Source organism: Gracilinanus agilis, chromosome 6 (genome assembly GCF_016433145.1).
Source record: "Gracilinanus agilis isolate LMUSP501 chromosome 6, AgileGrace, whole genome shotgun sequence".
In the NCBI taxonomy this organism is placed as follows: Eukaryota; Metazoa; Chordata; class Mammalia; order Didelphimorphia; family Didelphidae; genus Gracilinanus; species Gracilinanus agilis.
The window spans coordinates 92,796,519-92,868,607 of NC_058135.1; positions in this window are offsets into that span (position 1 = coordinate 92,796,519).

The window sequence follows — 72,089 nt, forward strand, 5'->3', positions numbered from 1 at the left end:
AGGAGAGGTATTTAATGAGAACTTGTAAGCATATGGATTTGGGAGGGGAATTTTCTAGCTTTTTTTTTTTTAATCCTTACCTTCTTTTTTAGTATCAATTCTAAGACAAAAGAGGGGCAAGGGTAAGGCAATGGGAGTTAAAGGACTTGCCCAAGACCACACAGCCAAGAAATTTTCTAACTTAATACAACAATCATCATTATCATCAAAATAATAATAATCAGCTGTGTGACCCTGGGCAAGTCACTTGACCCCCATTGCCTACCCTTACCACTCTTCCACCTATAAGTCAATACACAGAAGTTAAGGGTTTAAAATAAAAAAAAATAAAATTAAAAAAATAATAATAATGGCTAACATGGAATCACCTCTTTAATATTGCCAAGAGCTCTACATATATTGTTTCATTTGGTCCTCACAATAACTCTGGGATGTAGGAACACATACAACCATGCGTGAGGCTCTAAGAGATGAAGGGATTTGCCCAGGGTCACACAGCCATGATATGCCAGAGGCAAGACTTGAACTCAGATCTTCCTAGTACTGAATGCACGGTATAATGTAATGATTCTCCTACTACTGAATGTACATCTCTGTGCATCTTGGTCATGGGTGAAGTCTCTAAACTGAGAACATCCTTCTCAGCAGTAGCTCTAAAGTCGCAGGCTTGCAAACATTCCAGAAAATAGGATGGAATGAAGCGTAATTCTTCTTCTGCACCTACCTTGATATACGGCTGGAGAAGCTTCCAAATCAAGGAGAGGGAGAGAGAGAGACAGAAGCAGAGAAAATTCTGCTCCTTATTGTTTATTCTGTCAACCAGAAAGAGGAAGACAGTGGGAGAGTTCGGCTGTCAGCTGCTGTTTCTACCTGCCAGAAATAGATGAGGACCAGAGCTATAACTCATTGTTCTGTCTGCCTGGAGGAGAGAGCAGGATGAGAGAGTGGAGCTTCAGGCTCGGGCGCTCCGGAGTCTCTTGCTCACTACTTTTCAGACTAGGGTTCAGTTTAATTACCTTCTTTTTAACCAAAATCTATAATTGCATGCTCATTAGCATGTGCTGAGGTTCGGAAGCAACATTGCATCATCTATATTTTAAGCCCTGTGACGAATCCGAGGGTTGTGGCGAGGGAAGGGAATGATCCCCTTTTAAGACATATCAAGCTTTTGAAAATCAAGGAGATCCAAACCCTTTAACACCAGGAAATGACCTCCTTTGAGTCAGAGGGACTTGTGGCTGCCCTCCTTTCCAAGACTTAATAAAATCCTGGCTCGAGCTGAGAGAGAGGAGACGTGATATCATTCCAAACTACGAGCCGTCCCTCCCTCTTCCTCCCCAAATCCAAATAGCTAAAAGATGAGAATTAGGATATTATTACCAAGGTCACTCAACAAACATTTATTAAGTGCATCCTCCATACTAGGGACTATGCTGGGAGTCTCTCTATTGGGAAACCAAATATAAGCAAAAAGAAAGACAATTCCTGCCCTTAAACAGCTTACTTTCTAATGGCGATCCTAAACCATGGTTGGAAGCTGAAAAAGGATGGGTGAATGGAATTAGGGTGCTGTAGGAGTAGTACTTCTTTGAAGTAGGTTAAACTTGTCCTTTGAGGTGGGGGGGGGGGTGTATTGGGAGGGAGGGTTGGGACATGGTAGGAATTGGAAACCAATTAGCTTCCTTGCAGCCCGAGGCATAAAAGGCTCCGCCTATGGGGAATTGATATCAGATTGTGAATGCGCCTTGCTGATTTAGCTGGTTCTTATGGTGAAGGCAGAGGCAGAAGCAGAGGCAGAGGCAGAGAAGAACAACTATTTCACTAAATTCATAGCCTTTTTAACCTTGGTAATTACATCCTTTTTTTTTTTAAACCCTTACCTTGTGTCTTAGCATCAATACAAAGTATTGGTTTCAAGGCAGAAGAGTGGTAAGGTCTAAAGCAAATGGGGTCAAGTGATTTTCCCCAGAGTCACATAGCCAAGAAGTATCTGAGGTCAAATTTGAACCCAGGACCTCTTGTCTTCCCGACTGGCTCTCTAGCCACCAAGCCACCTAGCTGCTCTGGTAATTATATCTTTTCTTTTTTTATTGGTAAAGTTGTTTCAACTGAATTTTATAGACTCAAAATTTACCTACAATCTCCCAGGAATGAATTACTGGACTGGATTGGCCTCATCTGGGATCTGGCCCAGAATACAAGCAGAAACAGAGTTTAGCTCCTTTAGACTACTTCCAGAGGGGTGCTTCAATAGCACCTTCCCAGGGTTTAGCACAGAGATTAAAGTCCATGAGTCTGTTGACAGGGAAACTCAGCAGGCTGTCAAGGAAACATATATAACCAAAAGTATGAGGCGAAGTGATTTAGAATAAAAAACCTGCAGTGGGGATCCTAAATACTGATCTTTTTTTAAACCCTTACCTTCCGTCTTAGAGTCAATACTGTATATTGGCTCCAAGGCAGAAGAGTGGTAAGGGTAGGCAATGGGGGTCAAGTGACTTGCCCAGGGCCACATAGCTGGGAAGTGTCTGAGGCCAGATTTGAACCCAGGACCTCCTGTTTCTAGGCCTGACTCTCAATCCACTGAGCTACCCAGCTGCTCCCACCTAAATACTGATCTACTTGGTTAAGGGGAGCAGGTTTCCAAAGAGAAGAAAGAAGTCACCTGAGAAATGAATACCACTGGGCAGATGAGGCAGGAGCTATGGCAGTTAAGTTGGGCTAGAATGGAGAATTCTCTGGAATTGTTCTAGTGTGGGGGCAGAATCGAACAAACCAACAAAGGAAAGGATTTAGTCTCTAGAGAGCCTAAATTGCTTTTTGACATCAGTAGTAGGGGAAGGGAGAAGGGATTAGGGAGAAAATAGAAGAAATCAACGAAAAGGACTTTTTTTTCTTTTTCTTTTTCTTAACGAAAAGGATTTTTGGAAAGGATTGTGGACAAATGTTCAAGAGATAAGATATTGTAAATGACATTCCCTTACTATCCTAGATATTGTGACTTTAGTTAAAAAAAAATATGTGCTAGATGGTGGCTTTTATGGATAAGCACAATCACTCATTGGCAAGTGCAAGTTTGCTGAACACTTACCTTGACCTCCCACCGGACACAATTACATAGATGCTTTTTGCTTCTAAAGGAGAAAGATCATTTCTCTTGATTAAGCATTGTTTAGTAATTTCTGATTCTTCTGCTTATTTCTAATTAAATTTCAAACCTATTATTATTTTTTTCTTTTTGTTGATTGCTTTTTAAGGTGAAACGTGAGGACAAAGGGTCAATAAGGAAAATAAAGTTTATTTGTTTTTTGGGTTTTTTTTGGGGGGACCAGATTTGGGATTGCACTGGTATAGGAAAATGATGTAGAAATTCTGTCTCCCAACTAGATCTGCACCTACTCTGCAATTTTTAGTTTTAGAGAGTGGCCTGTGGACCTTCAAGGGTTAAATGACCTCTCCATAGTCACATGGCCAGTCCATGTCAGAGTCACAACTTGAACACAGGGCTTTGTTGGTAAATGTTTAACAACTGGCTCTTTTAAAAATTGTATGCAAGATTCAGGGAGACTTCCGGTTAAGATGGCGGCAGAGTAAGGAGCAGCTGCTCGATCTCTCCTGACCGAACCACACAGAACCCCTCAAGGGGAAATAAAAACAAGTCCAGAGGAACGAAGGAACCCCACAACAGGGTGCAGCATTGAAGGTACGCAGAATCGGGGCATTTCCACACTTTAAAGGGGTGAAACAGCTCTCACTAAAACACGAGAGGAAGAAGCCCCTCCCCCACCCCCCACACCGCACCGGACTGGGGCAACCAGATAATCACTGGCAGCCCCTGAGCCCGTACCTGTGCGCTGCAAGACGAGGGACCCCAGGTGGCTGGGACTCTCCCTGAGCGCCCACGTGGGTGAAGGCACCGCCTCCAGCAGGGACAAAGGCCCCTAAAACGAGGCCTTTCCCAAGCTCTGAAGGCATCGCCTCAGGGGCGAATAAAGATCTCCAGCCCACGGACTTTCACTACCTTCTGCAGGGGTGAAGGCAGGGCCCTAAGAGCATCAGCTCAGGCAAAGGCAGTGCCCTAGGCACGAATAACGATCTCCAGCCCAGGCTTGGACCTCCAGTGAGGACCCAGTGCAGACCTGAGCGTGGCTGTGGAAGCAGCCCCAAAGACTGCTGAAGGAACCTCGGGCAGAGGGGCAGACCAGGAACTACCAGGAGGCCTGACCCCGAGGACAAGGAGACCGGAGGCCCCCCCCCCCCCAAGCTTGCAAGGCCCAGGCAGACCCGGAGTGCAAAGACAAAGCGGAAAAGGGGCGGGGCTAACAATGGCCAGCAATAAGGATGTCCAGAAGAAAAAGACCATCAAGAGAAACTCTGGAACACTGGACAACTTCTACACAGAGAAAATCCAGACAACAGAGGAGGGAAAACAAAAATCCAAACCTCCCCCCAAAAATGAAAGCTGGTCACAAGTTATGGAAGAGTTTAAAAATGAAATGCTGAGGAAGATGGAAGAAATCTGGCAAGAAAATAACAGTTTAAAAGGCAGAATTTCGCAATTGGAAAGTGAGACAAGACAACTGAAGACCAAAAATGACCAGATTGAAAAGGAAAACCAATCCTTAAAGGCTAGAATCGAACATTTAAAAATTGTATGCAAGAACCACTTTGAAGTGTAATCTACATTATTAATATTTTCTTTAGGACTCTCTTAAGTCTAGATGATCAATGAAACAATAAATTAAGTCCTGATTTATAGACATGGATCACTGAGGTGTAAGTGCCTATGCCAAGAACATTTTACTATTGGCTCCTGAGAGTTAGTTTAAACTGGCTTTCTAATCTGAACATTTGGGGGCTCTAATGTTCATAATTCTTTGGACATCAATTACAACCAGCTGAGGATAAATGACATCATCTCTGGTGATGGACATCTGGAGTTCTCAAACTCAGATGGAGAGTTAGGTGGGAATTTGGGGGGCAGAGGGAGACAGCCAGAATTTAAATAGTTTCAAATGAGCCAAGCCAGAAAAGAAAGACCAGGGGAGGGTCATGATGGTGGTTGGGAAAATTCAAAAATGCCTCTGTTCCTTTCCACAGTCAGTGTAATCCCATTCGCCTCCAAGCCAGTGCAACACAATTTGGAAATGACATTTAGCTAAATCAATGTGTTGTTTCTGGGGAAGTTCAGCAGTCACCCAATCTAATTACAGAATAATGGGCAGAGAGGATTTCCTCAAAGCCCTCTGCTGTTTCTACTATAGCAAATGAAGCTCTGGGGAAGCATGGTGATTAAACAAAAAAAGAGAGCAGCTTGTGACTGGGGGCAAATCAGACCCTCTCTGAGTCTCAGGTGTTTTGTTTCAGGGTTTTTTTTTCCCCCCACCTGTAAAATGGGAATGGGGGCTGGGCTAGATGAATTCTGAGCTGCTTTCTAGCTCTAAATCTATGATCCTGACTCCCATGTTGACAAACCTTCATGATGAAGGAAATATTTGCTCTTCCTAACTTCCCTGGTTACTGTTGAGGGTACGACCCTCTTCCAGGCATCCAGACTTGAAACCGAGGCATCATTTCAAACCCTCCCTCTCTTACACCCCCTATGTCCTAATCAATGGTCATCCCATTGATTCTACCTTCATAACATCTCTCCTATATGCCCCGATTTCTCCTATGATACTGCCAATGCCCTGGTTTATGCCTGCTGATGGATCTCCTTGCCTTAAGCTTCTCTCTACTCCAATCTATCTTCCACTCAGAATTGATCTTCTAAAATATGAGTTTAATTATCTCACTTCACCTCACCTCACCTCTAGTCAATATACTCCAATGTCTCCCCATTGCCTCCAGAATCAAATATGAAATCCTTTGTTTGGCTTTTAAAGCCCTTTATCAACTGGCCCCTTCCTACCTTTCCAGGCTTCTCACACCTTACTGCCCTCAGACGCCTCTCCAACCTAGTGACACCTGCCTCTTTGTTGTTCCTCAAACGAGACACTTCGGTCTCCTGACTTTGAGCCTTTTCACTGGCTTGTGAGCATTCTCTGAGTTCATCTCATCCCTTTCTCCCACCTTGCCTCTTTCTTCTTATGCCCAGCACAGTGCCCGGTCCACAACAAGCATCTAATTAATACTGATGGACTGAATGAAGTGGGAAATACAAATGGAATAAAGTAACATGAGGGGTATCGCAGAAGACTAAGCAATTAGAGCCTAAAATTGCATCAAGACTTTAGACCAAACAGTAAAACAAACAAACAAACAAATTTCCATTTAGCAAACGAGCAAATTCTTAAAAATATCAAATTCTAATTTATTCTCCCATTGAACATGGAGTATCAGGGGGGAAATGGTACAGTGGGAGTCAGAAGACTTGTGTTCAAAACTGGCACTGGCACTGATGCTCTCTACCTGCTTGTCATTGGGTCTCAGTCTCCTCGGCTGTAAAATGAACTTCTTGGACGGTCTAGGTGATCTTTAAATTTCCTTTCAATCACAATTATGTTGTGCTAGGCTCTGAGGATGGAGGATTTTTTTTTAAGAAGGTATTTGCCATTTTCGTTTTTAATATTTTGTTTTTGAAAACGGCCTCCACCTTGATGTTAGCCAGTGGTTTTAGTGCAAGAATGACAGAAGGATTTAAAATACTTGATAGAGGGGCAGCTGGGTAGCTCAGTGGATTGAGAGTCAGGCCTAGAGACAGGAGGTCCTGGGTTCAAATCCCACCTCAGATACTTCCCAGCTGTGTGACCCTGGGCAAGTCACTTGACCCCCATTGCCTACCCTTACCACTCTTCCACCTAAGAGTCAATACACAGAAGTTAAGGGTTTAAAAATGTTAAAAAAAATAATAATAATAAAATACTTGATAGGGGCAGCTAGGTGGATTGATGGTTAGAGACCTGGAGTTAGGAGGTCTTGGATTCAAATTTGGCCGGACACTTCCTAACTGTGTGCAAAATGGGCAAACTGGGCAAATTATATACTCCCACCTGCCTAGCTCTTACTGCTCTTCTGCCTTGGAACCCATTCTGAGACAGAAGGTAAAGGTTTAAAAAATTAAATTAAATGTTTTATGGTGGGGGATCTGTGAGTGTGGAATATTACTTATATTGTCAGACATGTTGGTTGTTGATATTGAACTGCTTTTCCATTCTTTCTTTTTTATTGTGTTACAAAGGATGACTTGCTGGGTAGAGGAGGAAGAGGAGGAGGAGGAGGCATATATATATAGCTGTGAAGGTATTAAAACAATTTCAATACAAATAAGATAAATAAAATAAAATAGTCACCTGGAACTAGGGTGGTCTAGCAGGCCTGTCAAAACAGAATGTCAGTTGAAAGTTCTACCCGGGAGTAAGAATCAAAGGCTTCTAGCTGAACCTCTGCCAGTCAGTTTAGAACTATTTATTAAGTGCCTACTAGGTGCCGGACACTGTGCCAAAAACTGGGAACGCAAAGAAAGCTACAAGGCAGAAGCTCACAGGCTAATGGGAGAGACGGCATGCAAATCACCATGTATATACAAGGTAGAAAAAAGGACAAACTGGAGATATCTACAGTGGGGAAGCAGTAGAATTAAGGGAGATTGGGAAAGGCTTTCTGCAGAAGGTGGGATATTTTAGTGGAGACTTGAAGGAAGTCAAGAAGACTAGGAGATGGAGTCAAGGAGGGAGTCTAGGCATGGTGGACAACCAGTGAAAAAACCTGGAGTCCAGAGATGGAGAATCTTGTTGAAGGAACAGCAAGGAGGCTGGTGTCACTGGATCAAAAAGCAAAAATGTATATACCATTAGCTAAGATCTATTGCAAGATAGGACCTTAGAACCCATCTAGCCCAAATACCCTCATCATACAGAAAAGGAAACCAAGGTCCACAGCAGCCAAGTGGCTTGGCTGAGATCCCAGAGGCAGTAAGTACGAGAAGAAGAATGTGAACCCAAGCCATCTTCCTGATTCTTTAAACCACACTTTTGCCCCTGCACGATCAGTTTTTTCTCCCAAATCTATAATACAAAGTAGGGAAGAGTGGGGGAGTAGAATTGGATTAGGTGTTCCTTAACATCTCCTCTGGCCCTAAAATTCTGAGTCTAGATTTTCATTCACATTGCAAGAGAGGAAATCACTTTTAATGACCACTTGGACCAGCCACCATCAATTTGCCAACCTAGTGGAACAGAGTACCAGTAGGGCTGGCTTCTACAAACCTCTCCTTTTTCAGCAAATTGTTGAAAAAGAGTGAACAAAAAATCATTTTTATTCAGTGGGGGAGGCTGTACACTGCTTTGGGGACAGAGCAAGAGGCTCATAGACTGAAACAGAATCTCAACATCCCTTTCTAATGCAAGGTTAAATAAAGATCTGTGGTTCTCTTTTCAAGAAAGAACTGGGTACTTTGCTCTGGTGGCTGCCAGATTATGCACAGCTAAACAACTACAGCCCAAGCCTGGTTTGATAAGATAAGGAAGATGATAGGAGACAAGCTTTCATTAAAGATTAAAATTTATATTTGTAAACCAAGTACAATAGTCTTTTTTTAAAATTTCAAATACTCTTTTACTATTATATCTGCAAGAAAAAATGACCATGGTAAATTATATCTAGAGCTAACTAATGGTTCATAACTTTGAGGCAACATAATTAAGTTGATAGAGAAGAGGTCTTGGAGTTAAGACCTGGGTTCAAGTCTACACTGGGTGAGAGACTGGTTAAGCTACTTGACCTTTTTCTTCGTGCCCTAGGCAAATTTCAAAGACTGAAAGTTGGAAAAGACTTGCCATTCCACATTGTTAGAGAGAGGTTTGTTGTTTTGTTTTTTTTTTACATCAATGAAATCAAAAGTTTTGAGGGAAAAAAAATCTTAAAGTCAAAATCCCACTGCCAAAGAGTAATATGATCAAGGTGTGGTGTCCATGTGGGTTGCCAAGGAGATATGAATACTAGAGATGGATGGATGTCTGCTAGTCAGGGCGGAAATTCCTGAAACCTTTCCTCTCTCAGATCTCCAAAGAATTTCCCTGGATCCTTGACTGGCTGGGACTAGACACTCACTGATAAGCTAGGTTCCTCCCATGTTAAGGAAAGCTGAGAGTTTAAGTCATGCCAGAAGAGTATATTGATGGATTCAGGGGGAAGGGGGAGAATACCAACATAAGATTGGCATCATCTGTGGCTAACAGCTGCCCTGGGAACTGAGAGGACCAATTGAGGGAACCATGGAGGGAAAGTGTCAGTAACTTCCAGCCTTGGACTTCAGGGCAGGGGTCACGTGATTGAACTATCCACAAGAGACATATAGCAACAGATGCTGGGTTTGCTAGAACTCTCTTTAGGCTGCAGAGATCAGAACTAGTCACACGTAATTCCTTTCTTCTTTTTCCTTCTTTCTTCCTTCTCAGGAGAGACATGCTTGTTTTCCATATTTTTCCTTAAGAAATTGTATACTTCATGTATCATTGATACCAAATTGCTTATCAACTGGAGGGAGAGAATTTGGAACTCAAGTTTTTAAAAAATGAATGTTAAAAATTGTTTCTACGTTTAAAACCACCCTAGACAATATGAAATATTTAGGAATCTATTTGCCAAGACTAACATGGGAAATATATGAACAAAACTACAAAACAATTCCCACACAATTAAAACTAGATATAAATAACTGGAAAAACATCAATTGCTCATGGGTAGGATGAGCTAATATAATAAAAATGACAATTCTACCCAAATTAATTTACTTATTTAGTAGTGCCATACCTTTCAAACTACCAAGAAACTTTTTAAACATTTATTAATATTCATTTTTAACATGTTACATGATTCATGCTCCTACTTTCCCCTTCACCTCCCCTCCTCCCCCCCACACTCCCCCCACCCATGGCTGACACACATTTCCATTGGTTTTATCATTTGTCATTGATCAAGACCTATTTCCAAATTGTTGATAGTTGCATTGGTGTGGTAGTTTCGTGTCTATATCCCCAATCATGTCCACCTCAACCCATGCGTTCAAGCAGTTGTTTTTTTTATATGTTTCCTCTCCTGCAGTCCTTCCTCTGAATGTGGGTAGCATCTTTTCCATAAATCCCTCAGAATTGTCCTGGGTCATTGTATTGCTGCTGGTACAGAAGTCCATTACATTCGATTTTCCCATAGTATATCAGTCTCTGTGTACAGTGTTTACCAAGAAACTTTTTTACTGAATTAGAAAAAACTATAACAAAGTTTATTTGGGAGAACAAAGGATCAAGAATATCAAGGGAAATAATGGGGAAAAAAAAGTGCAGGAAGGTGGCCTAGCAGTACCAGTCCTTAAACTGTACTATAAAACAGTGGTCATCAAAACAATATGGGACTGTCTAAGAGACAGAAGGTAGGATCAATGGAATAGACTTGGGGTAAATGACCTCAGCAAGATAATGTATGATAAATCCAGAGATCGCAGCTTTTGGGTCAAGAACCCTCTATTTGACAAAAACTGCTGGGAAAATTCAAAAACAGTATGGGAGAAATAAGGTTTCGATCAACATTTCACACCCTACACCAAGATAAATTCAGAATGGGTAAATGGCTTAAATATAAAGAAGGAAATTATAATTAAATTAGGTGAACATAGATCTATGGGAAAGAAAAGAATTTAAGACCAAGAAAGAGATAGAGAATATTATAAAATGTAAAATGAATAATTTGATTACATTAAATTGAAAAAGTTTTGTACAAATAAAGCCAATGCAACCAAAATTAGAAGGGAAGCAACAAATCGGGGGAAAAATCTTTCTAACAAAAACCTCTGACAAAGGTCTAATTTCTCAAATTTATAAGGAGGTAAATCAATTGTACAAAAAATCAAGTCATTCCCCAATTGATAAATAGGCAAGGGACATGAATAGACAGTTTTCATATAAAAAAATTAGAACTATCAATAAGCACATGAAAAAGTGTTCTAAATCTCTCATAATTAGAGAAATGCAAATCAAAACAGCTCTTAAGTATCACCTCACACCTAGCAAATTGGCCAATATGACCACAAAGGAAAGTAAAAAATGTTGGAGAGGATGTGGCAAAATTGGGGCACTAATGCATTGCTGGTAGAGTTGTGAATTGATGGAACCATCCTGGAAGGCAATTTGGAACTATGTCCAAAGGGCTTTAAAAGAATGCCTATCCTTGGATCTAGCCATACCACTGCTGGGTTTGTACCCCAAAGAGATCATAGGGAAAAATACTTGCACAGAAATATTTATAACAGCGCTCTTTGTAGAGGTAAAAAACTGGAAAATGAGAGAGTGTCCCTTAACTGGGGAATGACTGAACAAATTGTGGTATATGATGGTGATGGAATATTATTGTGCTGAAAGGAATGATGAACTGGAGAAATTCCATGTGAACTGGAACAACCTTTAGGAACTGATGCAGAGTGAAAGGAGCAGAACCAGGAGAACATTATGCACAGAGACTCATACGTTGTGGCACAAAAAAATATAATGGACTTCTCTACTAGCAGCAATGCAATGACCCAAAACATTTCTGAGGGACTCATAAGAAAGAACGCCATCCACATCCAGAGAAAGAACTGTGGGAGTAGAAACGCAGAAGAAAAACTTATGATTGATCACATAGTTCTATGGGAATATGATTGGGGATGTTGACTCTAAATGATCACTCTATGGCAAATATTAATAATATATAAATAGGTTCTGAACAATGATACATATAAAACCCAGTGGAATTGCTTGTCATCTCCTGAAGGGGGGAAGGAGGAGGGGAGGGAAAGAACATGAGTCATGTAACCATGGAAAAAAAATTTCAATTAATTAAAAAATTTAAAATTATTTCTACTTGCAAATGGGAAAAATAAAATATTATTTAAAAATGAAGTTGTATGCTTTCATTTTAATTTTTTAGAAGTATGACAAATGGGGTTCATTGCTATAGTATGCAACCATTCTGCAAATACAGCAGAGATATTGTAGAAGAGGTTCAAGGCCCCGCAGAGAACCCAGAAATACAAAGCAACATATATATATAGTATCAAGCAGTTGTTAGTTCACCAGAGAAATTCTCTGGTGAGAGCTTGTTCTGTGGGAAGAGAACTATTTATTCATATTCAATATTTACCACTTCCCAGATTAGAGAAAAAAACAGAGGCTGCAATCTTTCTGGACAAGTAAGTTCACAGTTTTGCCTGGCACAAGCTGTGACAAGCTGAGGGGTTGGTGTGGTGGGGCTCTGGGCCCTAGTTTTTTCCTAAGGTTGGTCTGAGAGGAAAACCACTTCTCCAGAAAGAAGTAGCTGAGGAAGTAACTAGAAAGAAAGAGGAAGAAGAAAGAGAAAGAGAAACTGAGGGAGAGGAAGGAGAAAAAAGAAATATTTACAAACCTTTGGCAACCCTGACCACTAGCCCAGTAGAACACCATACTCCTGATACAAAAGCAATAATTAGAGAGTCTTTGGGCAGCTAGATGGCAGAGTGGTTGGAGCACTGAGCCTGGAGTCAGGAAGACTCCTTTTCCTCAGTTCTAATCTGGTCTCAGACACTTACTAGATATGAGACTTTGGGCAAGTCACTTAACCCTGTTTGCCTCAGTTTCTTCATCTGCAAAATAAACTGGAGAAGGAAATGCCAAGCATTCTAGTCTCTTTACCAAGAAAACTCCAAATGGGGTCATGAAGAGTCTGGAATGACTAAACAACAATAAAAGAGAGCTTTTAGAGATCACCCAGGTTAACCCCATCTCTCCTCTATGTTTTAGGGGTGAGGAAACCGAGTCTCAGAGAGGTTGCTTAATGTCTCATAGCTAGTAAGTGGCAAAGCTAGTTGTCCAAGGTAGGTCCTTTAACTTCAAATCCAGCACTCCTTTCACTGACCCACCAAATAGGAGAATAATGATTGAAATAGTGCCTACGATGTGCCAAGCACTGTGCTAAGCACTTTACAAATATCTCATTTGATCGTCACAATTATCCTCTGAGATAAGTGTTGTTATTATCCCACTTTAAAGTAAAGGAAATCAAGACAAATAGCAGTTAAATGACTTCCTCAGGGTTACACAGATAGAGAGATGGACCTGGAATCAGGTAAAATAAGTTCAAATCTGGCCTCAGACACTAGCCAAGAGCAAATATTCTCAGTGCTTCAGCAGTGTGCATAATAGTTCCTTAAATCCATGATATAAAGTAGCCTAATGGTATGTTTTTGTTTATGTTATTATCCCTTACAAATTAAGAGAAAAATCTAAATTGTATTTTTAAATATTTTTATTCCACTCATTATGGTTCTAATCTATATCTTCTAGATTAGACATGAGCCAGGATAGCAATTCCATGGTGGAGGCTTTTTATTTGTTTCAGGATTTACTGTAGGTTCCATTGATTTCATTTAAAGTTTTATTATGAATTTTTAAGGGCTTTTGAGCTTTGGATTAAGTTTCTCTGAAGGAGCTAGTCAAAGTTTATGTACCAGCTTATGCTTTGCCTCAGCCACAAAATCTCCCTCCCCCCAGTTCCTCCTTCCCTATTAGCTTTACAGCTGAAACTCACTCCTTTGGTTATTAGGTTATTTGATATGTACTAATATGTAGAGCATGACTAGAATGAGACAATAAGGGCTTTACCTAGGACTGGAAAATTGTTCAGGAGTAGGGAATCTGTCCCAGAACTAGGGAGAAATATAAGAGACAATTGAAAACAAAACTAACCACTAAGAAAGAAGGTGGTGATGGAGTGAAGGGATGGGAATGAGAATAAGGGATGGAGCTGCGGCCAGTCCAAGCCCATTATAATATAGAGAGAAGATATGCAGGAAGATTCCCAAGGAGAATAGCTCCATTGTCTCAGACTTCCTTAGTTCTCAGTAGAATGATTTACTCAATCTCTGACCTAGGGGTAAGGTGGGAAGTTGGTCCTTCTCCCCTGGCCCAAAGAACTAATCCTTTCAATGTGGTCAGCTGTTAAGGGCTTTCTGAGTCCACTTCTTACTACCTGGAGAGAGGGATCAGTGGCAAGTTGGAAAAAAAAAATCTCCCTTTCAAATTATGATAATTTATGCTATCAACTTCTGAAGGGATGACAATTTAAGTTGCAGAGCTACATTTTTGGACATGGATGACATAAGAATTTGTTTTAATTGGATACGCATATTTCTTCCAAGGTTTTTATTTTTCTTTTCTTTTTTTCCACATTATTTTCTTTCTTTATTTTTAGAATATTTTCCCATGGCTACATGATTCATGTTCTCCCTCCCCCTCTTTCTTCCCCTCTCCCAGAGCTGACAAGCAATTCTACTGGTTTATACATGCATTATCATTCAAAATCCATTTTCATATTATTCATATTTGTAATAGAGTAATCTTTTAAAAACCACAACCCCAAATCGTATACCTGTATAACCAAGTGGTAAATCATGTTTTTCTTCTGCGTTTCTACTCCCATACTTCTTTCTCTAGATACGGATAACATTCTTTTTCATAAGTTCCATGGGATTGTTCTTGATCATTGCATTGCTATTAGTAGCAGAATCTATTACATTTGATTTTACCACAATGTTTCAATTTCTGTGTTCTATGTTTTCCTGGTTCTGCTCATTTCATTCCTCATCAGTTAATGGAGGTCTTTCCAGTTATTTTTCTTTTAAATTGGGGATGGGAGGGAGAACAACAAATGCTTCTAAACTGAAAAATAAAATAAAAGGAAAAAAGGTACTCTTTGATTACTGTAGTGTTGGAGTTAAAGGGGGGTGGGAATAGGAATGGGACCTTAAATGGTCATGTGTTCTTGAGTAAATATATATATATATATATACATATATATATATATATATTTCAGTCTCCCAGATTATAGGGTCCTCAGCTTTCCTACATAGTTTTGAACTCCCTAATTTCAAAACATTTTCTGTCGCTTATAACCCTTAGAAAGCTCGTTTCTGTTTGAAAGAGTAATTGTCTATCTATGGGATATGTTCTTCATTTGACTCTTAGCTGTCTTGATTTCATAGATTTGAATGACAGTTTCTCCCTTCCCTTAAGAAAGTCCTCTCTCTGGGGCTGTAGTTTCCTCCACTATGAAATAAAGGAGTTAACTAGACAAGATGAATGCATGCATGAATGAAAGAATGAATGAATAAGAAAACATTAAGAGTTTTCTCTCTGCTAAGCATTGGGGAAACCAATATGAAAGCTAAAACAGTTCCTCCCCTCAAGGAGTTTATTCCTATTTAAAAAAAACAAAACTCTTCTTTTTCCGAATTACATGCAGATGCAATTTTTGACAATTGTTTTCTGACATTTTGTGACTTACATTCTCTCTCTCTCTCTACTCCCCTACCCCAAATCCCACAGGTGGTAAATATTCTGATATAGTTTATTCCATTGCTTTCATACAATATATATTTCCACATTTCCCCATGCCATGACAGAAGACACATGTCATACATGCAATAAAATCTCAGGAAGGAAATAAAGTGAAAGATTTGTCATGTTTTGATCTGCAATCAGATAATGAGTTTATTTCTAATGTGATATAGGAATAAGTTGAGTCATAGAGGAATAAACTGATAATTCCCTTTTCAGAAGGGATGATAGTGTTGATTTGATTATGGTTCCAAAACTGGATAGCTGGAGAGGACTAGCGGGGAGGGTATCATGCTAAGTATCTGCAGATTATAGAATGACAGCTTGTTAAGAGATGGCTGGGGAGTAGAATAAAGGAGGGTCTAATTCACAAGATCACTGATTTAGAGCTGGGCAGAACCTTACAGGCCATCTAGTCTAGCCTTTGTGTAGTGGATACCAACTATCAAGACATCAGGGCCCAGGATGTGAGTCCTTAGATGAAAGGGTTAAGTTCTCTAAGGACATTTTTTTTCTGGATCAGATGACATGATAGCTGGTGAGGAGACAGCCAGGGAATGAAGAGGGTTATTATTGTCCTGCAGAAATGACAGGAGGAATTGAGAGACACATGGGTAGACTTGAATGAATTGAGGCTATATAAGAAAGACCCATCACTGGCTTGCCAAAATTTTTTTTGAGGTGAGGAGCCAGTCGGGAGCCAATAGCTACTTTTCTGGACAGTAAAGTCAGTACTGTACTCTGGAGCTGCAGTCCTGGGAAAGGAAAAGGGCTGATTTTGACTGGTCTTTGGGCCTGACAACCCAGTCAGTCTGATGTCAGGAATATACCCAAAGTCTATTTGAATGCTCAAATTATACTTAAGAGGGTTTTTTTTTAATTGGGGAAAGAAAGAGCTTTTATTCCTCTCTCCCAAATCACATTTGTTGTCAGAATTCCTACTCTATCCCAGTAATAGGTGTGCCTTTGGTACCATTTGCTTTTGGTACAATTTTGGATGCTTATCTTAGGTGCAAAATTTCCTAGTTACTGCTCAGATTATGGTATACTCAGGAAGTGGCATATAAATTACATAAAAATAGGCAATAACAGCATACGTTTTTCCACTGTGCTAGCTCCCTTGGAGCTCAACCTGGAGAGATAAAAGCAGAATGAAGAGATGGTACTTTGAAAACTCATCACTGATGCACTAGTGAATTTGGGCAAGCCACTCAATCCTTCTTTTTACTTCCAGCTGATCTCTGCCAACCATGTCTGTGTTCCAGAAAAAGTTATAGGGGAGTATAATATGAAATTCTGCTGTTAACTGTCCTTTATAGGACTCTATTAGCATGTAAATTGACAGGATCTCTTCTCTGCTATCCTTCTAGTAGTGGAAGGTGTTGCTGGATAGTTGAGCAAGTTATATCCAGAGTTCCTTTATGTGTAGGCTTAGTCTGCTCTCATTATTGATGAGTCTTTACTCTGTCCAGGAAGAATTCAAAGTGAAGAATATGATTTTTTTCTTTTTTTTTTTTCTTGCCCAAGTTAGAAGTGCCTGGTTCCTTTACTGATAGGCATGGGAATATTTATCTGTTCCATTTCTGACGTGGGCAGATCCTGCCCTTTGTTAGGCAGCTTGGAGGTTCATCAAAATGATGCCAGCCCTAATGGGGACATTTGACTGACCTCAACTCCTGCAGCTCAGAACTTCCAAGCTCAAGAAAGCCTCCATTTCCCTAGTAGCTGGGTTTCCAGGTGCCTGCCAGCATACCAGGCAAGAATATCTTTAATTTCACCAGCAGCAGGAGTGGGTTGAGGAAAACCTGTTCTATCCTTTAGAGAATGTGTTATATTGGGGGAAGGGTTCATGAAATTTGAAAGGGAATAAATGCTGCTACAGAATGAGAACATATAGGTTGGTTTTTGAGAGGCAGAATCAGATCCCTCATCTGCCACTTATTCTGTGAACATGGGCAAATCATTTGCTTTCTTTGCCTTAATCCTCTTGTAAAGAAGAGATACAATTTCTATAGGTGAAGGGTGTTCCCATATCACAACATGATATCATGGTGGTTTTGTTTCAGAATTTGTTTGCTTAGTTTCCTCCCACGTGTTGAGATAGAAATGTTGAGATACAAATGTTGCCTGTCCCTTCTCTTTCTGCCTTTTTCCTTGGCTTCCCCTTTGCAACTGAAACTATTTCTACCAGCAGAGGCTTCTGCAAGTTAACTGTGCCTTGCTGATAACTAGGCAGTCAAAGGGTTAAGGCAGAAGAAGAGTTGGCTACTTGCCTGGAACTCGGTCAAGGGAATTGTAGAACTAATCAGCCCTAGCTCCTCCACCCCCACACAGCTGGCACTCATTGCTTTCCCTTCATCTTCTCTAACTCCTAGCTAACTCTCCCAGGCTAGGGTTGTAGTACTTGTTAGCTTCCTTATACTTCTACTTCCCTGGATCAAAGACAATGCAGCCACAAAACTGAAACTTGAAAGGAAAGGAAATCTTGAATGTAAACACTGCCTTTCAATCATATGAAAAGTCATTTTCCTCTTCTCATCTCTTCCACAAACACAGGAAGTCTCTGTTAAAGTCATCTCTCCTTCTAAGGAGGTAGGTATTGCAGAAGAAAGGAAGCAATGTTAGCAAAGATGTTTCCCCTTGTGCTGCTAACTTTTACTTGGATTGTTGTATAACTTTAGGGAAGATAAAGTTCTTTTAAAAATGGAGGTGAGAATTTCAGATATTAATGCATGAGGATTATGATGATGATTGCTGAGGAGTCATAGGTTTGCATAATTCTTCCCCTGTCTCTTTTCTTTTTTAGAAACTTGAAGAGGATAAACCTTGGAAGAGGTGAATTGTGCGAGTAAATAAGGATCTTAGATTTAGAGGCAGAGGGTATCTTAGACTAATTTCTTTATTTCATAGGTAAGAAAACTCAGACTCACTGAAATAAAAGTGACTTGTCTAAGATCACACTGGTAGCAAATGTCAGGTTTGTCATTCAAACTAAGGTCCTCTGATAACAAATCTAGTGTCCTTTCCACTGAGCCATGCTTTATTCCCAAGTGTAGTTCCTGGAGATACTCTCAACTTGTAGAATTGTTCCCCCCCAAGGACAGGCACATGGGTGCTTACGAGCCTGCCCAACTGATGTATTTACCTTTCATTAGTATGCCAGAGGATATCATTAGCTTAAATCAGAGGCATTTAATGAAATGGAATAGTGTCCGGGTCCAGCCGGACACAACCGAGGGGTCCGGGGAAATGGCAACCTAATTACCCATAGGGGAAGAAGAGGGGAAACCTCGCGTGCAAGACACAGAGTCGTTTTGATGGATACGAGGCTCGTTTATTGGAGATCTATGACAAGAATATATACGCTGAGGGCAGAAGGGGGTGGGCAGATACTAAGGGGGAAAGGAATGCGGAAAGGGAGCATAGAAAATCTCTGGTGGGGTCTTACTGTCTCCAAGCAAGGCTGGGCCTATGATCAATATCTTATCTTAGAAGAGTGAATGATATCTATTCTTAGAAGAGTGACTATCTTTTCTTAAAGTCTTGGTCCCTAACAGAATAGTAAGATTATTAGCTAAAAAAAATCTTCCTAAACCTAGGATATATTCTCACACATACATATATTTAATAATGAATTTATAGATTTAGATCTGGAAGTGACTTTGGAGCTCATCTAGTCAAATTCTAATAATGCAGAAGAGAAAATAGGCCCAGAGAGGGGGTGTGATTTGCTTAAGTTCACACAGGCAGCAAATGGAAAAAAAAGCAAATTTAAGTTGCTAATTGCAAGTAGTCTGAAGTCTCATTGCTCTTAGTGTGTATTATTTGGGATTGTTTTAAAGGTGAAATCATTTTATAACAGAATCCTTTTAGTTCATTCACTAGATTCTTGAGCCAGAGACCAACATAGAATGGACTCATACCAAAGTCTGCAGATATTCTTAGAGTAAGGAGGTTCCAGGCTCTACTCTTCTTTGGTGAGCTCAAAGATGAATAGGTAATCAGAATGGAAAAAAATAAATGCAGGTGAATGTGCAAACCAATAATCTAGTGGAGAGAACATTACTTGAAGCTAGAAGACCTGGGTTCAGTCACTTAAAAGTTGTGTTACTTAAAGAAATGATAAGCAATTTTTTATATTTTATTTGATATTTATGTTTACTGTTATCATTTGATCACTTATTTATCATTTGCTATGTATTATATATATGTATATATATAATATATATATTTTGTCACCTGCTTATCTCTTCCCTCCTAAAGGTCATATCTTGTTTATTTCATACTGAATTATTGAGTCCATTTTCTCTCTGTCAGGAGATAAGTTGGTAGGTAGCAGGCTTCATCATTGGTCTTCTGGAGTTGGTCAGATATTTATGTTGATCAGAGTTCTTTATGATATTATTGTTATTACAAAACTATGCTTCTGGTGCTGCTTACTTCACTCTGTATTAGTTTATACAGTTCTTCCAAGTTTCAGAGAAATTGCCTCTCTCGTAATTTCTCACAGTGTGTAATAGTAATTTTACATTTATATACTTTAACTTGTTCAGCCATTCCCTAATTGGTAGACACACCTTCCTTAGTTTTCTCTATATAAATCCTTTTCCACATACATTTTCTGTCTCTTTGAACTGCTGGTGCAAAGGGCATGGGATAGTTTAATGACGTTTGGGGCACATTTCTAAATTGGACAAATTCACAGCTCCACCAACAGTCCATAATGTGTCCATTTTCCTGAAAACCCTTCAATATTTTCCTTTTTAGTCATTAGTTCCAAACTGATGTGAAGTAGAACCCCAAAGTGACTTTAAGGAGCATTTCTCTAATTATTAGTTACTTGGACCATTTTTTCTTTCATATGATTTTTAGTAGCTTGAATTTCTTCTTTGAGAACTGCCTGTTCATATACTTTGACCATTTATCTTTCGGGGACTGGATCTTTTTCTTATAAACTAGAATCAGTTCCTCATAAATCTTGTCTATGAGATCTCTATCAGAGAAACTTGCAGCAGGGTTTCCTCCTGCCACCCCTCCTCCCCCACGTTAATTGCTTTCTTTCTAATTTTAGCTGTCTTAGACTTTTGCAAAAATTACTTAATTATATATGATTAAAATTGTCCATTTTCTATGTTCTCTTTTGTCCTTTTTTGGACATAATTTCCCCCTTATACATTAATGTGAAAGAAAATTTCTTGCTTAAATTTGTTGATGATGTGAGCTTTTGTATTTAAGTCATATATTCACTTGCTGAATGGTCCTGAGTTGTATAACTTTTTATGCAATTTATCTGAGCCTCAACTGCTTCATCTGCAACAGAAGGGCAGGGAATAATATTTATACAATCTATTTTTAAGGATCATAGGATCAGACGAGATGATATTTGTAAAGTATTTAGTTAGTCATCAAGTAGTTATTCAGTAGTTCTTATGTCAAGCTAAGCACTGGGATATGTGGAAAGGCAAAAGAAAATAAAACATAGTCAGTGCTCTCAAGGATCACATTCTAATTGTGAAGACATCATGTAAATAATGAAGTAAAATTTAAAGTGCTATATAAATATTAGGAATCATTATTATTGTTATTAATTAAAAGCTGGGGAACAGGGAGGACAACCAGATGACTTGGTAGATTGAGTCAGGCTTACAGATGGGAGCTACTAGGTTCAAATTTGGCCATAGACACTCCTAGTTGTGTGACCCTGGGCAAGTCTCTTACTCCTCATTATTTAGCCCCTATTGCTTTTCTGCCTTGAAACCAATACACAGAATTGATTCTAAGAAGGAAAGTAAGAGTTAAAAAAAACAAAAAGGGGAGAGGGAACTTAAAGGCTATGTAGTTCAACCTCATCATTTTTAGAGATGATGAAATTAAGTTGCTTGGAGGTAAAGTGATTTGCCCAAGGTCACACAGCGTTGCTTATGAGAAATGAGCTTTGTAAACCTACAAATTGTATTTACAAATTACATTTGTAAACCTACAAATAAGTAAACAAATAAATGAATAAATGAATATACAAATTGTATAAATGTACATACAGTATATACATATTATTTGTTAAGGAAAAGGAACTGGGTTATCTTTTAATGTTTATGTAGTTTAAAAATTGTGCTTTGTTGAGATTTTAGGTTTTTGTGAAGGTATTTTTGTATGCAGCCTCTTCTCCATTCCTACTGCTACTACCATAGTCTACCTTCTCATTAGCCTTCACTAGGCTATCATCTCCTTGCCTAGTTTATCCTGTCTACCCCTCATCTGTCCTATGTACTATCAAATTAACCTTTTAAATGTGTTTTGTCATATTTTTTCCACTCAAAACCTGCAATGACTTTGTTTCCCCCATAATAAAATGGCATTTTATTTGATTAAGTTTGGCATTTTGAGGTTCTCTACCTTATCCCTCTAACTAATCCCTCACATTATTCCCTACCTCCAACACATCATCACTAATTTCCAACCAACCTGGACTAGTTACTGTTTTCCAAACCTCAATAATTTTTGCCCCAAATTTTTGCCTCTTGAAATCTGACTAGCCTTCAAAGTCTATCACAAATGTTCTTCCTCCCACCACGAAACATTCTTTGAATTCTCCAACCAGAAATGATCCATCTCTCTCTTTCTTCCTTCCTTTCCCTTTCTCCTCTCATGCCCCTCTCCGTCTCTTTCTGTCTCTCTCACTCTGTCTGCCTCTTTCTCCCTGAATCTCTCCCTCTGTGTTTCTCTTCCATGAGATCTCATAGTACTTCATTAGGAAGGAAAGAAGGAAATATTTATTAAGCAGCTATCATGTGCCAGACACTATGCTAAGCACTCTTCAAATATTATCTCATTTGATCCCCAAATCAAATGAAAGGTAGGTGCTATTATTATCTCAGTTTTAGAGTTGAGGAAGCTTATGTAGAGGTGAAGTGGTTTGTCCATGGCTACACAGTTAGTAAGTGTTTGAGATTAGATATGAATACAGATCTTCTTGACTCCAGTCCCAGTACTCTAGACATTGGGTTACTAGTTGCCTCATTCGTACAACTAAGTGCAGGTATCCCTCCGGCGATCTGGAAAATCTGAGTAACATTTTGTTGACCTTGTCTTTGTACTAGAGAAAAAATCTAATTTTTTCTTTTTCTTTTAAGAGGTGTTTACAATACCTTATTGTAAAATTTGGTTAAATATTTGGTCATAGCCTGTGTGTAGGCCAATGTTAACATTTCTAGCCTTTGTTTGCTGGCTGACTTTTACCTTTTTTACTTTTTTTTGCAAACTTTAATTTTTTCCTTATTTTAACTTAAAAAATTTTTTTTATGATTTTAAAAGAGAAAATATATCATTATACAACACTATACTTCTATTTATGCATTTCCAAGTTTCTAATTTTTTTTCTGTGTTGTCTGTGGCTTTGGTGAAACTCCACAAAAATTCCCATTTAATTTCTTATATGGAAAATGAGATGGAAAAGTGGCGATGTGGAAGGGTTACCTGTTCTTCATTAATCCCACTGGTGCTCTCCGTGTGTCCTACTTTGCATTTTAGTCACTTGTGCATATGAATTATCCTCTGCAAGAGTCTAAGCTCCATGAGGGCACAGCATATGCCTTATTTATCTTTGTGGATCCTTCAGAACCTAATCCAGTTCTTGGCACATAGTAAATTCTCAGGAAATATTTTTTTTTGAATTTGAAACTTTCTTAAGATTTCTCTTTTGGGAAATACTGTCTTCAAATAGTTAAGTAATGTGTTATGTTAAAGATGAAATGCCATTCCATTTAAACTTTATCAGTCATTTTTTCCCCTCAAAGCAATTTCAACATTTTAAAGAAATGAAGCATCTATAAAAGGTTCAGTCTCTTGCCTTAATTCAAAATTCAGTGTTTCTACGCTTCTTCTGAAGCCTGAGGACTCAGGGCTGAGGCCATGTAAGTAGAATGAGAGCTACATCAAAGAAGCATGGCCTAAATTCATTATGTTAGGCTGGAAGGTACATCAGGAATACTAGGTTAAAAAAACCCCCAACAACTTCCAAATGCCTTTGTATTGAGCAGAACTAATTCTGGGCCTTGACAAGAACAACCTTCCTGATACTGATGTCATTCAATGCTGAGAAAGTCCCTGATGAATTGTCTCATTCCCTGAGATCTTCCGCTAGCATGTGCTGCTTGATGAGACAGTGATTCTTTGTTTTTTGTTGTTTTTTTTTAAATGAGTTTTCGGGCTTCTTTTGCTAAGTTTCCACTGGGGTATTTTTTTTCCTGGTGACATTTAAATTTAACTTCCTGTTCACCTTTCTTACTGCTTGTTTTTGTCTGGCGTGAATTTTTGTGCCTTCAGGTACATATGAATTATTTATGCCCCTGTATGATATGCTTGCTACATCTTCATGCTTGGTTTTAAGTGAAAAGTAATGAAGGAATATTAAAGAAGATGATAGCACAACCAAGGGAGAATGCAATATAGTTCTATGAGTGCCAATAATGCCAACCAGACAGTGTGAGAGGATGTAGTGCAGAAAACAGAAATGAGGCATTTTAATAAGTACTCAGAGGTGTTTTTTGAAAAAAAAAGTTTTCCTTCTTTCCAAGGCTTCCACCGCCTTGAGGAAAGATGAGTTCCTTAGAAGCAATCATCCTGAAGAACCAAATTGAACAATCAATAATCATTTATCAAGTGTCTACTGTGAATCAGACACTATGCCAGGCACTAGGGTTACAAAAAAATGAACCCATAGTATTCCCCCAACCCTGCAAGTTTCTCCAAACCACTGTTGTTATTCTCAAGTCCAAGACATCTTTGTTTGTAGGAGCCGGGTAATGTGAATGGCAGTGGCATTCCGGTGATGGGGAGGGTTGTGAAGGGGAAAGAGGAGATAAAATGTGTCATTTCGAGAAATCAAAGTCATTTGCAAATAGAATCTTGAAGCACTTGCAGGCAGCAGATGTCTGGCCTGAAACTCATTCATTTTGAGCCATAAATCTTTGCGATTTCTTTGAAGTCCAAATATACCACTGTTTATCTCCTACCCTACCATTCATTGAGCAGAGAGGAATCTCTAGCCCTCACCCAGCTCTAGCCTGACAAACCCCATCCTTTTGTTGTCTTATTGCTCTCTTAATCTTCTTTTAAAGCTAGGGAACTCATGAATTTTTTTTGTGTGTGTGTGTGATGAGATGATTTTTTTTTGGCCCTGATTTACTGTCTAACTCTCCACTTTGCATTTTACCTTCAAAAAATTCTCTCCCTAGGGGGTTGCTTCCTTCCCTAGCTTTCAAATCGGAGAAAATGGAAATGGTGTTAAAGTCTAACTTGATTTCATGGATCTTTACATCATAACACAATCTGTCTCTTCCTTCCATCCCCTGCAGCTGACAATAAAATCTCTGTGCTAGACATTAGGTTTCAACCTTCAGAAAGTTAGAAATCAGGCAACCTATGTATGTAAGACATGATATATGGAACATTTTCCTCTACCACTTTTATTTATTAACTAATTAATTAATTTTTGCTTGTTTTCCCTTCCCTTGCAAAACAGGAAAATGACCTTTGAAGAAGCCCAAATGAGTGGTTTTCTCCTATCCTCTAGTGAAATAGTCTCCAGTTTATTTTAGTGAACTTGGCAGGGACATAAAATCTCCCCTCACGAGACTGACCTTGAAGTTCCATTATAGTAATGTGGTTAGAATTTTGGTTCTTTGTTGTGTGTGTGTGTGTGTGTGTGTGTGTGTGTGTGTGTGTGTGTAGGAGGGGTGGTTTCTGAATCTGTGATTTAATTATTGGCGTAGAGAGCTTCTCATCCATGAAACCACTTCTACCAATGCAAATGGATAACTTCTGGAGAGCAGTGAGATTAGGACTTGTCCAGCATCCCAAGTATATGTTAGAGGCAGCTTAAACCCGGATAGTCTTGGCTATTTTTGAATTAGGAATCTCAAAATCCAGGATTCTATCTTGCTGGCTAATCTTTGGGTAATCTGATATATAAAGTCTATGAATTAATTTCTCCTTTTACAAAATAGGAGTAATACCTACGTTTAGCAACGTCAGTGGGTTGGTCTAAGAATGAACAAAACAATAGTGAATGCTCATATTAAACACACTGTCTTAGACATAGTTTCTTTGATTCCCCTTCTTATAATAGGTAGAGGGACAGAGACTGGACCTGTAATTTCATTAGGAGAGGGAACTTCTTCCAGGCAAGGAAACTTCCTATATCAATGCAGCAACAAATATTTATTAGGTACCTACTGCATATAGAATTATGCTATGCTAGGTATAGGAGGAGATAGAAAAGTTGGATGACACAAAGCCTGTCCTCATGGAGCTTAGTATCTCCCCCACTCCTCCCACCCCTGATTTTAAAAATTTTTTTCAGTTAGATGGTAGAAATAATTTTTGACAATTTTTTTGACATTTTGCAATTTAGATTTTTTCCTCTCTCTCCTCTATCCTTTCCCAGAGGTGGTGAATAACCTGAGCTCTGGAGTAGGAATTGTTACATTTCATCCCTGTACTGCACTTATCCCCCAAATTCCATGTCTTCTGGTCAGCCAGGTCAGTGCTTGGGCTCCTGCTTTTATACTTGTCGCCTCTGATGCCTCCTGTCATAAGTCAGCTCTAGCCTAGGACCTCTGTCCTTCTCAGACTCACAAGGGCATCTCCAAACCTGACCGTGTCCATCTCAGAATCTGGGTTTGGTCACCTAATTCAGGAAAGAAAACACAAAACAAAAAGGACATTGGGGATCCAGGCTCAAGTTTGCCTTGTGGAGTCCCCTTGCTCTAATTGCCATGGTGCCAGAGTCAAGATGAAGGGCTGGTATCTCTTCAGTGAGAGATTAAAGAGCTACATCCATCCATCCATCCTCTGTAACCACTTTGAACTTTGTTGGTTTTTTTTTTTTTAAATATCTAGCTTAAGATTCTTCCAGCTACCAGAGTCTTCATCAATATGTAATGATGGAAAGGATTTTAGCACTCATCAAGTCTGCTCTATACCCAAAAAGAATGTCAGCTATGTATGACATAGCTTTTAATCTCTACTTAACGATCTCTAAGGAGTGGGAATCCATCACATCCTGAGAAAACTCATTCTCCTTTTGCACCATTTATTGGAAAGTTTATCCTAATGATAAAATGCCTAAATTTCCTTTTTTGTACCTTTTACTCATTGCTCTCAGATCTGCCATGAGAGGCCAAATAGAATTAAGTCTAATACCTCTTCCAAATGACAGCATTCCTGTTACCTGATGAGAGTTACTATGTCTTTCCCACCCCCTCATCTAGACCCCAGGCTGAATTTACCCAATTCCTTCAGCTAATCCTCATATGATGTAGATCCCAGACCTTTCACTATCCTAGTTATCTTTTTTTGGACATTCTCTGACATTAAAATCTTTCCCAAAATGTGGTTCCCAGAAATGAACCTAATAATGCAGATGATGTAGGACCACTGCCTTATAAGAGTGTGCTGGAGCCAGCTCTAGCTGGCTTGCTAGACCCCATTGTTAATTTTTCAGTGACAGAATTTATTTACAGAAGCAACAAATCAAGGTTTAATTTTTTTCGTTTTGTTGATTGTTAATAATGCTGATTAAACTCAAAAGTGTATGCAGTCATATATGGTTTATCTATTGTTTTTTTTTTAAACTAACTTTTAGGATAAAAAATTTTAATTTAATGGTTTTCTTACATTCAATTTTGTTAATCTGACCTTTAATTTTTAGGATTTCCAATTTGATATTTAATTGGGGATTAATCTTTTTACCCCCTTTTTAAATTACATACTCAATCCATTGATCTATTCTTTCTCTATTTTATTGATATAAGCATTTAGAGACATAATTCTTCCTCTAATTATTGCTTTTGTTGTATCCCATAGGTTTGGTATGCTGTTTCATTATTATCATTTTCTTTAATAAATTCATTTCCATGACTTGTTTTTAAACCACTCATTCTTTAAGATTAAGCTATTTAGGGGCAGCTGGGTAGCTCAGTGGAGTGAGAGTCAGGCCTAGAGACAGGAGGTCCTGGGTTCAAACCCGGCCTCAGCCACTTCCCAGCTGTGTGACCCTGGGCAAGTCACTTGACCCCCATTGCCCACCCTTACCAATCTTCCACCTATGAGACAATACACCGAAGTACAAGGGTTTAAAAAAAAAAAAAGATTAAGCTATTTAGTCTCCAATTAATTTTTATTCTGTTTCCATAATCCCTTATATGAAATATAATTTTATTGTATTATGATCTCAAAAGGATGCATTTAATATTTCTGCTTTAAAAAGCTATATATGGGTGGGTTGCTGGGTAGCTCAGTGGATTGAGAGCCAGGCCTAGAGACGGGAGGTCTTGGGTTCAAATTTGACCTTAGATACTTCCCAGCTGTGTGATCCTGGGCAAGTCACTGAACCCCCATTAAAAAACTTATCAGTCCCCTGTCTTGGAACCAATACATAGTATTGATTCTAAGGTGGAAGGTAAGGGTTTTAAAAAAATAAAAATAAAAAGCTATATATGAAGAATGTTCTAATTCAGTGATGGGCAAACTACAGTCCGCGGGCCAGATGTGGCTTCCTGAAATGCTCTATCTGGCATTGTTCCTAATCTGACGAATACAATGAGTAGGATACAATACAATGAAACTTTGAAAGAATTGCCTTAGAAATAGACTGACAGATGAGCATTTCCTTTCCTTTGGCCCCCTCTTTAAAAAGTTTGCCCATCACTGTTTTAATTCATTACTGTTTAGTGAGATGCAAATCAAAACAACTCTGAGCTATAATCCCTCACGTATTAGATTGGCTAAAATGATCAAAGGGCAAAACGACAAATGCTGGAGGGGATGCAGAAAAATAGGACCACTAATGGTGGAACTGTGAACCGATCCAGCCATTTTGGACAGCAATATGGAATTATGCTCAAAGGGTTGTAAAATTGTGTATACCTCTTAACTCAGTAATACTGTTAACACGTTTATTTCCTAAGGTGATCAGGGGGAAAAGAAAGGAATCTCTATGCTCTAAAATATTTATAGCAGCTCTCCTTGTGATGACAAAGAACTGGAAATTGAAGGAACGCCCATCAGTTGGGGAATGGCTAAACAAGTTGTGACATATGATTGTGATGGAATACTATTATGCTGTAAGAAACAATGAATAGGTTACTTGTAGAAAAACATGGAAAGACCTTCATGAAATGATGAAGAGTGTAATGAGCAGAACCAAGCTAATATTATATACAGGAGCAGAAAATTTTTTGTAATTTTTATTTTGAATATTTTCCCCTAGTCGCATGTTTCATGTTCTTTCTCTCTCCCCCAAATCCCTCTAACCTCCCTTAGTTGACGCACAATTCCACTGTGTTTTACATGTATCATTGATCAAGACCTAATTCCATATTATTGATAGTTAGACTAGAGTTATCATTTAGCATCTACATCCCCAATAATATCCCCATCAGCCCATGTGTTCAAGCAGTTGTTTTTCTTCTGTGTTTCTCCTCCCACAGTTCTTCCTCTGAATGTGGCTGGTTTTCTTTCTCATAAGTCCCTCAGCCTTGCTCTGGATCATTGCATTGCTATTAGTAGAGAAGTCTGTTATGTTCGATTTTACCACAGTGTATCCGTCTCTGTGTACAATGTTCTCCTGGATCAGGAGCAGAAATATTGTTTGAAGAATAACTTATATTTCCACCTCCAGAGAAAGAAGTGATAAATAGAGATAAGCAAGACATAGTTTTATGTATACATTTTTTAAAAAGGATATGTAGGGGACAGCTAGGTGGCTCAGTAGATTGAAAGCTAGGGCTAGAGATGGGAGGTCCTATGTTCAAATCTGTTTTTTTTCTAGCTATGTGACCTTGGACAAATCATTTAACCCCTATTTCCTAGGTCCTGCCACTCTTCTGCCTTGGAACCAATATACAGTATTGATTCTAAGACAGGTAGGGGTTTAAAAAAGTGTATTTCTTTGTCCCCTGAGAGTCCAGTTAAGGATTTATCAGCACATTCCTGTGTTGATCTCTAAACACTGCTTGACCTCTGCAGAAGAGTGGTAGAAAGCTTAGGGAATGAGGTCATCTCCAGCCTGCAGACCTGGCACCTAGAGGCTAATCATTTTAACAGCAACAGTAATCATAACAGCTGTCATTTCTGTATCACTTTAAGGTTCACAAAGTGCTTTACATGCATTATCTCATTTGCCTCACAACCCCCTGCCTGTGTATCACAAAAAAGCACTCTAGTATGTGTAGTAAATGGGGTTTTTAATAAATATTTGTCTTCTTGAAAGGCAACCACTTTTGAATGAACATTTTAGTTTGTTTTTTTTTTTTTTAATTGTAGTTAAGAGGGTCTATATGGTATATTGGGGGAAGGGTGCTAGACATGGAGTCAAAAGATCTGAGTTCAAATTCTAACTCCTTTACTTGTCATGGGAACACTGACAATTCACTTAACAATGCTCAGTTTCCACTTCTGTACAATGGGGGGAAAGTAATATTTGCACTTCCAAACTCATAGGATTTTTGCAAAGAAAGCACTTTGTAAATGAGGCACGGTAGTGCATACTTATATATCCCTCTTGCTAGGGAAGTTGAAGTTTTTGTAGCTTGTTTGAGCTTGGGAGTACTGAGCTTCAGTAAAGCTAAAATAGATTTGGTGTGTCTGGATTAAGTTTGTCGTCAGTATTATGGGGCGCCCGGTGTGGGGGAAAGTGGGGAAGGCTACTTAAAAGCACAACATCTTTAGGAGGGTAAATTGGTCCAAATGGGAAATGGAGCAGGTTAAAACGTCCATAGTGAAAGGTAGTAAAATTCTACTTCCTTCCTGGCTGCCATAGGAAGGTTCAGTCAAAAAACCAGAGAGGGAGGGAGGGAGGAAGGAAGGAAAAGACTTTGTAAACTTTGAAGTACTATATTATTTCGAGTCATCTATTTAATTACAAGTTCGTTAATTTGTAAGCATCAGCTAATGGCTTGTTTATTTTTTTCCTCTTAGTAACCTTGTATTGTTTTTTTTTTTTAGAGAATGACATGTATTAATTGGGAGGAATCTCAAGGGCCAACTAGGTCAACCAATAAAGGAAAGGACTTCCAGTATAACATACCTGACAAGTGGCATGTTCTCTTAGCCTTAGTGAATATCTGAGGTTGTGCTTTTTTCCTTGTTAATTTTGAAGAAACACACAGGTCTAGAATGGCATCTAGCAGCAGAGTCTTTTGGCACTGCTTCCCATTGGCAGTCTGCTTGAAATTCTTCTCCTTTCCAGATTTTTCACATTGATGGTAAACCTTTTCTCAGAAGGTGATAAAAATGGACAAGAGCCCACAAATCTTTCCACCCACCATTATCAAAACTCTTATTGATCCACTTGACTTTGATATGAAAGGAAGAATTGAAATCTGAGCCAGGGAACAAGATGGCTTCAGCTACTGGGCTTAAGAAACCAGGTCTTCCTTTTTAAGACTCCCAGATTAGAAGGGCTCGAAAACTCTCCTTTGTGGCAGAACCAAAATAGCAAGTGTGAGTTCCCTTGCCAGAGAGTTCTGCAGGTGATCAATTTTATCCTCATCTTGTCATATTAGGGCGAGGGTTGTGACTGGTGCATGATTCACAGTCACACAGTAAGTCTGAATGAGGAGGGAACTAGTTGTTAGTTATACTTAGGAAGACTTTATAAAGCAACCCAGGGCTTGTTCCTTCTGCTTTGGCTGGCTGAGTTCCATATATCTCTCAACAGGATTGAACTGGGACAGGCTTAGGACCTGAAACAAAGGAAGTAAAGAAAAAGGGAGAGAGAGGATCTTAGTAGGTTTCTCTGACTGTTCTCCCCTCAATATTCCAAAGACAAATGAAAATAACTTTGGGATAATATATCAATTTATTTTATCTGTAATATTCATCCAATCCATTGGTGTGAATAATTGAAAATGGAGTGTATCCAGTTATCATGCCTCTATTAATATAAGAATTTGCCTCATGTTATGAAGCAAATAAGCCCTCTGACAAAACTCCTGTTGGCCGTGGCATAGTGAGGCTTACTGGCTAAGTCCTCATAAACTCCCCATTTCCATTAGTAGAAGATTTCATGGTTAAAATAGTCAAGGAACTCCTCTGAATCAGCTTATACTAAACCTCTTCATGATCAGAGCGAAAATGTTGTTTCCAGTTTCTTATTGAATGTCTGAGCTTAACCTGGTATGGTTGAAATGTATCTGCTAAAGCCAACATTCTCTTTATTGAATGTCTATAACTTGTCCGTATTTTTATTTATTTTTAATTTTTATTGAATCAGTTAAATTTTTAAAAAAGTCTTGATTAAAGAAGTCTTATAATTGAGTCCTGACTTAGCAATGAATGCCTTGGACAGACCAGACCCTTCTCCAATATATCCTCAGGCAAATAGATGCATCCTTGACATCTTTGAAAAGAAAAGGCCATAAAAGTGGAGAATTCTTCTCTCCTTGTTTTGCTATCATTCAAGTACTTGGGTACCGTGGAGGAAGAGAGGCCCTTGAAAAATCAGGGACTGTCAGGTGGCAGAGAATGATGTTTTTAATACTACTCGTAGAGTGGAGATGGGCTGATATTGCTTTCATACGTTTTCTATAGTGGCCAACATTGTGTGGTTAGTAATTGTAATCAAATGAACGTGGTTCATTTTTAAGGCTTATTTATTATACTTCAAGAATAAATGCTAATTATGTGGGAAGAAGAAGCAGAAACCAGGAGTGATAAGGGGAAAAAACAGGGCTCAGATATCATTTTTTGGGGGAAATAATTATTAATCTTGGGGCATCATAAGGAGTCAGCCTGAGGTACATGAGGATAAAAAGTGCATTTGAATCAGTTTTACCCCAGGGGAAAAACCAGTCATTCTAATTGCATGTTAAATTTGAATATCTCTTGGCCTTATCTTTGATTTTGATGATCATGAAAAAAAGAATGAGAATGAGACACCCACAGAAAGGGCTTCTGAAGCCTACCAGGCTGTCCTTGAAAGCCACCCAAATACAAATGAAAAAACCCCAACTGTAGGAACAGATAAGGTAGGTAAGAGATTACAGATCACCTTGTATAGAATCACAGTTTTGGAAAGGGACTTGAAAGACAGGATTATGCAGTGGAAAAAAACAGTGGTTTGGGGTTTTAGAAGACTTGGGTTCAATTTCTGCTTTTGTAATTTACTACTGAGATGGATAGCTATGTGGCAAAGTGAATAGAATGCTGGGCTTGGAGTCAAGAAGACCCGAGTTCAAATTCAGACTCGGACACTAGCAATGTGACCTTGGGCAATCACTTAACCCTATTTGCCATCATTTCTTCCTCTATAAAGTGAGCTGTAGAAAGCATTGGCAAACCACTGTGGTATCTTTGCCAAGAAAACCCCAAATGGAGTCCCAAAGAATCAGATATGACTGAATAATAACGATACCTGTATGACCTTGGACAAATTGCTTTACCCCTTGGAGACTCAGTTTCCTCAGTTGTAAAAGGAAGGGGTTGCATGAGATGGCCTATGAAGTCTCTTCCAGCTCTAAATCTGCACATCTGTGACTTAAAAGTCCATAGAAGGATGATCAGGAATAAATCTGGGATTCTTAACAAGAATGAAGGATAATGTCTTCTTGAAAAGTACAGACCTCTCCATTGTTTGATTGAGACCTGGCTTTCAGAATTATGTGATTGGATCATGCTACTGTATATTTAAGTGTCAACCTGGAAATTTGACTTATAAAATGGGGCAGCCAACTGCAAGAAGCTTCCAGAAAATTAGAGTAGGGTACTGATTGAAACAGAGCTAAGAGAGCTGGGCTCTTGGTCTTGGGGAGGACTTTATTTCTGTGGCCTCTGGAGTAGTGGTAGAAAAGCAGTGACAGAGCCCGATAACCATATGGTCTCAGGAAGGAGAGAACTGCATGACCCAAGCTGTAGGTAGCTGGAAGAAGGCCCAAGGAGTTCCTGGAGAGCAAACATCAGTGGGAGTAGAGGGAAGTTTTAGAGAGCACCAAAGTCCTGATTAGAGGTTCTTGAGAGAAGCACTTGGTCCTGGAGTTGGAGGACTTACAAGAAACTCAGCTGTGATTCAGAAGAGCAGACCTTGACTTACTTGACTGCTACCTAGATGAAGGAACCATGTGCCCCCCATGATGGTAGTAGTGTACCCAAGTAATCCTATGAAGGAATAACAACAGCTCGAGCCAAGATGTGGGAGGACAAACCTGTATCTTCTCTAGGGCTGTAAGTTCTTTAGACTATGCAGGACTGAAGGGAAGAGAATTGTTCATTTAACTAGTACTAGAACAAAATTCCTTTTCAGGGGATCTCCCCCAACCCCCCCGTCCTTTTTTGTAGTACCACAAGACTAGAGGCTTTAGGGGAGTTAGGGGGTCGAGGAGTTAATTTCAGGAGTGTGTAGGTAAATGTTTAATAATAGAGCTCTCTGGAAAAAAATGTATGCATACAGAGTTTTAAAGTTTGATCTATATTATCAAAACTTTTAAAGTCTAGACACTCAACAAAATAATAAATCAAACCTTGATTTGTAGTGATTGCTGATTTCTGAGGTGTAAATGCTCAAATGGAAAATTTAACAATCAATCATAAGCCAGGCGCTGACTCCAGCAAACTCCTGTCTGATTCTCTAGCAGACCTACATAAATTTCTCTTTCAGGGGCATTCTGCGCCAGGCATTGTCAGGAGGATTATCTAGACAGGGGGCAAGGACAGGGAGAGAGTTACCAAAGAGGAAGGAGAAATTCTATCGACTTCATGGGAACACATGTGGGTCCCTAATGTGGTTTACACCTTTTGTGGCATCAAATAAAGGTTCCTCTCTCCAGTATTGTTAGTTTGACATCTGTAGGGACCTAAATATGAGTTACACTTTTAATTAAATGTTTTCTGATTAGTAAGTATTTATTTTCTTTCCCTTTCAACCTCTCTAATTCAAAGAAACATAAAAATCTTTGTAACAAATATGCATAGTTGAGAAAAATCAATCCCCACATTATCAGCATCCAAACGTACGTCTCTTGCATCTTGAATCCCTTACCTCTGTCAAGAGATGGCTAGCAGAGCTAGTTCATCACCAGGCCTCTGTTTTCATGACTGGTCATTGTGTTGACCAGAGTTTTTTTTTTTTTAATTTGAAATTTTTTATTTAACTAATTAATTTAGAATATTTTTCCATGGTTACATGACTCATGTTCTTTCCCTCCCCTCCTCCCAACCTCCTCCTGTAGCCAATGAGCAATTCCACTGGGTTTTACATGTGTTGACCAGAGTTTTTAAGTCTTTCCAAGATGTTTGTGCTTATAGTGTTGTGGTTTTTACATAAATCATTTTCTTGCTTTTGCTGACTTTGAATCAGTTCAGATGCAGCTTCTCACATTTCTATGAACCCATCCCTTCCATGTGAGTTATCCTCGGAGTTTCCCTCAGTTAAGAGCACAAGTTAGAGACATGATAGAATCCCTCCAGGGCTTGGGGAAGGAGCTGTATGGAAACGAGGTGGCTGGGAGGATAGAGTGCCAGGGCTGGGTTCAAATGCGACCTTAGACATGTACCATGTGACTGTAGACCAGTCATTTAACCTCTGTTTGTCTTAGATTCCTCATCAGAAAATAGAGATAATAATGACACCTACTTCTTAGGGCTGTTGTAAAGAGCAAAGGTGAGATAGTATTTGTAAAGTACTTAGCATAATGCTTGGCACTGTAAGAGTTAAATTAATGTACAGTACTTTACGTATTATTTTTATAAAGTTTATTATCTGATAAAATAGCATATATAGTAGTCACTATATCAATGGTGGTTTTGATGATGAGGATGCTGTTGGTCATCTAGTCAAATCTTTTCTTTTCATAGATATTCCTACACACAACTCCCTTTGCTTAGCCCTTACCGCTCACAGCATTGTATACAGTATTGATTCTAAGATAGAAGGTGAGGGTTATTTTAAAACAAAAAAGTTCAAGGTAGAATTGGAACACAGGTCCCATCTGACTCTAGAGTCAGTGTTCTTCCAGTGTTCCACATTGACTCGTTGGGACGTAAACCCTCATCTTCTGATTCCAAATTTAATGAGCTTTCATTCTTTCTGTCACATCTTACTGTTGTTGTTTAGACAACCGATTAGATCAGTGGTTACCAAACTTTTTTGGCCTACTGCCCCCTTTCCAGAAAAAAAATATTACTTAGCCCCCCGAAAATCAATTTTTAAAAAATTTTAATAGCAATTAATAGGAAAGATAAATGCCCCTGTGGCCATCACCACCTTCCTGGATCGCTGCAGCACCCTCCAGGGGGCGGTGGCGCCCACTTTGGGAATCATTGACTGGATTCTTCTCGACTTCAAACCCTTCTCCATCTTCAGTGTATCTTTGGTGAGACCTTATCTAGTCACCAGGAACAAGGGAATGGAACGGTGTAAGCTCTATGATGCTGAATAGCAGATGATGGAAAAAGGACAAAGGCTGTTGGAAAATATGCAGTTTGAGAAAACTCTCCTTCCCCATCCGTCTCATTCCGGTCTCATCAGAAAGTCTACACGTTAGTAAGGCTCACTCCTTTTTCCAAGTTGTTTGTAAAATAGTTCAGAAACCCATTTAGTGATTTTTTTTTTGCCTTCTTAACCTTCACAACTAAGGCAACCAAACTCATTAGCACAGTGCTACGAAATGCAAGTTGCTAATTTCTGTGGACTTTTAATGCTTTATAAGAAATGCATATATGCAGTCAGCAGGAGAAATTGGCTCATTTTGCATTTGCCATTCCTCTTCATGCTAACAGTAAATGCAAAACAGGTGTAGGAGAGAGCCTAAAGCAATTACGGCGAGGATGACACATCAATGGTTGGTGTAATGACTTGACAATTAGGGGTTAGTTCGAAAATCTTGTTAAACTCCAGAGACTGCTCAGTATCATCATAGTAGAGAGATGCAATAATTAAGCTTCTTTGCCTTGTTAGGTTGTTAGAGCTGAGAGAAGGCTCTCTGGGCTAATGGGAGACCTTATTCCCCAAGCTGCTCTCTCTACCGATAACACGATTATGTGTTTTCAGTTAGTTCTGACCTGCTTGGTGTTAGGAGGGTATAAATGGGGGCTCTTTCTGAAAGGCGGGTGCTTTGTTTGGGGGTGGCAATGGAGGGTCCTTATTCCTAGCTGAAGCCATAAATAAAACAGTTTCCTTCCAAAACAATTTTGCAAGCAAATGCTTTCTTGGCATGGGATTGCATTTGTTTGAGCTAATCCTCTGCATTAATAGTCCTGAAAGCCATTGCACTGGGGGGAGCAGTTGACAACCCAGGCTCAGCCTCATATGAAACAAATAGCTTTCCCAGTACCTGCTGGACCACTTTCACCCATACAGAAGAGAAGAACTGAAGCTTGATTTCTTCTACCAAACCCTAATATTCAGGTGATCTTTGTGTCTTTTATCCCTTTCATTTTTTTTTTTTAAATTTGTCTTGGGTAAGATTTCAGTTCCACGTGTCCCAGTCCTGCTTTCACTTAAAGCCTATAATTAAGTCTTTTGTTTGTTTCTCTGCAATTCATTTCTGGCACAGGATAAGAGCTAAGCCATTGCTACTACAGGTCCTTCGCATAATATAAATGGAGGAAAGAATAGGATGATTACTGGCTTTTCTAATGTGAATTATAATTCACATGACAAAACAAATTCATTTTAACACAAGACAGGATAGAAAATTTCATTTTACCAGCCACCTGTCAAGAAACCATACTTTCTTCTGGATTCAAAAAGCGATTTTTAATCCCTATAGTATTTAGTCTTTTCTTTACAGCCCTGTAATTACATCCCATGATGCAATACAGCAGAATTTCAATCTCTTTCTTGGATTCGTATAAGGGTTCACTTATTTTCCTATAATTAATATACAATCTTCAAGTCATAAAGACAAATTTCATTCATTCTTATTCTGAGATTAGCACTTAGATTTTTTTTTTAAAGAAAATCAATATTGCCTTTTCCTTTTGATAATACAAGAAGCTTTTCTGTGAAGGTGTGGACTTAGTTGTCTTCTTAACCTAAAGTCAGTCCCTCTTAGGAAGTAGATTCACTCTTTGAAGTTACAGTGCATCATCTATCTCACTGGAGCATTGAAGATAACAAATTGCAATAACATGAAAAGGCCTCCCTGAATTCTTTGAGGCCACTGGTGTGCATCTGAGAAATAATGGAGAATCACTGGACTTGGAGTCAGGAGGATCTGGGTTGAAATCCCATCTCAAATACTGAATAACTAGGTGCTGATGGACAGGGTTCTGGGTTTGGACTTGACCCAGGTGAGTCTCCTAGCAGTGTGGGTTCCATATTGGAAGAAGATGAGACACTTGCAGGGCATTTGTTCAGCTGTTGTCATTGAGTCAAGTCTGACTCTTTGTGATCCTGTTTGGGGTTTTCTTGGCAAAGATACTGGCCTGGTTTGTGCCATTTCTGTCTCCATTAAAGGATTTCTTTGGTGATAGTTAGAGAAGGATGCTCAAAGAGCGTAGGACTTGAGGATATTTTGAATTGATTCAGCTGAGTAAATCTTTTGCTTGAGTTACACATCATCCATCCATCCAAGTCCCTAAAGTACTAGGCCCACCTGGTGTCTGCTTTGTATTCAGGCAGCGAGCAAATGATACCCTCAGCTTGAGCCTGGGTTCATCCCCTGAACCAAAAGAGTCTCAAGGAACCAAGTCTCAATACTATTTTTTTTAACTTTTACCTTCTGTCTTAGAATTGATATTGAGTATTGGTTCTTCTAAGGCAGAAGAGTAGTGAGGACTAGGTAATAGGGATTAAGGGATTTACTCAGGAGTTACACAGATAGGAAGTGTCTGATGCTAGATTCAGACCCAGAACTTTCCATCTCTAGGTCTAGTTCTCAAACCACTGAGCCAACTAGCTGCCTTTCATCTCAATACTTTTCTTTTTCTTCTTAAAACCCTGACCTTCCATCTTAGAATCAATATAGCATATTGATTCTGAAAGATTAAAATTAATATCCAATAACTCAAGTATTATATTTTATAAGATTTATTAATAATCACTTGAAGTAAAAGAAACGAAAGAACAAAAGTAAAAGCCTGAGTAAAGGCAGCTCTCCCAGCTGTGTTTGCGGAAAAGAGAGCAAGAGGTGGGGGGCTACATCAAAATATACCCTCCCTACATTAGCAGGTAAAGCGAGAAGAAACATGGGAAGCTGGTAAAGAGAGTTTCTGGGGAGCAAATTCTAATTATACAATTCTTAGGTAGAAGAGCAGTCAGGGCTAGACCCTGCTCAGGGGCACACAGTTAGGAAGTGTCTGGGGCCAGATTTGAACCCAGGATATCCTGTCTCTAAGCCTGGCTCTCAATCCTCTGAGCTACCCAGCTGCCCACCATCTAAAACCCTTTGAACAAAAAATGAATCTGATCTGCATGGATGGGGTGGAGAAGGGTTAGGTTATTACTACTCCCACAGCAACTCACTTATCCTTTCTGGGTCTCATTTGTAAAAATGACAGGGTTGGCTTCAATGACTTCTAAGGTTTCTCCCAGTTTTAAATACTCTGGTCAGTGTAAGGTACTAGCAAGACCCTTGGAAGACCTCTATGTTCCAGTCTGTAAAAGTGAAATTTGGGCCTCGACTTTAATGGAGGAGAGATTTCATAGGATTTCTAGCTACAAGATCCTAAAGAGACTAAATGAACCCAAATGATTTCACAGATTTAAGGGTCCTTAGGGACTATCTACTCTATCCTTTTACAAAAGAGGAAACTAAGGCCCAGGGAGGCTTAGTGACTTATCTATGGTTTACCCAGGTAGTAAGTGGCAGGGCTGGGATTCAGACTGAGATCCCTTGACACCAGAACCAGCATTGGTCCAATTTACCAGACAGCTTCTCTAGGTCTCACAGGTAGTAGAATTGGGATCCAAACCAAGCTTTTCTGGATGCAAATCCAATGTTCTTCCCACTATGTCACTACTGCCTCTATTTTTATACTACCTACTTGGGTTGCTGTGCAAGTGTAAGTAACCAATAAAACACTAATTGTAAAGCTGTGCAAATGTAGGTAACCATAAAACACAATCTCATTGTAAGATCTCATTAAGATTACCAGGAAGGCCTCAGGCTAGTCAAATGGCTCCTTCTCAGGGGATTTATAGGGAGACAAGGACAAGAATGGCACCAGGTGAGAGTTGATGGAGGGTCTCCATCTGTACCAGGGGACATGAAACCAGGGATCAATTTAAGTGCTCTCAGGGAATGACTTAGACACTCTAAAAGCACTGAGTACAGTGCTAGACACTTAGTAAACAATCAGTATATCCTTGTAGAAATGGGAAAAAAATCCCCAACAATATTAAAAATATAGTATGTGCTTATTTATTTTTTTACAGAGGGGGGAATTGGAAGCCCAAAAAATTTCCCAAGATTATACAAGGAGTCAAAAATGGAAATAGAATCTATATTTTATGATCACCTACTCTGTGTTGATTCAAGCAGATGAGGAGACAGCAACTTAAAACAATTTTTCCATTGCATCTTCCTTGTAGATTGAGTTTATGAAAGTCATCACTACATTTCAGGCCATCCATAATGTGTTCCTTTTCTTTAAAAAAATTAATTATTTTATTTTTTTCCCAATTACTTGTAAAAACAAATTTTAACATTTGTTTTTAAAAAATTTGAGTTCCAAATTTTCCCTCTCCCTCCCTCTCCTGCTCCCTTATTAAGGGAAGCAATTTGATGTAGTTTATACATGTGCAGACATGCCAAACATATTTTCATATTAGTCATGTTGTGAAAGAAAACATAGATTTTAAAAAACCCCTAAGGAAAATAAAGTTTAAAAAGTGTGCTTTGATCTGCATTCCCTGGAGGTAGACAGCATTTTTCATTATAAATCCTTCCAAATTATCTTGGATCATTGTATTATTGAGAAAAACTAAATTATTCACAGTTCATCCTCATATATATTGCAATTACTACATACACTGGTCTCCTGTTTCTGCTCACTTTGTATCAGTTCATGTAAGTTCCTCCAGATTTTTCTGAAATCATCCAGCTCCTCATTTCTTATAGCACAATAGTATTTCATCAAAATCATATGCCATATTTCCCAGTTGATGGACATTCCCTTAATTTCCAATTTTTTGTCATCACAGAAAGAGCTGCTATAAATGTTTTTGTTTACACGAATCCTTTGTCCCTCTCACTTTTTTAAAACTCTTTAAAATGCAAACCTAGTAGTGGTATTGCTGGTTAAAAAAGTAATGCATGATTTCATAGCTCTTTGGTCATAGGTCCAAATTGCTCTCCAGAATGGTAGGATCAGTCCACAACTCCACCAATGTAGTTTCCAAACAGGTCTGTCTTCTCACAATCCCTTGAATTCAATTTCATTGAACTTGACCCACATTTACCTTTTTATTTTTTAAAAGGTATTTTATTTTTCCAATTACATGTAAATAATTTTCTACTTACATTTTCTGAAGTTATAAGATCCAAATTATCTCCCTCCCTCCCTTCCTCCTCATCTCTTGGAGATGGTAAGCAATTTGATCTAGATAGTCCACATTTATTAGGCATCTATAAATATAAAAATCTATAAATATAAAATTTTGTTAGACTCTGGAGATTAAAAATAAAGGCTTCACCCTTAAGGATAGCTTGTAGTTCAGTAAAAGGAAGAAAAATGTACACAAAGACACATCTACAAAGTAGAATGTGGTAAGGACAAAGGAGAGATTATGACAGAGATCTAGGAAAGTTCAAGGAGAGAAGAGATCACTTCCTACAGGGAAGCGATGGCACCTGAGCTAGATAGTAAAGGAATAAGAAGTTTTGAACATGTAGAGATGAGAATGAAATAATTTCCAGGCCTAGAGCATGGGCTGGTTAAATTAATGGAGGTTGGAGAAATTAGGACCAGACTAGAAAACAGTTGGTAGTGAATTTTGCTCAGAAGTACAGTCCTAGAAAGATCAATGGATTATAGCTTTAGAAGTGGAGACTTCAGATGATCAAGATGAGAAGACTGAGGTTTTGAGAAGTTGGGTCTTGCCTTGAAGTCACATGGTTGATAAATGACAGAGCTGGGATTCAAACCCAAAGCCTCTGACTCTAAATCTAATACTCTTGAAATAAGGCTGGAAACTATATTGTAAAGGAATAATCATCAAAATAATCTAATAATGGCTAAGAAATAGAATAGTGGATCAAAGGAATAAATTAGATAATCAGTACACAGTAGTTAATGACCATAGTAACCTAGGGTTCTATAAACTCAAAGATCCAAGCTTTTGGGGGAAGAACTCACTATTTGACAAAAACTTCTAGGAAAAATGAAAAACAATATGGCAGACACTTGGCATAGACCAATATCTCACACCATATACCAAGAAAAAGTCAAAATGGATATTTGATCTAGAAATAAGGGTTGATACCATAAACAAATTAGGGGAACATAGACAAATTTACCTGTCAGATTTATAGGTAAGGGAAGACTTTATGTCCAAACAAGGCATAAAAAACATAATGAATAAATAAATCGGATAATTTCAATTACATTAGTTTTTTTTTTTTTTTGTACAAACAAAATCAATGCAGCCAGGAGAAGAAGGAAAGTAGAAAACTTGGGGGTCTTGTTGATATCAAGTTTCTCTGATAAAGGCTTCTTTTCCCAAATATATAGAGAACTAAGTCAAATTCATAATAATACAAAGTATTTCCCAATTGATAGATTGTCCAAAGATATGAACAGGCAGTTCTCACAGGAAGAAATTAAAATTATAATCACATGAAAAAATGTTCCAAATCACTATTGATTAGGACAGGAGTTGGCAACGTATGGCTCTTGAGCCATATCTGGCTCTTTCTGCAGGAGCCATAAAGTCAATTTTTTTTTCAGGTGCTGTTACAGGAGCGCGCATGGTTACAGGAGCACACACTGTGAGCACTGTACAGCTCTCATGAAATTACATTTTAAAAAATGTGGCATTTATGGCTCTCATGGCCAAAAAGGTTGCCAACCCCTGGATTAGAAAAATACAGATTAAAATGACTCTAAGATATTATTTCACATCTATCAGATTGGCTAATATGACCAAAAAGGAAAATGATAATGTTGGAGAGGATGTGGGAAAATTGTGACATTAATAACCTGTTGGTGCAACTGTGAACTAATACCATTCTGGAGAGCAATAAAGAACCACACCCAGAGGGCTATAAAGCTATGCATACTTTTTGATCCAGCTACACCACAACTGGGTCTGTATCTAAACAGATTAGAGCTAAAGGGAAAAGAACTACTTGTACAAAGAATATTTTTAGCAGCCCTTTTTGTAGTAGCAAAGATTTGGAAATTGAAGGGGTAGCCATCAATTGGGGAATGACTGGACAAGTTGTGGTATATATAATGGAATACTACTGTGCAGTAAGAAATGATGAACATGATGAGTTCAGAAAAGCCTGGAAAGGCATATAAAATGATGCAAAGGGAAGTGAGCAGAACCAGGAGAACACTTATATAGTGACATATATATTGTATGAAGATCAGCTGTGAAAGATTAATCTAATTGACTGTTAGATTAGACTTGGGGAGGGTAAGGGAGAGAAGGAGAAAATCTGAATCACAAAATATCAGAAAATAATTGTCAAAAATTTTTTTCTACGTGCAATTGAAAAATTTCTTTTTAAATTTAAAAAAAAGAAATAAGACTGGAAAGATGGATTAAAGATGAATTCAGAATGCCTTAAATATGATCCAAGTGGAGACAGGTCGTAAGGAACCTCTGTTGCTTTTTTTAAATTAAAAAAAGTCATATGGAATGACATGTTCATTGGGAAGATTATTTTGGCAGCTGAATAAAAGGTGGATTGGTGAGGACGGAAACTAGGAGGAGGCTTTCACAATAGTTTACTTGAAAGGTGATGAATTGCTGAACAAGGATGGTGGCATTCAGAAAGGACTGGTTTAGGAGAAACTAGGTGACTCGGTGGATAGAGAGCTAGACCAGGAGACCAGAGATCCTGGATTCAAATTTGGTCTTAGACACTTCCCAGCTGTGTGGCCCTGGGCAACCTATTCAAATTCTTCTGCCTTGGAACTGATAATTAGTATTGATTTTAAGTCAGAAGATAAGGGTTTAAAAAAATAGAGAGATTTAGTAGATAATTGTGGAGTAAGAGTCAACAAACAGGACTTAGCAAATAATTCAAAGTGTGTGATGAGAGAAGCAAGATAAGTCTTTTGTAAAATAATTGAAGTTTAAAGGAGGGGAGGGTATTGGATGTGTTGAATTTGAGGTGCTTATGTGATATTCAGGTGGCGATGTACAGAAAGTTGGAATATGAAACTCAAGCTCATGGGGGTGAGGATTAAGGCTGAAATATAGATTTGAGTATCATTTGAAGCCATAACTGAATTGAAAAAAATAGATGGAATCCCAAACTATGACTGTAGGAGATTGCTTGCATGTAAGATGTTCTATTCTGCCATCTTTGCTAAATTTATTTCTCTTCACTGGACTGCCTTTTGCCCTCTTTTACCTATCAGAAGTCTCCCCCTTTCAAATCCTCCTTACTTTCTGCAGTCTTCTTTAACCTCTATACTCCTCTGGCACCTATTGCCTCTACCATACAATTGTCTTTTTCTTCATAAATTGTTTTGTAATGGTATTTACATTCTTTGCCATAAATGAAACTACTCAATTCCAAAATAATTTTCTAAGTTAGACTTGTCATTCAGTCATTTCAGTTACATCTAACTCTTTGGGACACCATTCAGGGTTTTCTTGGCAAAGATGCTGAAGTGATTTGCCATTTCCTTCTCTAGCTCATTTTACAGATGAGGAAACTGAGATAAATGGGGCTAAGTGACTTGTCCAAGGTCATACGACTAGAAAGTATCTGAGGCTAGATTTGAACTGAAGAGTAGAAGTCTTCTTGATTCCAGGACTAGCACTCTCTCCACTGTGCTGCCATCTAGCTTGCAAATCAGATACACATGCTTTATTTCATGACATAGGATTGCATTTGTTTGAGCTAATTTTTCCCATTATATGCAAATTTCAGCATTTTGATCAATTGGTAAAAGAGGACCAATCTCTGAAGAAATGGTTTTCCAAAATCTGTAAAAAAAAGACTATTTTCACTGTCCCAACATATCAGAAGTTGTTGATGACAAGAGCTAACTGAAGTTGTTGATATTTATGGATGTTTCTCCTATATATCATGGCTGTGTGACTTCTTTCAGCAGCATTCACTGGTACCAGAGGATGAATGAAGAAGGCTAAGGATGAAGGGAGTGATACTGAGCTGAGGATTGGCGAACTATGAACATCAAAAGGACTAGGAGGCAGAGGCTCAAGGGTGGAGAAGAATGTATAGGTGAACTGGTTAATTATAGGGTTGGGTTGACTAAATTGCCAGAGTAGAAATGATGGATTGGGAGGGCAAAGAAAGGCAAAGGAACTAGAGGTCAAGAAAGCTTTATAAAACTAATGCAAGGGGAGAAACTATCAGGAAGCCATGTTTACAGAACAGGATTTTAAAAGTCATGGTCATAGAGACAACACAATTATCTGGATGATAGCAAAAGCTAAATCCCTGAGGATTGCTGAAGTGTAGTGAACATTAGTCATGGGAGTTGAGGAGATTGATGATTGGGGAAACCAGATGAGTGAGGTGATATTAATATGGATATTAAAGTCTTTGAGTATAGCTTGAGGGTAAAAACTGAGGTGGAAAGGAGAAACTATGAGTCAAGTACTTAACTTTTTTGGAAAAGGAGGGAGAGTGTACTAGAGACTTAGAGTTGATAGTCACATGGGTCTGAATGAAGTGATTTCTACTTCTGATGCTTACTACCAGTGGGCAGGTCACTTAGTCTCTATGGGCTTCATTTTCCTGTCTGTAAAATTAGGGTTGGACTAGATGGCCTTTAAGTTCCTTCCTAGTTTTAGATCTTTAATCTTATAGACTTCAAAAAAGGAGAAGTTACTGAGTGATGATGGCAAAGGGAGGAAGAAGTGGTACTAGAGGGCAAATTGTGTGCCTACTCTTCTTCTTGACCCAGCATGTTGCAGGGCATGAGAGAAGGAACAATTTGTTCTGGGAGAGAATGGATGGAGAAAGTCAGGTTACTAAGAGATCAAGAAGATGGGAAGAATTTGAAAAGAAGAAAGGTAAGATGAAAGAGAAGTTTAATTATAGAGAGGTATTTCCTGAAGGCACAATGGGAAAGGAAGGTAGAGGTGTATAGGAATAAGAGTACAGGGAGAAGTAGCTGGGGAAGGATATTTTTGACCTCTGGAAATGGCATCTAGGAATCCTGGGGTTTTTGGAAACAGGAGGTTTGAATTTGCTCATCAGAACTGGGAAAGCATCTATTGATTTGGGTCCAGAGCCCTGGGATGATGGAAGGTGGTAGCATCAGTGCAGATGGTTGCCCTTCCACCACCTGGGATGTTGGGAAGTTTGAGTCAGAGGTCTGAGTCAGTTAATCTCTGACTATAAGCTTCACAGGGATTATACTGAACTCATATATGCTGCTAGCATTGGAGTGCTGACCTGAAATGGTGAGGCAGGAGGTATACTCAGAAAATTTTTCAAAAGTAGAACAATTACACAGCTAAGTGTGAGAAACTCCTCTCTCCTGAGGCTCTTGAGGAGGGAGGAGTTAGACCTTTGAATAAACTACTGGTACTTTTGATCCCAATTCAGATTTAATACATAGGGGTGGTTTGGTTAAGAGAGTGATAAAAAAAATTTTTTTTTGAATTTAATCTGATTTGTTAAAACTTTCTTTTCTTTTTCCAAATTCTCTCTCTCCCTCTTCTTTCTCCTCCCTGAGAAGGCAAGCAATTTGATATAGATTAGATATATGTAGATATACAAAATATATTTCCATTTTTGACACACTGTAAAACAGGCCACCCCCATCCCCAAAAATTAAGTAAAAAAAAGTATGCTTCAATCTGCTTTCAGATTCCATCAGTTCTTTTCTTGCAGATGGCTAGCATTTTTCATCAATTCCTTTGGAATTGTCTTGGATCATTGTACTACTGAGAAAAGCCAAATCATTAAGAGTTGATCATTGTACAATATTGCTATTACTATATACAATGTTCTCCTATTTCTGTTCACTTTATTTTGTATCAGTTCATATAAGTCTTCCCAGGTGTTTTGGAAATCAACCTGCTCATCCTTTCTTGTAGCACAATAGAATTCTATCACAATCATGTTTCACAACTTGTTCAGCCATTCCCTAATTGATAAGCATCCCCTCAACTTCCAATTCTTTGCCATCACAAGAAGAGCTGTGATAGCTATTTATGTACATATAGGTCCTTTCACCACTTCCTCCTCCCCTATCTATTTAGGATATAGTAATAATAGTTCTATTTCTAGATCAAAGGATACGCACAATTTTATGACCCTTTGGGCACAGTCCCAAATTGCTCTCCAGAGTGGATGAATCAGTTCGAAACTCCAACAAAGTGCATTCAGTGACCTAGTTTTCCTACATCCTCTCCAACAGTTGTCAATTTCCTTTTCTATCATACTAGCCAATATGATAGGTGTGAGGAAGTACCTCAGATTTGTTTTCATTTGCATTTCTCTAATCAGTAGTGACAGAGCAATTTTTTTTTCTTATGACTATAAATAGCTTTGATTTCATCTGAAAACTACCTGTTGATATTCTTTGACCATTACTAACTGGGGAATGAATGGAATTCTTATAAATTTGACTCAATTCTCCATATATTTGAGGAACGAAGTCTTTATTAGAGAAACTTGGTATACCTCCTTCCCCCCCCACACCCCCAAGTTTTCTGCTTTCCTTCTAGACCTGACTACATTGGCTTTGTTTGTGCAAATCCTTTTAAAATTCTATATAATCAAAATTATCCACTTCAAACCTGCAATACTCTCTGTCTCTTGTTTGGCCACAAATTTTTCCCTTACTCATAGATCTGGCAGGTTAAACTATTCAATGCTCCTCTAATTTGCTTATACTATCAACTTTTATGTTCAAATCTTTTACTCATTTTGAGCTCATCTCAGTATATGATGTGAGATTTTGATCTATACATAGATTCTGCCTTTTATCAAATACTAGATTACTATTTTGTTACCTACCGTGCATTCACCGAATCTATTCCATTGAACCACAACTATCTTTTAGCCTGTACCAGATTGTTTTGAGGACTACTGCTTTGCAATACAATTTGAAATTTGGTTCTTCTGGACCACCTTCCTTCAAATTTTAGTTTTTGTTGACTTCCTTGATATTCTTGGCCTTTTGTTCTTCCAGATGAATTTTGCTAATTTTTCTAGCTCTATAAAATAAATTTGGGAGCAGCTAGGTGGTTCAGTGGATTGAGAGCCAGGCCTAGGGATGAGAGGTCCTGGGTTCAAATATGACCTCAGACACTTCCCAGCTGTGTGACCCTGGGCAAGTCACTTAACCCCCATTATCTAGTCCTTGCCACTTTTCTGCCTTAGAACACAGTATTGATTCTAAACCTTTACCTTCTATCTTAGACTCAGTACTATATATTGGTCCCAAAGCAAATGAGTGGTAAGGGCTAGGCAAAGGGGGTTAAGTGACTTGCCCAGGGTCACACAGCTGGGAAGTATCCGAGGTCATATTTGAACCCAGGACCTCTCATCCCTAGGCCTGGCTCTCAATCATTTGAGCCTCTGACTTAGAGGTCTTTTGGAATTGTTCCCAATCTTGATGCTTGTATTTTGCTCTCTTCCAGAATAAGTTCACTGATTATGCCTGGACCTTTTCCTTCTGTCCTACTCAGCATACTCACTTTGATAAAGAGCTCATTCATCTGGCCTGTTCCCAGCTATTCTCTGCACCAATTTTGACTTAGTATTTACTTCTACCCAACCAGTTAAACATCTGAATGCTTAGACCTCCAAAGCACGATCTAATGGAAAAACAAAACAAAACAACCAAAACCAACTTGGCTGATCCCAAACTAATCTCATGGAGTCACAGGATCAGGCAGCTGGAAGGGCTTTTAGGATCATCCAATCTAGTACTTTGATGAGACAAAAGATGAAACTTAGACTAAGGAAATGCTTAAGGTCAGGGGAACGCTTCATCCAATAAGTCTCATGCCTGGTATTTGGTTAGGCATGCTAGGAATTTGACTCATTCCAGATAATTTGTTGTTGTGGAATGGATGAGTCTACCTCTGTCATATAGCACTAGAGGTGACAAATATGATTCTCCAAAGACAAGTCTCCTAGTTCTCTAAGAGAAATGGTGTGGCATAATGGAAAAAAAAAAAAAAAAAAAAAAACAACTTTGGATTTAGTCAGAAGACCTACTCTGTGTTCCAGTTCTTCTTTTAGCAGGGAAGCCTCAGAGAAGTCATTTCCCTTCCTAGGGCTTTAATTACTCACTTGCAAAATGACATATGACCTAGGTGGGATCCAAATTCCCTTCCAGTCCTAAATCCTGTTATTCTAAAAGAATAACATCCTGCAAGGGCAGCTGGGTTGCTCAGTGGATTGAGAGCTAGAGACAGGAGCTCCTAGGTTTGAATCTGGCCTCAGACACTTCCTAGCTGTGTGACCCTGGGCAAGTCACTTATCCCCCATTGTCTAGACCTTGCCATTCTTCTGCCTTGGAGCCAATACACAGTATTGTCCTTCAGAATTGTCCTGGATCATTGTATTGTTCACTTGGGGTTTTCTTAGCAAAGACACTGGAATGGTTTGCCATTTCCTTCTCCAGATCATTTTACAGATAAGGAAATTGAGACAAACTGGGCTAAGAGATTTACCCAGGCTCTCACAGCTAGTAAGTGTCTGAAGCTGAATTTCAACCGAGGTCTTCCTGATTCAAAATTGGCATAGAAGGCAGCTGGGGACAGGACAGATGGGTTTAACTCATTATCAAAGTGATTATGTTGAGGTGAGACAGAAGGAAAAGGTCAAGGCATAGTCACTGAACAGAATGGAAGAGAGCAAGGGACAGTCATCAAGACTGGGAGCAAGAGGACTTGCAAAAGTCTGCTAATTCAGTTGGTTTGACAAAGGAGTCTTCCTGGGAAATGACCTTTTTTAGCATGTGGTTCCAAGTTTCCCAGGTGACTCCTCTCATTATATAATGACCTACCCTGGCAGTAATAGAATTGAATCTCATCATTGGGTTGGCTTTCTTGAGTATGTTTCTACTTCCTTGTCCTAAGAATACTTTGATCTATAAGCTGGGGTGTGCTGGAGTCAGGTTATACTAGCTTGGGGGAGAGCCTTTTGTTAAATATTCAGTGTGAATATTTATGCCTTGAAAAAGGGCACATACTATAATCCAGGGCTTAATTTATTGTCTTTTTGATTGTTAAAGTGATGAAGAAAATGTTAATACTTCAGATTAAATTTAGAAGTAGGTCACGGATAAAGTTTTTTCCCACCCAGAGAGATCTACTTTTTAAATATCTGACATATCCCTGACTGTAAGGTAGGGCTACCCTTTCTGGATAAATGGAGAACTCTTTGAACAACATCTATAGTATGATTCTCTCCCTTCTACAATGTGCTTAGATGCTTTGGTGGTCCTCTGGTGGTAAGTCCAGAGTCTTTATGGTGTGACCTTGACAATCACTGTAACTGACCAATCATCCGTGTCTGCCTTGAGAATTGATCTTACATTACCAATTGCCACATTTGTTTTCCTAAAACACCAGTTTGTTTAACTCCCCTACTGAAAAACAAAACAACCCCCACTAAACTTTAATGAATCTCCATTGTCTATCTAACCAAGACCCCAAGTCTTATACTAGCAACAAAGACTTTAACAATATGGCCTATGTTTCTCTCTCTCTCTGTCTGTCTCTTAATCTCTGTCTATCTGTCTCTCGCACTCTCTCTCTCTAGCTCTATTTCTCAGTAATCTATGTATACTATATCTCTGTATAAACTATATCTGCATATATACATATATACATGTACAAATATACATATATATGTTATTCAGTTGCTTCATTGTGTCTGATTCTTCATGAGTCCACTTGGAATTTTCTTGGCAGAGATACTGGTTTGCCATTTCCTTCTATCTATCTACCCATTTTCTTTCTATTTATCCATTTGTAGATGAAGATACTAAGGCAGACAAGTAAGTGATTTAGGGTCACCTCATAAGTATCTTAGGTCTGATTTGAACTCAGGTCTTTCTACTCTAGGATAGAGATCCATTGTGCCACATAAGTATGTCTATGTGTGTGTGTATATATCTATATAAACATTACTTAAAACTGAATCCAATAAACATTCATTAAGCAACTCCAATCTGCTGTGCTAAGCTCTGGGAATACTATTAATAAAAAGTAAGATCGTCTCTCCCCTCAGAGAGCTTACAATACAAGGGGAGAGACGATACATAAGATATTTAGTCTAAGCAAAAGAGACTATTCTCTGAACATCTCTTCTGTTTTCTTGTTCCCAAACCTTTGCTTGAGCTACACCCTCTGCCTAGAATGCCCTTGCTGGGCATCCTTGCCTACCAAAGTACTAACCATTTTCCAGGATCCTTACCGAAATGCTATTGCCCTCCTCCTAGTTTTTTTGACCAGAAGTGTTCCTTATATCATTTAAGCTCTCATATCACATCAATTTATGTTTGCTGCACTTATCAACCCTCCCATTCTTTGTAGTTATTTATATGTGTGCCATACTTTCCATAATAAATTGTAACCTTGAGAGCAGACATTGTTCTAATCACTTTTTTATTTCTCACTGTGTCTAGCTCTCTAGTTCAGTGTCTAGCTCGTAGTACCATGCAATAAATATTTGTTGATTGAAACAGTTAAATGAAGAAATGTAGGAAATCATTATCCTATGGCTGAATTCTTTGCTATGTGGATTGACAAAAAAACCCAACCAAATATTTTTTTCTTTCTCTCCAATTCCAAAGGTAAATTACCCCTCTTTTAGTTCTAAGGAGGGAAAGATGAGAGTCCATACTATATCAGTGTGTCAGTTTAAGGGTTTCTTGAATCAAAGAGACAGGAGAATCACAGAATAAAATACTGAGCCTAGAGAATATGTCAAATACTTTCTTTGCATTTTGTCTTTTATGTTTATCCTAAATTCCCTCTTATTCCCTTGTCCTATATGGTGTTGTAATAGTTCTATCACATGTCTTCTTTGTATTTACATTCTCTCCTCATTCTTATCTTCCATTGTGGATTTCTCTGTTTCAGAGCCCAAAGGTTTTGCCTTAAAGAATTATTCTACCCATTTGAGGGTAGCCTGTGATTCCAAAGCCACAGGGAACATTCCAATGCCACCAGCTTCTGTAGTTTCACCTAGATGTTGGTCCATCGATAGGATAGAGGGAAATTGGGAGGCCTCTATATGGGATCATGCTTCTTCCTTGTTGTCAGAGTTAGTTCGTTTTTATTTCACACGCTGTGAATTTACTTTTTGATTCCTTAGTTGGAATACAAGTTTCTACTGAAGTTAATTCCTTCATCTTTTGAAAAATGGTGTCTCTTGTCTTGGCTCTTACTAAGCATCCTATTACCCCATCATTTTTACTCCCAATTAAAATTTCTACCTAAGGAGGTTGAGGGCAAAAAGGTCCATTCTTTCTTACATTTAAATGTCTCGCTGTTAAGTCTAAATGAACAGATCCTTATACGGAAGATTTCTATAATGTGTTTTCAGGATTTTGTTTTTCTAAGTAATTCCTAAAATAGTCTTTATGTTTTTTATTTTTATTTTTTGTTATAACAGGATTTCTGACTCGGGCACTCTATAATCCTGAATTTTCCAAACTTACCCTCTGCTTCCTTCTGGTATATTTGTTTAGTATCAATGTAAATAGCCATAACTAAATTTTTGGACATCTGGATCATTTGGCCCAGGCCCTCTAACCAACTTTATAATGGGTGATGTAAAAAATAATAAGTAACACACTCTCTGACATTCCTGGGGAGGGGATGATTCCTTTATGGGCTCAAAGGATATCCTATGGTTCTTCTTTCTTCTATGGTTTAGGAGATCTCTACTGGTATGCTTACCATTAATAGTCAATCAGTAGATGCCATCAGGTTAAAGTCACTGAGATGACAGGTAGGTAGGTGGCAGAGCGGATAGAGTGCTGGCCCTGGAATTAGGAAGATCCGATTAAAATATGCCCTCAGACATTTATTAGTTGGGCAACCATGGGTAAGTCATTTAACTTCTGTTTGCCTTAATTTTCTCATCTGTAAAATGGGGATAATAATCGTGCCTACTTTCCAGGGTGGTTGTGAGGACCAAATGAGATAATAATCGTAAAGCACTTAGCATAGTACCTGGCATACAGTAAGGGTTGTGTGAATTTAACATAAATTTGTACCCCTCTTTCAGAAGGAAAGTTTTGAAAACCATTTCAACCTCAGATCCACCATTTGTTTGGGCATGCATGTGTACCATGGGAGGATGCCAGAAGCCCTGTGGTTCCCTGGCATCCCAGAAGAGGCTTGCATCTGGTCCCAAGGGTCTCCTGGCTTTTGGAAGACTGGCCTTTGACCCAGACTGTCCATCCAGGGACCCAGAAGGAGTCACCAGGGTTGTAAGTTAGGGATTGAGGAAGCAACAGCTCTCTCTTAGGGATCTGCCTAGTGGGGCAGCTGGAGTGTATGGCCTCTTGGCTACGAGTGAATAGAAACATGAGATGAGCAGCAAACTCAAATTAGCTAGGCAATGACTATCCTTTCTTTTCTCCAACCCACTTCCACTATCTAATACAAATTATAAATTAATCTACACCCTCTAGAGAATTTTAATCTTAATAGTGCTATGTAAAATTTAACTATTATCGTTACCATCATCATTATTATTAAGAATAATATCTACAAAATATCCTCATTAATGTGGGATTCATTCTTTCACCACTACCATATGTCAGTGGGAAGAAAAGATCTGTAAATAGACTACGCTGGGAGTGAGGTATGCTCATATGGAACTCAGGTGTAGGGAACACCTGTAGTCAAGGAAACATGGCCCTGGCACTATAGACTTTGATATTCTCCTGCTATTCCCCATTGGGCTTGGCACCTATGGTGGTACTAGGCCAGCTTTGTTCCTCACAGGGTACAGCATTTCTGTTGGACAGATTGTGCCTTTGGGCTTTCTCTCACATGGGTGACTATTTACACTACAATCCTTACCATTGATGTTGTCTACACCTGTGTTCCCTATGGTTATGCCTGACTTCTAGTGTTGTCTATGTATATGCTTGCTCTTCCTGTTGGTGGTAATGAGAGAGTATTACTACTGAGCTAGTAAATTTCCTAAAAAGAAGGGACCAGATACCTACCCCAGGACTGGCAGAAACTCCCTTGGTTCTCTTTCTTCTGAGCCTCAGTTCTGAGACCTGCCATCTCCCAAGCAGGAGGTTGAAGGCTAGTCATCTGTTCAAACTAATGCCTAGAGTTTAAGCCTGTCCTTTTTTTTAAAAATGTATTTTAAAAAATATTTTTCCCTGTTTCCATAATTCATTTTCTTTCCCTCTTTTCTTTCTTCCCTGCTCCCAATAAGCTCTTCCTCTGGGTTATACAAATGTTATCACTTATACCTTTTTCCATATTATTCCTTTTTGCAATAGAACAATCTTTTAAAACCCAAACCCCAAAGCATATACCCATATAAACAAAAAATAAGTCATATGTTTTTCTTCTGTGTTTCTGTTCCCACAGTTGTTTCTCTCCATGTGGATAGCATTCTTTCTCATAAGTCCCTTGGATTGTCTTGTAGTAGCAAAATTCATTACAATGGATTGTTCCACAATGTTTTACTTTCTGTGTACAATGTTCTCTTGGTTCTGCTTATTTCACTTCTGCATCAGTTAATGAGGTTCTCCCAGTTCATGTAGAAATGCTCTAGTTCATCATTCCTTATAGCACAGTAGTATTCCATTACCATCATATGCCACAATTTGTTCAGTCATTCCCCAATTGAGAGACACCCCCCTCATTTTCCAATTTTTTGCCACCATAAAGAGCATGGAAACATTTCCTTTTGATAGCTTTTCCTAATATGGAACTGAGACCTTGGATGAAGAACCTTCAATTACTGGGCCTCTCTAGTGCATTTCTATAGTATTTATCTTTGAAGGTTAAACTATAACTAGGCAACGGCCATTTGTCCAATATATCAAAGACCTCTGGGGCTCAAGGTTCCCCAGTTTTTGTTTTTTTTACCTAGAAAATAACAGAGGTGATCTATAACTTAGAAGTGGGCAAGTTCTTTGTCTCTGCTGGAAGATCTGGTCTTTTCACGTGCAGGTGAGCTACTTAAAGATTTACATTCTTTGTTATTGTTCAGTCCTTTCTGTCCTGATTCTTCATGACCCCACTTGGGGTTTTCTTATCAAAGATATTGGAGTGGTTTGCCATTTTCTTCTCCAGCTCATTTTTATAGATGAAGAAACTGAGGCAAACAGGGTTAAGTGACTTTTCCAGGGTTGTTTCTGAGGCTGGTTTCAAACTCAGGTTTTCCTGATTCCAGACCTGGCATTCTATCACCTAAAACACCTAACTGCCCTTTATATCCTTTATAAAATGAAATAATCAAAAGAATCTGAAGAGGTCTTATCCTTTATGGGGGCCAAATATAGTGAGAACGAGAGGCAATATATGAAAGACTGTATATACTTATCAAAAACAGATCAAGATAGTTGAGCTAATCAAGATAAATTAAGTTGAAGGTGAGGAGAAAGTGGTGGCCACCACAGGGGATGAACCCTAGAACATTGGCTTCCATTGTGGTGATACAGTGTTTATGAGGCAGCTGCTGGGACACCACCCCTCTAGAAGTGATTAGAGCAGAGCTGGAAAGGCAGAAGGACTGGGCTGGGCTGGGGAATAATTTACCTGCGTACTTTAGCAGTATGCAGCTGCTGGGTAAAGGAATTAGACCATCTGGTAGCTTCCTGGTTATAACTAATTATTCTTGTTAACTCAGTGCTAAGTTCATTGTATCTACAAAGGTAAGGGAGTAAAAGTGCTGTCAAAATGCAAATAGAACAAATCATAAAACTGTACAGGCTTAAAAAAAAACCCTTATTTAACATTTTAGTGCCAGCATTGTACTTTAATTATGCCTCTGACTTAAGGTATTTCTTATTTAGAAGCCTCAGGGGGCCTTATGGTTTCTTTTCTTGCTATTGGATCATAGATCCAAGCAGAAAGGGATCTCGCCTACAATCTAGCTCAACTTCCTCATTTTACAGATGAGGAAAGAGATCTGGGAAGTTAAATGACACATAAGTACTACCTATTGGAATTGGATTCGAATCCACAAAGTTGGATTTTTATCTACAATTTATCCTGTATTTTTCTTACTTGTACATAGTTTTTGCATGCTACCTCTGGCTTAGAATGTAAGCTTCTGGAAGGAAGGGTCTATTTTTACCTTTCTCAGTTTCACCAGTGTCCATCACTGAGTTGGGCACATAGTAAAGGCTTCACAAATGCTATGGACTTGGACTGTCCCTTTCCCCACCTTCCTGATTCCTCATCCCTCCTCCTCTTCCGTTTCTCTTGCTATCATTTTGAAAAGGAGTTAAATGACTTGCCCAGTGTCCCACAACTAGGAAGTCTCTGAGGTTGGATTTGAACCTTGGTCCTCTCAACTCCAGATCCAGTACTCTATCCACTATGTTCCCATATAATATACTTTTTACCACACCAAGTTGTCTCAGGGATCAGAACCAGCCCTCTTCAACCTTTGCTGCACAAAGGATATTCTTAGAGGAATCTTCCAACATCAAATAGGCATAACTATGGCTGGTACTCCAGAAATCAAAATGTAAATATTTTATTGACATCCCCCACTCTCCATGGTTACTTCCCAGTTTTTTAGTCCTGGAGATATATATTGCTAATGTGGTTAGTTTTGGGGGAAAAAATAGCACTTGTTACCAGTTCTCCTAGCTGATGCCCATGGTCTTCTTTTTTATTTTCCCCTCCTGACACTAAGTAGTTGCTGCTGGGATTCTCTAGCCAAGGGCTGCTGGGATGTTTTCTGGTTGGATGCTTTTCTAGTTGGCCCTGCACCTGCTGGAATGCAGTGTTATCTGACCTGTCCAACCAGGAGGGAAGGCACACTGCAGGGCATCTTCTGTCAGGCCTGGCTTTTATCCATATCCACTACCCAATGACACACTTCATTAAAAAGGATCTGAGAATACCTAACAAACTCAGTGAAATGAAAGGAATGTGATACTTTTTATAATGTTCTCTCCCTTCATCTGGCAAACAGGTTGCTTTGTTCTAGACCAGAAATGCTGTTAAAGGCTTTTAACTTCCAATAGTTAACTTCCCTGGCAGGCCTCCCCTGTCATTTTAGTTGTTTGTGATTTGTAGCCTGGTTACTTTGTAAATAGATAAGAACAGGCTTTAGGCGAAACTTTGAAGCTGGCAAAATTTGAGATGAAGGAGAGGTTTCTTCCCTACCCATCGAGCATCTATTCATGTTCCTGTCCCAGGTGGGACCTTCTCTTCCTGGCTTTCCATATTCCACCTTAGTCCCATGATTAAAATGGTCATGGGTTTCTATTCATTTGTCCTGGCCTCTGCCAACCAAGGTGGCATTTAGTAAGACCACTGTAGTTGAAGAAGGCTAGAAAAAGACAGCCTCCCTGGTTAGTTGTTGGTGGTGAGGGTTGAAAGCCAGTACCCTTTCAGTTCAAGTTTGACAGTCTCATGAAATGAGACCCTGGCAAGTCACTGAGCATTTAACAAAGGAGGGGGTTATTTTACTCTGACATAGCAAGATTATGCAACAAAAATGCAATGACATTTGGTTTCTCTGGCCACAAGTCCCCTTATTTCCATCCGGAAACACCATTTTCCAGTTCATCTTCCGGGGTATGGCAACTCAGATGATCTTAGGTACTGTTACAGTGAAATTAGGGAAAGTGGAAGTGACAGGCAGAAACAGAGAGAAAGGATTCCAGAACTCTGGGGTCAGTGACTTTCCCGTGTCAGTTAGTCCCCGGACTTATTCTACTCTGGAGGTACTGGCTTTCTCTGGTTGCCCTGTCTGAGGGGATCATCATTCAAGGCCAGGAAGAGGTTGAGTTTGGTAAGCTACATGGGTGGACCATGTAGCCAGATCCTTACGCTCTTTCCTCTTGGACTTTATGGTGCTGAGACTCTACTGATTTCCTGCCAGATCCTGAAGGGCAACAGTTGTGAGATCTCCCTACAACCCTAGTGGACCTGTCTACTGTCCAGCTTTCCCTTACTTTTAAATACTACCAAAGGGGGTGGGATTCTGGATAGGTTAGAGCGTAGGTAGCTGGGTAAATTTAGGTAGAAATCAGGGTAGAAACCTGTTGGACCTTGGTGGAAGGATTTTAGATCTACTCCCTTTAGACCATCCCATTCCCTTCCCTTCCTTGCCCCAGTTTATAATAAAACCCTGTTTATCATTTTAGTGGTACCGTCAATCTCTCCCTGAATCCTTTCCCAGTTCTGAAGGATTTTGAACAGCTGGCCCAAAGGACTATTATAACAAGAACCTAGAAATCATCTTATCCCTTTCTTACACCAACAACCTACTAATATTTATTTAGCCACTTATTATTTCAGTACCCACCCAAGTCTGAGAGGGGCCAACTAAACAAGGCTCAGACTTTTTATGGCCCTAGACCAGGAAGGTGCATTGGTCAAGTTGAGGCTAATCTGGTTGCAGGGGAAGAAGGTAGGGAGGAAGTTCCATCAGGGAAGTTAGGGAAGCTGCCACAGAAACCAGTGAACATGAGTAATATTAACAGAATGCTTCTAAAGACTGTCCATTCCTTTGGTTTTATTTTTTTTCTCGATCCTTACATTCTGTCATAGTAACAACTCTAAGACAGAAAGGTAAGAGCTAGGGGGATTAAATGGGATTAGGTGACTAGGTTACACAGCTAGGAAGTCCACTACCCAGAGTGGAACCGATCTTTCTGACTTCAGGTCTTGTACTCTGTCCCCTGAGTCACCTAGTTGCTCCACCTTTGTTGTCTTAACAGGAGTCAATCTAATGTTGACAACTTCAGGTTGGAAATATTAAGGAAGGCAAATACCATCCAAATGATATGCCTCAAAATGAGTAGCACCATTACCTGTTCAGAGGGAAAGGGACTCGAGTTGTGATTTTATCAGAATAGAGATCTTGTAACTGTGGAAACTTTTACTGATGCAGGTTGGAAACTTGTCTGCAATTTTTAGTCTTAGGGAACCACCTGTACCACTAAGAGGCTGTGACTTTTCCAGAGTCTCATAGCTAAAATATGTCAGAGCTAAGACTTGAACTCAGAATTTCCTGAGCTTCAAATCTGGCTCTCTACTTCCTATGCTAGGGACTGACACTAATACATTCCTTCCTTCCTTCCTTCCTTCCTTCCTTCCTTCCTTCCTTCCTTCCTTCCTTCCTTCCTTCCTTCCTTCCTTCCTTCCTTCCTTCCGTCATGAACCAAGTAGAATCATGAAAGATTGGAGCCTTGTCTGACTCCCTGACCTACTTTAAGAAGTGATCTACCTTCACTATTTCCCTGACTGTTAAAACTACTGGAACTTGGCGACTATCTCCTCTCTTCGCCTCCTCTCTTTCTCTTGACTTTTTGCTGCCTCGTGAATGCCACCTTTTAGAGTTTACTGCTCTCTTTAAATCTGGCTTATTTGCTTCTGTACTTTTATAAAAGGTTTTGAATCCAGGTGGAGATAAGCTGATTTCCTTTATATACTGAGTGAGTGCTTGCTATAAAACAGTTGTTAAGGATATAATGTCTGGTACTGGAAATGAAACATTACACATCNTCCTTCCTTCCTTCCTTCCTTTCTTCCTTCCTTCCTTCCTTCCTTCCTTCCTTCCTTCCTTCCTTCCGTCATGAACCAAGTAGAATCATGAAAGATTGGAGCCTTGTCTGACTCCCTGACCTACTTTAAGAAGTGATCTACCTTCACTATTTCCCTGACTGTTAAAACTACTGGAACTTGGCGACTATCTCCTCTCTTCGCCTCCTCTCTTTCTCTTGACTTTTTGCTGCCTCGTGAATGCCACCTTTTAGAGTTTACTGCTCTCTTTAAATCTGGCTTATTTGCTTCTGTACTTTTATAAAAGGTTTTGAATCCAGGTGGAGATAAGCTGATTTCCTTTATATACTGAGTGAGTGCTTGCTATAAAACAGTTGTTAAGGATATAATGTCTGGTACTGGAAATGAAACATTACACATCATTGAACAGTTAACAGAAGTGGTTTACCTCACTGTAGCAAAGAGCTAGGAGACAGTAACACTTTGCTTCAGCCTTGGAAGAAGCTGCCCTCTCTGTGTCTCTGTCTCTGTCTTTCTCTCTCTTGTGGAAACACATCTGGTCAGCAGGACAAGATACAATGACTTATGTCTTCTGAGGGGACCTACCAAGTCTGAGAGGCACGGACTCTCTGTGGGTATGGCTTCTGATACTCTTAGGTATATTATATATTATATAATATACAATACTATACTGTATATGCAATAATATAATATATAATAATATATAATACTCTTAGGAAGCTTCATTAAGGGAGGCAGAGGACAATCAGGTTCCAGGGATAGTTTTGCTGCCTTTTAGTAAAAACTAAGCCTTTCTGGGGCAGAGGAGAAAGGCACAAACCTAACCCTTATTGGGGGTGGGAGACTTGGGAAAACTCCGGCAGACATGGATCCTATCACAACAGTGGACCACTCAGTGGAGGAAGGGAAGAATAGACAATTAGTCTTAGACCCATACCCTCCTTTGAATTTCTCTGTCTCTCTTTCTCTCCACAGAAGGGGCTTCATTTTAATTGCTGCTTTTTTTTTCTTCAAAATTTAAATATTTGATTGACATTCCCCAACCTGATGAATTCCTCTGTTAACCATAGAGTCTTCCTTTATAGCAGTTCACTTAAGCAAAGCATGAATCACACACCAGTTGTGCCTATAACATACCTCATTCCACACCTATAATCAGCAGCTTCTTTATCAGAGGAGGGAGCTCTTTATTTATTGACCATTCTCTGAAACCAAGACTGATCATCGCATTTATTATAATTTCAATATGATATTTTCTTTAAGCTCTTGTGGGCTTTGTATAAATTGTGCTCCTGGCTCTGCTTACTTTATTCTTGTAACAGTGCATATATGTTTTACCAAGTTCCTCTGAATTCTTCATACTTGTCGCTTTTTATGGCATAATAACATTCTTTTTTTTTAATTTAGAATATTTTTCCACAGTTACATGATTCATGATTTTTCCCGCCTCCCTGAGCTGACAAGCAGTTCCACTGGGTTATACATGTATCATTGTTCAAAACCTGTTTCTGTTATTCATATTTGCAGTAGTGCGATCCTTTAACATCAAAACCCTAATCATATCCCCATCGAACTATGTGATCGATCATATGATTTTCTTCTGCGAATAACCTTCCTTTTAAAATTCATATAGCACAGATTGTCTAATCATTCCCCAACGGATGGGCGCCTAATTTAATTCTAGTGCTTTGCCACCATTTAGCAGTGGCACCATAAATATTTTTCGTTTCTATGCCTTTCTCACTGTCTTTGACCTCTTGGGTCAGAAGGTAGATGTCATTTCGTGACTTTCCTACCAGGGTTCCAATTTGCCTCCCAGAATAGCTGGCCCAATCCAAACCAACAGGGCCTAAGTAGGCTAATCTTCTCAGAGGCCCTCCAACAATGACTATTTTGTTTTCTTTTGCCATCTTTGTTAATCTGATGACTGTGAGGGGGCAAGCTAAGAATTTTGAAAAATTGTTATTTATTAGTGGTTAGAAACAATCTTCTATATGCTTGTTGTTAGTTCACATTTTTTCTTTGACAGTTTGTCTAGTGTGGTATGTCTTCTTTTCCAACTATCATATTAAGCTTAGTTACTCTATCTGCATGAGTGGGATTCATTTTAAATGAAGTGGACGTGAAATCAAGCTTGCTTTTCATACGGTTTGACAAGGAAGGAAATGAACATTTACAAGTGTTTATACTTGTGCTGTGGGGTGGGCACTTTGCTGAGCACTTTAGGAGTATTGACTCATTTGATCATCACAATAACCCTAGAAGGCAGATGCTATTATTCCCCCCAGTTTATAGTTGAGGAAACTGAGGTACCCAGAAGTTTAACTTGACTTGATCAAGGTGACATTGCCAGGAAATGTCTGAGGCCAGATTTAATTGCAAATCTTCCTGATTTCCAGTGCAGCATTCTATTCACTCTGCCATCTAGCTGGGAAAGAAGGTTCTGGGGGAATAGGGAAGAGAGAAAAAGAAAGCACCATTTTTTTCAATTTTGAGCCTTCATGGTTTTATGCTTGTGCCATTGCTGAGATTCCAATCACTACTATTTATGACTTACCTGTTCCCTCTTTTATTTTATTATTTTAAACCCTTACCTTCTGTCATGGTATCAATTCTAATACAAAAGAGTGCCAAGAGGAATAGGCACTTAGGGTTAAATGACTCACTCAGGGTCATATGACTAGGAAGTGGGTTGTCTCTTTTAAATCTCAAGTCCTGGTAAGTAATCGTAATTTGTGAGGAAGACAATGAACAAGATAAAAGGATATAAAAGCTGAAATACAGTGTGGAGACTCTACAGGATCACAAGACTTGATAGTGATTTTAGATGTTCAGTGCCTTCATTTTAGAGATGAGAAAACTGAGGGCCATGTGGATACCTGGTGATTCAGTAGGAGAGATAGAATTTGAGACTTCTTCCCTCCAGTCCCCAGGCCAGGGTTTTATTCACTTATGCAGGACCTTCCTATCTGTTTTTGAGCACCATTTCCTTTAGGATTATTACTGGAAGCTCTCAAAAGTCATTCCATTGAGATAAGAGAAATTCCAAACTATGCTCCTGAAACCCTAAGATTTGGGGCATGAAGGGAGAGGTCATTTAGCACCCCCTCCTCATTTTACTGATGAAAATAAGAAACAGATTGTGGTCTCTCTATAGTAACCAGAATAGCTGACATTCATATGTCACATACATCATCTCCTTGGAACTTTGTAATAATCTTGTGGGGGTGGGTACTAAAGGTATCCCCATTTTATTGATGAAGAAACTGAAACTCGGAGAGTTTAAGTAATCTGGCCCTGATCAACAGCTGGTGATTGTCAGAAATGGGATCTGAACCCTGTTTTGCTGATTTCATTCAGATCTCTACTCATCACACAAGTCTGTTTCAGGGTAAGGACTAGAGACTGTCTCCAAGTCCACATTCACACGGCCTCTTTCTCCTCATCCCCAACCAACATTTACCAAATGACTTAAATAAGGAAGGACTCCTGGGAAGCAGGATTAATTAGGATTAGATAAAACCGGGAACATAGATTAAGATTCCGGAACCAGGAAGAAGGAAGTTAAACAGATTGAAATCATCTGGGTAGGGCTCAGAAGCATGATAAGAGGAACTGGACCAGGAGTCTGGGAGAGATTCTTTAAACTCTTTGTTTAGGAGTTTTGGAGAGGAGAAGAGAAGGGGAGAGGACAGAATAGAATGGAATGTTAGAACTGAGAAGGTCCTTAGATCTCTAATTCAGTTCCCTGATTTTTTATAGAGCTGAGGTCCATAGAGTTAGTTATGTGGCTTGTGTGAAGTCACAGAACTACTTGTTGCCAGGGGCAGGAGTAGAACCCAGATGATCCACTTTCTTTACATCTATCTCAAGGTCATTAAGTCATCTAGTTACAGTCTATCAACATTCCCATTATCTAGCTGTTATCTTTTCTATTATTCATCCTCCTATTATTCTCATCATTATCACTGAACTAGGTGACTCCCTGGATTGAGTGATGGGCCTGGAGGCAAGAAACCTAACCTTTCTGAGTTCAAATCTGTCCTCAGAAACTTACTGGCTGTGTGGCCCTGGACAAGATGTTTAACCTTGTTTGCCTCAGTTTTCTCATCTGTAAAAATGAGCTGGAGAAGGAAATGACAAACCATTCTAGTATCTCAGCAAAGAAAACCCTAAATGGGGTCATAAGGAGTCAGCAGGACCGAAAAAGGACTGAACAATATTACCATCATTCCCATTTCTTTCCTCATACTGCTTTAACTTTTATAACAATCCTATAACAAAGACAGGGAAAGTATTATTTAGCCTATTTTACATATGACTAAACTGAGGCTTGGCGATATTTTTTTCCTTTTTACATATGGGAAAATTGAGGCATGCCTTGCTCAAAGTCACAAATTTATATAAATGTTGGAGAGAGATTATGCAGTTCAAATCCTGATTTTACAAATGAGAAAACTAGCCCAAAGGTAAAGCCACTTAACTGTTTATGCAGGTATTCAGTGGTAGATTTAGGTTCTACAACCAATCTTTTAGCTTTAGATCCAATTTTCTTTCTACTGTCTCTTTTCTAAGATCTAGGCATTTATTAGTATTCAAGAGTAATGTCAGGCAGCATGAAGAGTGTGAGAATCTGTAAGCTGGGATCAACTAATCAATAGAGGGTGAGAAAATAAAACTTTGATAATTGGTTTAAACTTTTTTTCTTGGTTAATCTTTGAATTTAGTAGTGATCAACAAAAGCATTCACATATTATGTTGTAGTGGAAAGAGTGCTGACCTTGAAGTCATAAGCACATTCAAATTCTGTCGGTGTGATAGCTCTGGTCTGGAGTTTCCTCATCTTTAAAATGAAGAGATCGGATTACAGATGATCTCTAAGTTCACTTCCAGCTCTGGGTCTATAATTCTGTATTTCACTGAATAGGAAAGAAAATTAAAAATGAAGTTGTACAAAATAACCACAAATACTGAGCTATTTTCAGTTTATTAAAACATGGGTAATAGGGGCAACTAGGTGGCTCAGTGAATATATAACCAGGCCTAGAGATCATGGGTTCAAAATCTGGCCCTAGACATTTCCTACCTGTATGATCCTGGACAAGTCACTTAACCCAAGTGCCTAGGCTTTATTACTCTTCCACCTTGAAACCAGCATATAGTATTGATTCTAAGACAGAAAGTAGAGGTTAAAAAAAAAAAAAGAGTAAGCAAGCAAGGGTAATAATAACTTTAACAAAAATGTCTTCTTGGCCTCTGTTTGTCATCCTGGTTTCTCTTCTATAAATTTTTGTGGGAAAGAAATTTTAAGAATTTTCCAGCAGAAATTTTGACCCTTGTTTAACAAGGAACACATGAACTGTAATTGTAGTATTCAAAAGAGAAAGATCCTTGTTTGCTTTGACCCTTACTTGTAAGAAATAGTCTGAGTCATAGTCATTAAATTGATATTTACTGAGTTGCTGTTGTTCAGTCGTTTCAGTCATGTCTGACTCTGTGACACCATTTAGGATTTTCTTGGCAAAAATACTAGAGTGATCTGTCTTTTCCTTCTCCAGCTCATTTTACAGCTGAGGAACTGAGGCAAACAGGATTAAATGACCTGCCCAGAGTCACAGAGATAATAAATATTTGAGGTCAGACTTGAACTCAGAAAGACAAAAGCCTGACCTCAGTTCCAGCCCTCTGTTCCTTGTATCACCTAGCTACCCAGTTTATGGAGTACTGGGTGGAATCCACAATTATATTAAGATGTATACTTGGAGTCATGTGGAAGATTAAGCCACAATAGCATCTTCTTTTAAAAAAAATTTAATTGAATTTAATTTTTTTCATTTACACACAGAAACAAAATTTGACAATTATTTTCTGACATTTTACAATTTAGATTTTTCTCCCTCCCTTCTCAAATCCACAAGGTGGTAAATAATCTGATATAGGTTATATCAGGGCTTACATGCAATACATATTTCCCTATTCCTCATGTTGTGACAAAAGGTACATATCATATAAACAATAAAAAAACTCATTAAAGAAATAAAGTGAAGGAAGTGTGTTTTGATCTGCAATCAGTCTTCTTTGATTGTGGGTAGCGGGTTTTCTATTTCTGTTACTATATACATTTTTCTCCTGGTTTGCTCATTTCACTTTTTATCAGTTCATTTAAGTCTTTCCAGGTTTTTCTGAACTCATCCTGTTTATCATTTCTTATGGCACAATAGTTTTCTATTACAAATTTTTCTATTACTCCTCAACTTGTTCAGCCATTCCCCAACTGATGGATGCCCTCTGTTACCAATTCTTGGCCACTACAAAAAGAGCTGCTAAAAACATTTTTGTATGAATAGATCCTTTTCCTGTATCTCTGATCTCTTTGAGATACAGATCCAGTAGTGGTATTGTGGAGTCAAAGGTCATAGTTTTATGTCCTTTGGATGTGTTTCTATATTGTTCTCCAGAGTGGTTGTATCAGTTCACAGTTTCACCAATGGCATGTTGGTGTCCCAGTTTCCCCACATTCCCTCCCATATTTGTCATTTTCCTTTTTGATCATATTAGCTGCTTTGACACGTGTGAGGAGGTATCTTGCAATTGTCTAATTTGCATTTCTCTAATCAATAGTGATTTTGAGCATATTTTCACATGACCATAAATAATTTTAATTTCTTCTGAGCACTGCCCGTTCATATCTTTTGATCACTTATCAATTGGGGAATGCTTTGTATTCCTATAAATTTGGCACAATTCTCTATCTGAGATGAGACCTTCATCAGAGATACTTGCTATACACACACACACACACATATTTTATTTTACCAATTTGTTGTTTCCCTTCTAATTTTGGTTACTTTGATTTTGTTTGTGCAGAAACTTTTTAATTTAATGTAACCAAAATTATCCATCCAATAGCTTCTTGAAGATGCTTAGTTATCACTGGAAGAGAAACAGTTCCAACATACTCTATCTGAGTTTGCCATCTCCTTAGTAGGTTGCTGGATTTTGATCAACTTTGCAGATGCCCAAAAGGACACTGGAAGGCTGCAGTGACTTGCTAGCAATGACTTGCCTGTGAGAAAAATATGATCAAGAAAATGTCTGAGTAGAAAAGATAGTGAATAGGCCATGATGCAGTCCTGGAAATGACATGATTGCTGTGGGATTGAGGTTTTGCCTCAAGACATTGAAATTTAGAGGGAAAAAATATGAATGTGACCTCCCTCAACAGAAACGATTGAATCAAGCATCTAGTTAGCAAGAATAATTCAATAAGAATTTACTAAGTGCTTATTATGCAAAAAATTCTGGGCATTGGTAATAAACAAAACTGGAAAAGGATTTGTTCTTAAGGAACTTAATGTTCTACTGGGGAAATATAAGTTATACAATTAAATAAATGTGAAATTGTTTTTTAAAATGTTTTTAAACTACATTTTTACTTATTTCATTATTTTCCAGTTACATTGAAATTTTTAAAACTGTATTTAAAAACTTGAGTTCTGAATTCTTTCCCTGTTTTCCACCCCTGCCCCTTTCCTTGAGAAGGCAAGCAATTTAATCTATTATATATGTGAAGTCATGCAGAACATATTTCCATATTAGTCATGTTACAAAAGAAAACACAAATGTGTATGTAGTTTTTAATCTGTGATTTCTGCAAGGAATTCCTATTGAGGAAAGTCTTTCTATCCTTGTAAGTCAGTTACCTATTATTCAATTTAGGTTCATGAATTTATAAGTATTAGCATTAGATCATAGAGTCCTTGAGGGCAAGGATTGTTTTGTATCTTTAGTGCTTTGCACAATGTCTGGCACACAGTAGGTGCTAACTAAATTTCTATTGAATTGAAGTAGAAAGGGACTGTAGAGGTCATCTAGTCCTCTCATTTTATAGATGGGAAGGGAAGGGAAGGGAAGAGAAATGCCTTGTTTAGGGACACAGAAGGAGTAAGTGGCAGAATCAGAATTTGAACTAAGGTCTTATGATTCGAAATGCATTGCTCTTTCCAACATACAGTATTTAAGAGTAGCTTAGGAATGCTAAAATGATAAGTAACTTGGTTAGCACATAGCTAGTATGTGTCAGAGATAGATGAACAGAGAACCCTTGATTTTTTTTTAAACCCTTACTTCTGTCTTAGAATCACTACTGTGTATTGATTCTAAGGCAGAAGAGTGGTAAGGTCTAGGCAATGGGGGTTAAGTGACTTGCCCAGGGTCATACAGCTAGGACGTGTCAGAGGTTGAATTTGAATCCAGAATCTCCTGTCTCTAGGTCTGGCTCTCAAACCATTGAACCACCCAGCTGTCCCCAAGAACTCCTGATTCTAAAGCTGACCTTTTATCCATTATACCTAGCTGCCTCATTAATACAAAATAATTAATTTTAGGAAGAGTTGAAAATAGAGGATGCACTAGTACATGGTAGGTATCCAGACAGATCTCCTGTCGATGGTGGTATCCCAGATATGCCATGAAGGAGTTTAGGTTCCAAGAGATAAATTTGGATCACATTTGCAAGTGCCCCACAGGGCATTGAAGAGAAGCATGGTGAGATGCAGCTCATTACCATTAATTAAAGTAGGAAGTTACCAGATAGCTCATTATTACTATCAGCAACTATAGGAAGTAACACCCTTTCTTGCTCAACTGAATGTATGATGTTCACTCTACATTATTTTCATGTCATGAAATAAAGAGTTGCTTTGAGGATGCCTTTTATGCTGCTTGCTGTGAAAGCTATGTTGCTTGCCCCAGGCATCAAAATTGTGCCTCTGCTGCACTGGTGGCCATAAAATGTTAAAGGAACTAGAGGCAGCCTTCCAAATAATCAGATTTTCTAAGGGGGATTTATGGAAAGACATGCTCAAGAGTTGCACAAGATAGAGAAGTCTGGAGAGGCTATGTGTGATTGCACCAAGGAAGGGAATAACCACAGTGAGGGATTCCCTTTGAAATATCCATGTAAGAATACCTCAGTGGTTTGCTGGCAGTCTGAGCCAAATGGGAAGCTGACTGGACTTTCTGCTAGTTCAGAGGAGCTGTAAAATAGCCTACACATTCCAAATAATTCTGGAATAAAAAGGGGATAGTTAGCTCACAGAATATTGAGCAGTACTCATCAGTTCTTCATCATTCATGTCAATTATGGCCAATTGTTAATCCCAGGCTGCACTCCCACCACCATTCATTGGATTCCTGGACCATTTCCCATACCTGCTTGGCCATTGTGTTTCTAGGGTGTACAAAATTATTTTAATGTTAGCTTACATCAAATATGGCTAGAAAGGTGGTAGAAAAACCACATACATTGTGCATTTTAAAAACAAGCCATCTCTGAAGAATTTTTTCATTCTCTGTATTATTACAGCCAGTTCCATTAGTGTTCAAAGTAGGGGTTTCCATCCTTTTCCCCTGTCATTCTCTGCCAGCCAGAGGAGGAAGTGGGGATGCAAGAAAGACACAAACTGAGCTCACAGTAGTGATGGTGGAAGTGGGCACTCAGAGCACTGTGTTCAGAAGAGAATGATTCTTATTTCATTTGGTCATTGTATATGAGAAACTAGGACACTTGTTTCTGTACTGCTTTCAAGTATAGATGGAGGCAGATGAGGAATAGAAGTCTTTATAGGAGAGTAAAATGAGGTGGGATGGAATGGTTTTGATGATGGGGAGCCTGAAATGAGAGTAGCAAACACTTATGTTAACTGAGAAGCAGAATAGGAATCCATATTTAGTTAGTCTAAACCAGTGATGGTGAACCTTTTAGAGACTGTAGGACTTAAATTAATATCCAACACTCCAAGAATTATATTTTATAAAGTTTTTTAATAATCACTTGAAATAAAAGGAATAAAAAGGAAATAGAAGTAAAAAAACCTAATTATTTAACAAAATTAAAACCATGTGACTAAGTTCTCCTTGCCTGTTTAAAAAGCCCACTCTACCATAGCCCCTACAGGAAGACAAGTGAGTGAGAGGTGGGGCTACACCGAATTTATCTTTCCTACATCAGCATGTAATGTAAGGAGAGTGGGGTGCTGGGAATTGTAGTTTTTTAGGATAACAGATTCTAATTACACAATCCCCCCTGTGATCCTTTGGGAGACTAGTCTCCCCAATGGATTGTTTAAAAATAACTATCTTATACTTCTAAAGATCTTCTAACTAAAGATGCCTACAATATTGCACTTTCTAAGAGGAAACTACAATAGCTAGAGATAAGAGGGAAATAGGAAAGGGGGGGGGAGAGAGAGAGAGAGAGAGGGAGAGAGAGAGAGAGAAAGAGAGAGAGAGAGCGCAAAACCAATGTTTACTCGGCACATTGACAAAAATCCAGTTAGGGGGCAATCCCCTTTGGCATATGAGTTTTCATTCAAAATAAATGTGTTCAACCCCCTTCAGTTCAATCAATTACATACCCAAGTTCATTCTGGATCTTCTGATGCAGTGGAGGTTTCTTTATGGCACCTTCTCCAAACAGTTCACTTTCTTGATTCAAGGAGTTATCAAGCTTCTTTTCCTGAAAAATTTCTCAAACAAAAATTTAAAATTTTGGATTTTATGAAAATTATATAAGACCATGTGCCATGCCCTGCCCTCCTCCCCACCCCCACTGAGTATGGGATGCTTCCTTCCCCCTGCCTCTTTACCCTACACAGTGGAGGGAAAAAGCATTCTCATTGGGCTGTTGGGTGGAGGGGTGGGTGAAGTAAAGAATATCCTCAGTGAATGTAGAGAGGAGGAAGGGAGTGGCTCAAGCACTCTGCTCCTCTCCAGCTCTGCTACTTTTGAACTGCTGACCTTACCCACTATGGTCTTCCATTGGGCTGCTGGGCAGAGGGGTAGGTGGTGTGAAAAAAATGTTATCAGGCATGGTGGAGAGGGGGAGGGGAGAAGCTCCACCCAAGTCCCTCTGCCTTTCAAGTAACAAACTTGAGAGAGGGTGGTGGAGGGTGGCACAGGTGCCTATAAAGAGCACTCTGCATGTCATCTTTGGCATGCATGCCATAAGTTCACCATCACTGGTCTAGACCTAACTTTGCCACTGGCTAACTTTCAGACCCAGGGAAGGTCATCTAGGTCTCTGTTTATTCATCTTAAGTGAGAAGTTTGGAATAGGTGATGTCTCTGATTTCTTGTAGCAGGAGACTAGTGATAGGAAAACTAACAATGATATCGTTATTAAAATCTTGTCAGATGTCTCATCTCACTTTATTTTCCTCTATGCATGTGTGTGTGTATGTGTGTATGTATGTATGAGAACAGAGAGACGCAGAGTGAGACAGAAAGACAGAAATATGGAGAGAATGAATTAGTACTTGATGAGAAATGGTTTAGATTCTCTCTTTGTAAGAAAGGGAAAAAAATTATTTTTCCACCAATGACAGTCTACTTACTAACAACTATAGCCCCAATCCTTATTTCCATTTTTTTACAATTTAATCCCTCCCCCTTCCCTGATTCCTCAGCACCATTAAATTTCTTATTGCTAATGAACTGAGTTCCCACAATTTATAGTGAATTTCCTGCAGTTTACACTCATTCCTCAAAAATGTTTGGTAAGGAGCCTAATTGTTTGCTTTGAAATCAGCCCTACAGAGCAGACATCTGTTCCCACATAATGAGTGCTTAGGTACTTTTTTAAGAGACAGATGCCCAACTCACCGGGAAATCTGGTGGGTGGGTTGTAGAGTCATAAAATCATAAAATGTTGGAACCTTTTGGATGTTAGTGCTATGAGGACTTTTAAAAATCATTTTTTCCCCATGTCCTCATCTTTTCAGATGAAGAAATAAGCCCAGAGAGGTGGTGGTGGTGGTGGTAGGAACTTTCCTAAGATCATATTGTTTTCTTTTTGTGGAAAAGCTAGAATGGCAAACCAGGTCTCCAACTCCAGGTTGTGTTTTTTCCATGGGGCATGCTTCCCTGTAAAAATTGTTAAGGAGCACTTAAAGCCATCAGGGAAGCACTTCAATCTACTCCTAAAGATGTTATTGAGTGGAAATTACTCTTTAAAAGGCATATTCTTTGATGAAGAAAGTCCAGGGACACTTTTTTCAGTGTTGTGAATAGACAATCATTGAAATGCTCCTATGTGAAGACCTTAGTGATACTCTGCAGCTTAAAATACCTCTAGATTTATTAAATAGGAGGGAGGTTACTTGGGGTAGTGGTTAGAGAGTTGCTTTTGGGGTTAGTTCTGTCAGTTAGTCAGCAAATGTTTAAGTCCTAGGTACTGTGAATCATCATTTTAGAAGATTTGGAATTAGGAAGATCTACAAAGGTTCAAATTCTATCTCAGACACAATCTCAGCTGTTGGAGACAAGTCACTTAACCACTCTCTGCTTGTTTCTTCATCTGTAAATTCAGGGACTTGGATTCCATGTCCTTTAAAGTTTTTTCTACCTCTAAATCTAGGACCCTATGACTTGGGTTCAGGGACAGTTAGGTGTTACAATGGATAGTTCAATGGACTTGGAATCAGGGAGATTCTTCTTCGTGACCTCAAATATGGCCTTGGGCACTTATTAGGTTTGTCACCCTGGGCAAGTCATTAAACCTTGTTTGCCTCAGTTCCTTATCAATAAAGTGAGTTGGAGAGGGAAATGATAAACCATTGCAGAATTTTTTTGACAAGAAAACTCCAAATTGGGTCATGAAGAGTCAAACACAACTCAGACAACTCAACAACAACAAACTGACCTGGGTTCAATCCCACTTTTGACATCTACTGGTTTGGTGACCCAGTGACAAATTGCTTGATTTAGTGCTTCATGTAGTTCTCTCAGACTCCAAATTGAAGAATGAGTGCTGATCTACATTGGTGGAAGAAGTTCCCTTTCCAGAAACTCCCTGCAGGAATAAAATCACAGCTCAAGACTTAAAAAAACTGATTATATTGTAAACATTCTAAAAATTGTTCTTA